This window comes from Taudactylus pleione, unplaced genomic scaffold, assembly GCF_031769625.1.
Source record: "Taudactylus pleione unplaced genomic scaffold, aTauple2 ptg001845l, whole genome shotgun sequence".
Classification (NCBI taxonomy): Eukaryota; Metazoa; Chordata; class Amphibia; order Anura; family Myobatrachidae; genus Taudactylus; species Taudactylus pleione.
In genome coordinates, this window is record NW_028286242.1 from 512,707 (window position 1) to 577,011 (window position 64,305).

A 64,305-nucleotide genomic window follows, 5' to 3' on the forward strand; every position below is an offset into this window, starting at 1 on the left:
AAATCCTGAATGCCACTGGAATAATCCTGACTATCAGTGAGTACTGGCTCTCCTGAATCCCTTTCACTCCCTTGTCCTTCATTATTAACCCTTTCCTTACCTACTCATCAGCATAACCCCTACAATACTCCGTAAATTTGTGCATCATTTCTCTTGTGCTCTATTTAGGCTTTCATTTCAAACTTCTGTAAACAGTAGCTGCACGGCCACTCATCTACCACTGGAGGGCATCAAAGTATCTCTTCTATAATCTGACCACTGCAGCATATGTTAGTATTATTTATATCTTCCATAGCTTCTTTCATGGCTACCAATCAATATTGCACATTGCATTACTAAATGTGAATCACATTGCCGCCCTTCCTTATTCACCCTCTTTGAATATTCTTTCACTACCTGGGATAATGCTTATTGTCTCTGTTGTATGAACGATGCCTTGTCACTGATGACCTGCTCCTAGACCCTGTGGGCCCTCTTCTCTGACCTTTACAGTGGATCCATGCCTCACTTTCATATTTATTATTATGACATTTAGCCATAATAGTATTTTCATTTCTCCAAACTACCCCGTTTATTAGTGCTATGTCTCACAAAAATAAAAAATCTGCTGTGGCAACGACCCTGAGTATTTTTAATACTCAACCTAGGTCATCTGCGCAAACTACAGATTACTCACGCTCTCCTCCATCAGCCTCATCTTCAGAGATGGATATTGACCCTAATATACAAGCGGTTCTTGCCATCCTGGTTGATGGTGTTAAGATAACTTTCCAACAAGAGTTAAAAAGGGCCGTTGATGACTTTAAATCCGAACTTACTGCTCTGGGTACCTGAACAGATGTGCTTGAATCCAAAACGGACGATCTTTGTCGCTATCAAACTGTAGTGGATAGATTGCTCACACTACTAAGGACTGAGATCAATGACATTAAAGAGAAACAGGAAGATCTTGACAATAGATCATAAAGAAACAACCTCCAGATCGGAAATGTAGCAGAGATAATTTCGCCACCATCTTTACCATCCTTTTTGAAGGAACTTTTTCAACATATCCTCCCAGAACTAGAGGATCGCGACCTACTCTTAGACAGAGCCCTACGATCCAAACCGCCTCCCGGGCAAAACCAAAGAGACAAAGGCCCTGATTCAGAGCCGGACGCTCTGACCAGAACGCTCGCTCTGAATCAGGGCCCACCTCTATAAATATGGAGCGTCCTCCTGGACGCTCGTATAGCTGTGGGTCACCACCCACAGCCTATACGAGCGTGCAGGTTGATGGTCACGATGGTCTTGAGCATCGCCACTGCGAGCAGAAACCTGTGGTTGAGTTTCTCAACCGCAAGGCCAGGAGTGATTTTGGCTCTATCAGAGCCAAAATCACTCCCACTGACATCACTAGTGATGTCAGTGGGGCCGGCTTCTGACGGTAGGCGTTCCCTTGGGAACGCCTCCGTCTGGCAGGCACGCCCCCGGCACGCCCACCAAAGGGGGCGTGCTGTCAATCAACATCGACAGCACGCCCCCTTTGATCAGACACAACGAGCGAAGGAAAGTCCTTCGCTCGTCGCGTCTCGCGCATGCGCACGACGGAGCTCCCTCTGTCGTGCGCATGCGCAGTGCACACCATCGACCCACTTGCGAGCGGACAGCCGCTCGCGAGTGGGTCTGAATCAGGCCCAAAGTACCAAGGCTGCACTATTTTTGAACCATAGAGAAAATCATTGCTGCGACAAGAGAGAACCCCTGTATTGATTTTCAAGATATGCATGTACAGATATTTCAGGACCTTGCTCCATCCACTATCCAGAAACAGACAAATCTCAGGTGCACAACTCCAAATTATTAATAATATATATATAAATGCAATAACATTTTGCAATCAATAGAGGTTTTTAGCATAATCATGGCCAAGGTTATGGGCCTACCCACCATATCCAGGTAACCTCTTTCGGGTAGGTCCCTAACATACTAGGGTTCAAATCCAGAGCGCAGGACCCCCCAAAACTGGCCCAGCCAGCACCTCCCATCATATATATAGTCAGGTTGTGCAGTCCAGAAATCTTCCCATATACTCCATCCACTATCCAGAAATGTAGGGACCTTCAACCAATCACTAAGGTGTTGCGTAAACATAACGTAAAGTATCGTTGGAACTTCCCTTTCCAGTTGCAGGTTTTCACAAACACCACAAATCATCTGGGTAAACCAGTTGAGCAAGGCCAAAAAATTCTGGGAACTCTGAGGATACTTCCAGAACCTCCTGTGATCTCTGCCTCAAATGCATCCCCTAAGCCTCAAGGACACAGACCTCCCAGTGCAGAATGGTTTATCATTAGCAGTCATCGAGTATTTCTTACTATTGAAGATAGAGTGGGCACTGCTTGCCTTTTAGTTCTTAAGGATTATTGTTGTTAGTGGAGCGTAGTTTCCCTATGGTTAATGGTCCCCTCATGCAAACTTGTCACGTGATGCACATGGGACCATTCTACAGCATATTAAGTATGTTTTACCTTGCCGATTTGTTTAATGAATCCCCTAATATTGTCTAGGTTATAAACGAAGCTTGATTGGTTGTTCGAGTTATGGTTTTTATTAGGGATCCACCTTTGCAGTTACATATGGCGGTCCCTGTATTTTTGACATAGTACCGACTATGATTTACTATACTTTACCTCACCGTTATATTACAAGGGTTACTTGCTAACTGATTTTAGTTTAATGTGATCTTTAACATGGTTTACCCATATTTGGTTTATATGCTTTATTTTTTTATTATGACATCTGGTTTTTGGTAAAACAAAACTGTTGGATCGACACGGATCCACTTTTACATAACATCTTGACGTATTCAAGCATCTTAGGACCCCGAGTCTTGACTGGCCTTATTGGGTTCTATTTCTCTAAGGGTCTTGGCCTTCTCAGGCCTTTCTTGTTCTTCCTTTCTTTCTGTGGCACTCTTCTTTTTCTTTAATATTTCTCCACTCTTTCCCCTTTTGGCCCAATTGAATCTCCCTCTCTACTTTTGTATTCCAACTTGAGTTTTCCATTGAGATTTTAATATATTTTCCATACAAATGTCATTAAAAATGTAATCAATTAAAGTTAATGGTCTAGGCTGCGATCGCTTGCAGCCAACAGGGGCTGGGTATGCAAATTCCACGATCGCACGGCCAGGCTTAAGGCTATGTCTTAGCGTGCTAATTCCCCAGGAAGCATACATTAGTCTTGTTGAATAGAGAAAGCGGATATTGTACTACCTGAGGAGACTCACCTGAGCGGTGCACACACTCTATTATCAGCTAAGCGTTTCTCTCAAACTTATTTTGCTTCCGCAGATTGCAAAAAACAGGGAGTAGCAATATTAATTGGTAGTAAAGTCCCATTTGTACTCTCACGCTCCTTAGCTGACCCTGACGGTCGTTATCCTATTCTCATTGGCTCGCTTCACTCTGAAATAATTTCTCTCATTAATATTTACGCCATGAACAGTGGTCAATGTGCATTTTTTGCTGGCCTCTTCCAACAGATATAACGAGTGGCTCCAGGTCATCTCATTATTGGAGGGGATTTTAATACGGTACTTTATCCTACCTTAGACAAATCCTCCCCTACACACTTTAAGGGAGGTGAAGACACTCCTCGTGCCACTCACTCCCTTTGCAATGGTATTAATAAATTGGCCTTAATAGATTTCTAGAGGCTTAAAAACTCAACAGCCAGGGACTACATGAATTACTCCAGCCGCATCAAATTTACTCTAGAATAAACATGGTTCTAATCTCACGTTCTATTGCCCAGATGACTACCCAAGCTGGATTTACACCATTATCATGGTCAGACCATGCTGGTACATATATACATATTGATTTGTTTAAGCTTCCTCAGAAAACATTGAATGGATGGTTAGATGATGCCTTATTGCTAAACCCCACTATTTTTCAGGAAATTAAATCTGCCATTGAAGAATATTTTGAGCTTAAATCCTCAGAAGAAATATCTCATGGTGTGATTTGGGAGGCCCACAAAGGGGCAAGCATATTAGTAAGGCGGCTTTTATAAAGAAACAAGCACAAAGGGAAGCCTCTTCTTTGGAATAAGAGAACATAAATTATGCCCCTTGTCAGGATGCAGCCTGGGATCGGCCTTTATTCACCACCAGGCTCCGAGGCGTTCAGGCGCCAGTTGTAGTGATGAGTTATGGCTGAGTATTCTCCCCGGGGCCTGCTAGGGCTTTCATGTGTTTAGCTCCAGACTCCACGCAGATACCAGTGCTCACGACTATTATCTCCATAATCATCTAGTACTAGTATTATTCTTTCCGTATACGATTTCTCCTCTGTATTTATCATCATCTCCTACGTTTGGATACTTGTACCAGTGAAATCCTATCATTATCTCATGTGTCCAGATACCAGCTGTTATTAGCATTCCATGTTACGAGGATTCCAGTATTTATTCCAGTCTTCTGCATCTGATACCAGTATTAGTGAATTCCCTCATTTCTTCCCACAGTGTTTACGGTTCTCTTCACAGATCACGTTACCAGCACATCCACCTGTGTCCTCAAGCTTGTATATATGTTCTTCCATTTGTCCCCATTAGCATCAGACACCTGACCAAAGGACCGCAACCTATCGGGTGCAGCTAAAACCCATATCCCGATTGGAGGGGTCACTTGAGAACACCACCCGATAAGTTAGACTCCGTACCTTTGACCAGGTCTTGTCAACGTCTGGTGCTAGTGGATTAAGAAGACGTATTTACAGGTTCTTTGCCTCCGATTCCTCCCTCAACCCGGGACCTCAGCTTTCACTCCCTCCACAGGGGATTTCTCCACGGTGAGCGTGACAGTTTGTTTAGGCCTAAAATATGCTAGCCGCCGGGTTAGAGGATAAGGCAGGGTTTTTTTAGTGATTCTCTCGAGTGGAAGCTCATGAAACAATTCTGCACCTCATGAGGCAACAACTGCAAGAATTTTCTGGTTTATTTAAAATTAATTCTACTCCTTCTGCACCATTTCCAGCTACTAAGTTCCACCAATGAAATATCATGTGTATGTTTCTTCAGTGTCTCACATTTTATCTTCCTCTACAGCATGAAAATGTTTTTGGTCTTCCAGTTCATCTTTCGAGTGTCCTTTGTCTTCACCGTCAACTATTACCAGTGATCCTAACCTCCTCACAAATTTTTCCCAGCTATTGGAACAACTCCAATGTCTTCTCCACAGAATATTTTAAGTTATTAACAAGTTTTATTGTGCTACTCCTGACGTGTCTAACATCACTTTCAAGCAAGCTAAAGTAAGGCATCAAAGTTTCCTGTGTCCTAAGCTTACTGAGATTGAACATCAGCGCTGACGGGAACTACATCTTTGCCTATATTGTGGTTATGATGACCATTTTATTAAAGACTGTGCTCTTCGTCATTCAAGAAGTGGGGGCAAGGGTGTGTTCCCCAAAGACTGCGCTTTCAGTTCTTCCCCTCAACCATCAGTGATTCCTATTCCTCTAGATTCAAGCAAAGAGGGAATGTTCTCCAAGCAAAAGGAAGTTTATGATTGGGGCCCGGTTACGAGATGCTTCTTCCCTCGTCCAGGGAATTTTGGAGGAATGTCATCCTCCTAAAGTTAGAGACACACTTCATACCATTTCTACCGGTCACAGTTTGGACGTTTCCTGTTCGATAGGAGGTCTCCAGCTGGTTGTCCCTGAAGAACCATCTAAAAAGCCAGACTTAAACTCTTCAGTTTCAAGTCCCACACACCAGGAGGGGGTTACAAGTTTCCTCGCCCCAGGAGGAGGTTTTAGGTTCTACATCTCGAGATGAAGTTTTAAGTCTCTTACCCCAAGAGGGAGATTCAAGTGACATACCCCAAGAGGTAGTTCTAAGTGTCATTCCCTAGGAGGGGATTCCAAGTGCTATTTCCCTGAAGGGAGTTTCAAGTTTCACTCCCCAAGAGGGGGTTTCAAGTTTCATACCCCAGGAGGGGGTCTCAAGTTTCTCGTCCCAAGAAGGGAATTCAAGTGACATACCCCTAAAGGGGATTACACGTGTTCTACCCCAGGAGGGGCTTTCAAAGTTTCACACCCCAAGAGGGGGTTACAAGTTTTACACCCCAGGAGGTGGTCTCGAGTCTTTCAACCCAAGTGAGAGTTTCAAGTCTTTCTCCCCAAGAGGGAAAATCAAGTGCCCTACACCAGGAGAGGTTTTCAAGTGTCCTACCCCAGGAGGGGGTTTCAAGTTCGACACCCCAGGAGGGGTTTTTTGTTTTGAGTTTCACACCCCAGGAGAGGGTTTCAGGTTTTGTTCCCCAGGAGGGGTCTTCCGGTGTTGTAGCCCAGGAGTGGTTTTCGAGTATCATACCTCAAGAAGGGGTCTTGGATCTCACCCCAGGAGGGAGTCTCTGATCTTGCATCCCAAGAGGGGGTTTCATGGTCTGTACCCCAGGAGGAAATGTTAAATCAACTTCCCCAGGAAGGGGTTTTTAGTCCCATAACCCAGCAGGGGTTTTCAAGTTCTGTATCCCAGGAGGGGGTCTCAAGTCTCATATCCCAAAAGGGAATTTCAAGTTTATTACCTCAAGAGGTGGTTTCTAATTTCTCGCTCCAGGATGAGGTCTCAAGTTTCTTACCCCAGGATGGAGTCTCAAATCTCTCACCCCAAGAGGAAGTAACAAGTTTCACGCCCCAGGAGGGGGTTTTGATCTTGAGTTTCACATTCACACCCCAAGAGGGGGTTCTCTGATTCAAGTTTCACACCTCAGGCGGAGCTTTCGAGTGTGGTATCTCAGGAAAAGTCTTCAGGTGCCTCTCTCCAGGAAGAGGTTTCAAGTGACTTGTCCTTTCCAGTCGGTATGTCCACTTCATTTGAAGTATCCATTTTTCAGGAAAAGAGCTCTAAGGACCAAAAAAAATGTATTTTTCTTCGTCAGATCTTTCTCCTGAAGACTAAACTAGTTCTACAGTTAAAGCTTTCAATGCCAAGCAGAATCCCCTAGGTGCAAATAAATGCTTGGAAGGTCTAACATTCGTGTTTACTGGAGTTTTGGAGTCCAAATAAGGAGGCAAAGACATTAATAGAAGGATATGGAGGCAAAGTCTTTGAAAATATTAGTAATAAAGTAAAATTAATTACCTAATCATGTGACGTGATGGTGGAGAGTTCAAACGAAAGAAAGCAAAGGGCTTAGGGACTAAAATTATAGATGAAGAAGGCCTTCGTGAATTAATAAATACCAACTCCAATTCTTCTGAATCTCATTCAGGTTATTCTGTTGATTTGAGTGAGGAGCTTCAATCAAGTTTAGTTGAGTCACCCAATCTTCAGTCTAAAGAATCTCTAAGTGATGTTGTCTCCAAAGGAAATTCTGTAACTCAGGACTCATCTAACGCATTGGTGCCCATAGTCTTTGATGGAGAAGTGCCCCAATACACTGCATTGCTTAAGCATTTTTGACACACTAATGAGAACCGATCCATCTTTGCCTCCGATTCCTCCCTCAACCCGGGACCTCAGCTTTCACTCCCTCCAAGGGGGATTTCTCCATGGTGAGCGTGACACCCCTCCTCTGACTTGCTCGCCAGGATCAAGTCTCTCGAAAGTCATCTGAATACTATCCTCTCGTGAAAATCCATGTTTATACTAAATAAAAATAGCAAAAAAAATATTATAAGGCGGACAAAGCAGACTACATCTTAGCGAGTAAAATTCGGCAAAAGAGGGTTTCTGGGTTGATCAATAAACTCAAACTTCACCAGTCAGACACCACCACTTATGACCCAGAAGTCATTGTGAAGTTTTTGATTATTACAAAAGGCTCTATAACCTTCCCCAAAATGTCTCCCACACGACTCACCAAGATGTCTCCATTGAGTCATACCTAATAACCTCCTTCCCTCTATCACTGAATAAAAGTTGTTACAGCTGAACGCGGATATCACTAAGGAAGAGATTTTGACAGCTATTAAAGGCCTTAAACACACAGCAGCCCCAGGCCCTGATGGTCTTATACCTCAATATTATAAAAAGCTTGCTATTTCTTTTACTCCTTAAAGTTCTTTTAGAAAACTTCTCGATGGGGCCTGCCTTGACATGGTGACCTCTTTGGCTAATATCATAGTTATTACTAAAGTAGGGCGGGATCCGGAGTTATGTACCAACTATAGACCTATTTCTTTATTAAATGTTGACATTAAAATCTATGCAAACATTTTGGCAAATAGAATAAGCCTCCTTTTACCCCATTTGGTTCACCTGTACCAGGTTGGGTTTATATCTGGCCGCCAAATGTCTGACACCTCCGACAGTCCATTGAACTGATCCACTCCATACACAGTCAGAAGCTCCCAGCTGTGGTTTTAGGCTTAAACGCTGAAAAAGCATTTGACCGAATATCCTGCCCATTTATGTTTGGAGTCCTCAGATTGATGGTCTTTGCATGGACATTCCATAAAGGTATTACCGCACTTTATGCTGCTCCTAAAGCATCTGTGTTAGCCAATGGTGTCTCCTCGCCTACCTTTAACATCTCCATTGGCACAAGACAAGGATGCCCCTTGTCTCCTTTGATTTTTGCATTGGGCCTTTAGCAGCTAGAATTCGGGCCAATCCCAATATCAAAAGGTGTTAAGGTAAACGATGTAGAACATAAAATTGTGTTAGAAGCAGAGAATGTTCTCTTGACTATATTCAATCCGATTCTTCACTTCCCACATATTTAGAGAGACTGAAGAATATGGCAGCCACTTGGGTAATAAGATCAACACACCAAAAAACAGAAGTTTTGGACTTTTATAATCCAGGAAATCTCAGAAATATATTGGAGAATACTTATTAATTTCAAAGGCATCAACGGCAAATTACATATTTAGGAGTTCATTTGACTAAAAATTATCATCAACTATTCCAGGCTAACTACCCCAAACCTTTAGTACAATTTAATATGGATACTGACAACTGGAGTACCTGCTATATTTTGTGAATTGGTTGGATAAATGAAGTCAAGATGAACCTATTGCCACGTTTGATGTACTTATTTCAATCCTGGCCGGTACAGGTCCCTTCATATGTTTACAAATATCTACTTCATATCACTTCCCAATTTATATGGTCTAATAAGTGACCAAAGATACGACGTCATTTTACAGAAACACACATATAGAGGTGGCTTAGGTCTCCCAAACTTTAAACTTTACCACCTCGCAGTTAGGTTTACCCAGTGTGTCTTATGGAGCCATCCGAAAACTGAGAGAATATGGGTCATGATTGAAGCAAACAATGTACGAGTAGGCTCACCTTCTATCTACTATGGCTTCCCCGATTGTCTAAACCTAAAGTTGTGTCAGCTCACCCAGTCATATCACTCTCTTTAGAAACATGGGATCTTGCTAATCGACAATTCCGCATCGCTCCACATTCAAGCTCCTCAGTCCCTTTGTTTGATAATCCTGACTTTCGACCAGGTTGTTGTCCTGCTTCTTTTAAGCATTGGCAAGTCGGGGGGATCAGAGTTTTGAACGACATTACCAAAGATCCAATATTCCCCACTTTTGCAGACATACAAAACAAATTCAATATGCCACACAATTTTACCAATATCTACAGCTAAGACATTTTTTACTCCACCATGAAACAACGGCTCACAAGCAGGACACTAACCGTCGGTGAATCATTAACCCTTCAGGTTACCAGTACTAAGGGTCTTAACATTATATTCAGAGCTTTCACACTCTGGCTCTAACTTAAAAGACCCGTATGAACTCGCTCAGGAGGCACCTTTGATAGCGAAGATTGGGATGATATTTCAGCTAATGGGGCTTCCACTTCCATTTGTGTACGTATAAAAGAAAATGCTTATAAACACTTTTATATATGGTATTATGTCCCATCAAGATTGCACAAAATGTTCCCCGATGCCTCTAATTTGTGTTGGAGATGTGGCACGGATATTGGAACTTTCTTGCACACTTGGTGGACCTGTCCAAACCTTGATCTTTTTTGGAATGAGATTAGATCCCTTTGGTTGGTTTAGACATTCGTTTCAATCCTAAATATTTTTTACTGCCACTATGTGACCAGCATAAACTCATTCGACACAATTTTAGCAGCTACATGTAATATTGCAGCAGCTTGGAGAAAAAAAAAATGGAGGTTCCGAAACAAGATCATAGCCAAAAAGTGACACAAATATTCTATGGAATACATGACGGGTATTTTACACAATTCTTCCAAAAGCTTTATTAAATCATGGGATCCTTGGACTTCAAACTTTCAGATGCCCCCAACGTTTCTATAACACCTGGTCATGAAGATTATTTTTTTTTTCAGTTCTATTATGTCTTTTCCTGCACATACATCTGGTTCATCAGATGTAGAGTTATAAAGAAGTCCAGTTGGGTCACAACCTTCACCTTCTTCTTTTTTCTCCTCCCCTTTTCCATGGACTGCCACACCACATTTTTATTGTTATTCTTTTCCTCTGTTTTTATTATTTTATTTTTATTATTATAAAATCTAGATGAAAACAGTCTATGCAACATTTTTTTCTCATGTGAAATGTAAATTTCTTACACTATTGGTTATTGTATTGCATATGTTCTGGTTTATGTTTTATTTTAAACAACCTCTGCGTAGGTTCCTCTGCATATTGTCTTTCATCTATTGGCATTGACTGATCTTCGGTTGTAAAAGTACCTAACAGCCCCCTGCCCCTGCACCCTAATGTTTATGTTAGCACATTATATTGTAATTACTATGTGTGGACTCCTTATTGGGGAATATTTATATAAGGGTCTTGCCCTTCTCAGGCCTCTCTTGTTCTCCAAAAGATAATAAACTAAAACCAATGGGCGCTGGTCGTCCTATGTAACAGTAGTAGCACTCATGGACTGTCCTCAGCAGCTGTTCTAATTTAGACTGCGGGCTTAAAACATACAAGGGAATTGGAAAAAAGAGCTGCGCTCTGTCAGTCAATCAGTGCTTAAGATGTATCCAGAGAACATTCCAAAGTGAAATAAAACAATTTTTTATTTATTTAAAATCATTACAATATTGCATGAGTCCCAGCAAGCAGAAGAGAACAATGCACATGTAAACTATAAGATATAAACAATTAAATAAAAACATGTTTAAATAGTTTGTACCCTTCCCTGATCTATTAAAATAATGTCCCAAATATCTGAAGAATTAAGGGAACAAGGAAGCACCGTTCCCATCCAGCACAGTATGAATTATGGACAGCGGGTATACATCGATGGTATCCTTAATATTAATCAGTGTGATATATAATATCTCACCCTCGGGACTACATGATGATTTAGGTATAATCTCCGAGTGGCCCAGCCAATAGTATACTCAGAGCTGCTTTCCCGGATGACATCGTCCAATAGTTAGTCACCGGCTAGTCAAACTCCAATACCAGTGCCGCATTCATGCAGTTATCCCGGTAAGACCGCTGTCTCTCCCATGTGGTGGGCGGCAGATGCTGGATAAGACCATGTCGGACAGGCAGAGGGGAGCAGAGATGTAATGTCCATAGGCGCAGTTGTCAATGGCCACGATTGTGCTGTGTAACGCTGACGGATAGAACTGCTGGATCCTTGCTCAAATTAGTAGCCAGAATATAGTAAAGGCAGGCTTCCTTACGCGTTTCTTTACTGGCGGGTAATTTGTCTGATGAAATTAGCCGCTGGTAAAGAAACGAATTAGAATTACATTTCCCACACAGAGAATGAATATGGGTATGTTTCCGTACTGTATCGCTGATATTTTTGAATTTTGTTTTAAAACATTTCCTGTGTGACTTCTCTTATATACAGCAAGTTCTGATTACTATAACAACCTCTCCTCATAGTCACAGCATGATCATGGGTATACTGTGTGACTTCTCTTATATACAGCAAGTTCTGATTACTATAACATCCTCTCCTCATAGTCACAGCATGATCATGGGTATACTGTGTGACTTCTCTTATATACAGCAAGTTCTGATTACTATAACGTCCTCTCCTCACAGTCACAGCATGATCATGGGTATACTGTGTGACTTCTCTTATATACAGCAAGTTCTGATTACTATAACGTCCTCTCCTCACAGTATGATCAAGGGTATACTGTGTGACTTCTCTTATATACAGCAAGTTCTGATTACTATAACGTCCTCTCCTCACAGTCACAGCATGATCATGGGTATACTGTGTGACTTCTTATATACAGCAAGTTCTGATTACTATAACGTCCTCTCCTCACAGTATGATCAAGGGTATACTGTGTGACTTCTCTTATATACAGCAAGCTCTGATTACTATAACGTCCTCTCCTCACAGTCACAGCATGATCATGGGTATACTGTGTGACTTCTTATATACAGCAAGCTCTGATTACTATAACGTCCTCTCCTCACAGTATGATCATGGGTATACTGTGTGACTTCTCTTATATACAGCAAGCTCTGATTACTATAACGTCCTCTCCTCACAGTCACAGCATGATCATGGGTATACTGTGTGACTTCTTATATACAGCAAGCTCTGATTACTATAACACCCTCTCCTCACAGTCACAGCATGATCATGGGTATACTGTGTGACTTCTCTTATATACAGCAAGCTCTGATTACTATAACACCCTCTCCTCACAGTCACAGCATGATCATGGGTATACTGTGTGACTTCTTATATACAGCAAGTTCTGATTACTATAACATCCTCTCCTCACAGTCACAGCATGATCATGGGTATACTGTGTGACTTCTCTTATATACAGCAAGCTCTGATTACTATAACGTCCTCTCCTCACAGTCACAGCATGATCATGGGTATACTGTGTGACTTCTCTTATATACAGCAAGCTCTGATTACTATAACGTCCTCTCCTCAGTCACAGCATGATCATGGGTATACTGTGTGACTTCACTTATATACAGCAAGTTCTGATTACTATAACACCCTCTCCTCACAGTCACAGCATGATCATGGGTATACTGTGTGACTTCTTATATACAGCAAGCTCTGATTACTATAACGTCCTCTCCTCAGTCACAGCATGATCATGGGTATACTGTGTGACTTCTCTTATATACAGCAAGCTCTGATTACTATAACGTCCTCTCCTCAGTCACAGCATGATCATGGGTATACTACTGTGTGACTCGTCTGATGTCTAACAAGTTGTGAATTACGCGTAAAGCTTTTCCCACATTCAGAGCAGGAATACGGTCTCTCTCCCGTATGAAGTCTTTGATGTCTAACAAGATGTGGATTACGTGTAAAACATTTCCCACATTCAGAGCAGGAATATGGCCGTTTTCCTGTGTGACTCCTCTGATGTCGAACAAGATCTGATTTACGTGTAAAACATTTCTCACATTCAGAGCAAGAATACGGCCTCTCACCTCTATGTATTCTCTGATGTACAACAAGTTCTGCATTACTTCTATACTCTTTCTCACATTCTGAGCAATAATATGGTCTCTCACCTGTATGTATTCTCTGATGTACAACAAGTTCTGAACTACTTATAAACCCTTTCCCACATTCTGAGCAAGAATATGGTCTCTCTCCTGTGTGATTTCTCTGATGTTGAGAAAGTTCTGATTTACATGCAAAACCTTTCCCACATTCAGAGCAGGGATATGTATATGCTCCTGTGTGACTCATCTGATGTCTAATAAGTAGTGACTTTTGTTTAAAACATTTCCCACATTCCGAGCAAGAATATGGTCTCACACCTGTATGAACTCTCTGATGTATAACTAGTCCTGAATTACTTGTATACACTTTTCCACATTCTGAGCAAGAATACGGCCTCTCACCTGTATGAGATCTCTGATGTTGAGAAAGTTCTGATTTACATGTAAAGCCTTTCCCACATTTAGAGCAGGAATATATGGATGCTCCTGTGTGAACTCTCTGATGTCTAACAAGTTGTGACTTTTGTTTAAAACATTTCCCACATTTCGAGCAAGAATACGGTCTCTTTCCTTTGTGACTTCTCTGATGTACAATTTCTGAATTAAGAGTAAAACACTTTACACTTCCAGAGCAGGATGTTTTTGGAATGCAGTTGCTGTTAAGATGAGTAGATGTATACTGTGTATGAGATGTGGGTGTATAATTGTCAGTGTCGGTGAGATTTCCTCCATCACATGAGACTGATTCCTCCTTAGTATGAGTAGATATATACTGTGTATGATCTGTGGGTGTATACATGTCATTGTTGGAGAGGTCTCCTCCATCACATGAGACGGATTCCTCCTTAGTATAAGTAGATGTATACTGTGTATGATATGTTGGTGTAGAATTGTCATTGTTGGTGAGGTTTCCTCCATAACATGAGACAGATTCCTCCTTAGTAAAAGTAGTAGGATCTTTATATTGTTCTGTGGGTAAAAACACAGGAGGTTAGAGTCAAAAAATAAAATTTTCCAATTCACTCCAAAGCATTAACTCCTCATTTATTTGATAAAGAACAGGAACAAACCCACCCCCCTCCCCCCAGGGCAGATATATAAGACCGGACAGCCTTTACATATTTTGCCACAGTCACATCAGTGACTTTATGCCAACACACAGCCCTTCCCTGGTGTACATCCATGCGTCCCAATGTGCAAGCACTGAGATCGCTCACTCGCAGTACCTATACACGCTGCATCACTGTCTGGTGCCTCTTTAGTCACACAAACCATACTTGTACCAGGCCTATGCCAGTTGCAGAGTGTCCCGATTCCTCCTTTGCTTTGAAGTCTTTTTTTCCCTGTGTGAACGAGGTGGTTCTATGTAATTAGTGTAGGGTTTGTTCCTTTGTTTGCCCTTAATGGTTTTCGGCACTAGAGGGTTCCTGCAATGCTCCTCTTGGAGTGCAGGCAGAGGTCAGGGGAAGTTCTGTTTGAAAAAAGTAGCAATATCGCATCTCCATAGTAATGTGCCCTCTTCTAGCCGTGACCGCCGGGAGACTGAACTCCTCACATTGGTGCACGCAACATACATTTCCACTGCAAATATGATAATTGCAACTGGGGAACCTGAGGCCTCTCTTGAGGGACTTACAGACCAAGTAGACTGAGCAGTTACAGAAGCCGGAACAGGAAGGCCTGCCTGCGTGTAGGTCTGTGAGATAGTCATACAAAGCCATCTAGCCAATGTTTGTTTATTGGCTGGCCATCCCTTCTTGTGAAATCCATAGAGCACAAATAAGGAGTCTAATTTCCAAAGGAAACTGGTACGGTCCACATAAATCCTGAGGGCCCGGACCACATCCAAAGAGGCCTCACCTGCCGAGAGCTCTGGTGATTGAAAGGCTGCGACTATAACTTCCTCATTAATGTGGAAACTAGTAACAACTTTAGGAAGGAACCCAGGGCAAGTCCGAAGCACAGCCCTGTCCTGGTGAATATCAGAAAAGGGGAGCGACAGGAGAGTGCCCCTAACTCTAACACCCTTCTGGCAGAGGTAATAGCCAGAAGAGAAAAAAAAAAGTGTCTTTGCTGTTAACCACTTGAGTGCCACCGAATCTAGGGGTTCACATGGAGGACCATTAAGGGCCCAAAGGAAGATGTGGATATCCAGTAGCGGAGCAAGTCTACAATAGAACCTACTGACAGAGCATAGACATGCACTTTCAGTGATACCAGGCGGAGGCCAAGGTCCAATCCAGCTTGAAGGAAGGCCACGACTCTGGAAATCAGAAACACCTGAGGGTTGTAATCTCTGGGACGACACCATTAGAAATATGTATGCCACACTCTGTGGTAGATCCGAGCAGAAGCTGCCTTACGCGCTCTAAGCATCGTGTTGATGACAGAGCTAAAGAATCCTTTGGACCTTAGGAGGAATGTCTCAAGAGCAACGCCGTCAAAGACAGATGACACAGGTCTGGGTAAAGGCACGGACCTTGAGACAACAGGTCCGGTCGTTGAGGCAGCAGGAATGGAGTGTCGACAGAGAGACTCCGAAGATCTGAGTAACAATGACGTCTGGGCCAAGCTGGAAGCCAGAAAAAAAATTGTGAAAAACCGCAAATGTTAGGTGCTGCCTAGGGCCAGTCCCTGTGTGTTGTGTATGCAATACTCAAAATGTAATTAATTAATTAGTAATAAAGAACCAACATAATAGAATATACACGCATGTAGTGAAAATGCTGCTGCATACCCTGGGTAATCTCCCAGGAAAGATATTAAAAGATAACCAGAACCATATGGGATTGGTGTCAAAAATTAGATTTTTATGTGTACATGGATGACATATTTTACTCTACCCAAAAAAAACAAACAGTCTGATTTTACTACCCGGTGGTTTAATTGGTTAGAATTTAAACTTTCTCAGTCATATAAGGAACTTATTCCTCAGACTTCAAGCTAAAGTTTATTATTTTTAGCTACCTATGAGACTAACTGATAGGAGAGTTTGAGTGGATGCTGTGCTACTACGCAGTTGTTTTAATAACAGGAAGTAATTTGTATGTTTCTCATATGTACTTGTCCCGTTTGCACATCTTATCATCTTAACTCTTCCTTCCCTTGTCTTTCCCTTCCCCCTCTGTTTTTTTCTTTGTATTGATTTCTGTTTTGATTATTTTGTTTTTTGTACATTATTGTTACAATTTACATTGTAAATGTAAGAGAAAGTATTGCTTTATGTATGTATATCTGTTGGAAATGCAAATATTTATTTTCTTTGCATTGAAAATTTAAATAAAGAATTTATAAAAGATAACCAGAGATTTGCCTTTCATTGGACCTTATATTATCTACCATCTTGGACTTGAGACTTTGTTCCATCTAAAAGCCTTGCCGAAACCCTACTATTTGGGAGCATCTTACAGCCAACGGACTGCACAAGCTGCAGATTATTCCAACCCTACTGGATTTCAATCATTGCGCCCTATAGGACTGAGCAGGCACCCGGTAATTATATTTGGAGCCTCCACTGACTATTTACAACATTTTTGCAAAAGATGGATGGGCCCTTATCTCTGGTGTTTTAAAATACCCATTTTACAATATATTTTTTCTGAACTACTTTGTATATAACCATATATTCGTGTCTTAGTTAGAACATTTGGATTATGCTTATTAAACTTGCTTTTTATATATTTGCATAGGTCGCTCACACAGTATTTATTTATTCCTTTGTTTATTTATCAATTGATATATTTTTATACATGTTGGTTTCACTTTTCTAGTTCATTTACACTGCATTCATGCGCCGCATTTTCTAAAAATAGTTTTTAGGTTTGTTTCTTTTGGGCCAAGCTGGAGCCACCAGCCGGACAGTGTCTCCGTCCTGTTTAAAGAACTCGAGGAAGGGAGACTGTAGAAAATAGGTACACAAACTGGAAGGTCCACTTCACTGATAATGTGTCTACAAAAGTTGCCTCGGCATCTCTTGTTCTGGACCCGTACACTGGCAGTTTGTGGTTGTGTCGGGAGACCATGAGGTCCACCTCTGGGAGACCCCATCTGTTCACTAGGAGTTGAAATACCTTTTGGTGAAGAGACCATTCCCGGGGATGCCTGTCGTAACGGCTGAAGAAATCTGCTTCCGAATTGATAACTCCCGGAAGAAACACAGCAGAGATGGCTGGGAGGTGACCCTCGGCCCATGTCAGAATGCATGACACTTCTGTCATTGCTGCCCGACTTTGATTGCCTCCATGTGATGTAAGCCACTGTTGTGGCATTGTAGGACTGAGCAGGTACAGGTTTTCCGTTAAGTATGTGCTGGGCCAGTTTGAGGGCCCTGTAGAAAACTCATAGTTCCAATATGTTGACTGGCAGGGTTGATGCGACCGATGTCCAACGGCCCTGAAAGGAATGCGGAAAGTCACTGCCGCCCAGCCCCGAAGACTGGCATCCATTGTTAGGATTACCCAGTCCAGGATCCAAAAGGGGCGACCCTTGGTTAGATGAGATGTCTATAGCTACCAAGATAGAGACAGACGCTCCTCCAAAGAAAGCACCATCATCTGAGCTTTGATCTGATGGGTTAAACCTGTTCCATCTGGAGAGGATTAGCCTTTGCAAAGGCCTGGAATGAAACTGAGCATATTCCACCATGTCGAAGGTGGACACCATGGATCCCAGAACTTGCATTGCTGAGTGGATCGACACTCGGCGACTGTGAAGACATCTGCGCACTCGTAGTTGAAGTGTGGAGATCTTGTCTGACTTCAGAAAGATTCTCTGATTCTGAGAATCCAGCAGGACTCGCAGATGAGTCATTCTCTGTGAGGGATTCAGGGAGGACTTTTTCCAGTTGATTAACCATTCATGCTTGTGAAGGAAAGCAATGGTTAGCTGTAGATGGCTTTGAAGCACCACTGGGGATCCTGGTAAGAGCAGGAGGTCGTCCAGTTACGGTACCAGTCGGATGCTCTGACCACGCAGGTGGGCCGCCATGATAGCCATCATTTTGGTAAACACCCGTGGAGCTGTGGACAGTACAAAGGGCAGAGCCTGAAATTGGAAGAGTTGCTGTAGTATAGCAAACCGGAGAGAGGGCGCTTTTGGTACATGTAGGTACGCATCCTTAATATCCAGCAATACCATAAAAGTCCCCAGACTCCATAGCTAGGATAATGGAGCATAGGGTTTCCATCCTGAACCTAGGCACCTTTAGGAATTTGTTCAGAGATTTGAGATTGAGGATAGGCCAATGAGACCCATTTGGCTTCTGAACCAGACAAAGTAGAATAATAACCAGTCCCTTGCTGAGATAGTGGGACTGGCATAATTACCCCTGCTTGCAGCAAGGACTGTATAGCTTTCTGGATTTGAAGGCCTTGTACAGGAGAGCCTGTGTAGAAAAACTGGTGGGGGGGGGGGGGGGGGGGCAGTCTAAGAAATGAGATGGCGTACCCGTGAGAGACCACTTCTCTTACCCAAGCATTTTTGGTGGTTTGACTCCAGCACTGGGCGAACTGAGCGCAGTCACAGGGTACGCGGGCAAATACAGTCGCAGCCGAAGCTCTGGAGGTTAGAAGACTGGCATCCAATGTTGATCCTCCAATATAGGAAGCTGCATCTCGAATGTGAGCAAGAAAAGACATCTGATCCCTAGAAGCTTCTGAGGGAAAAGAGTCTTCAAGTGCATCAGCCCAGCTCTCTATAGCTTTAGCTACCCGTGCGATAGCCATGGGGGGACAGGCAACAGTCCCTTAAAGAGAGTATATAGCTTTCAGGTAAGCTTCCACCTTCCTGTCTGTAGTTCAAGGAAGTAATTGTAGAAATAGGCAACGTAGCGTTTTTAAACGCATAACATGGGAATTCACCGCAGGGGGTATTTCTCATTTTGCACAATGAGCCACAGAAAAAGGGTAACATGAGGTTTAGACATTTTTGTGGTTGAAACCTCTTACCAGGTGATTGCCAGGCTGCTGTTCCGATAGAGGGAATTTTGCTGAAGTCACCTTCTGTCGTTTAAACAGTGGGTGCTTGGATTTCGGGTCTGGCTCGTCATCTTCTATTAATAAAATGGATCTGACAGCTCGCACCAAGGCACTATTATTATTTTTGACCGCCTCTCATCCTCCTCCAAAGGGGAGTCAGGGCTAGAGAGATCAGCATCTTCTGCCTCCTCGGATGATACCTTAGAATATGAGAGTTGCGTGGACTGTGACGATTCCACAGGACGTTTAAAGGGGTTACTGGGTAGGGGCTTCTCATCTTCCAACATGGTTTGAAAGGCATGAGATGTAGCCACCCGACTCTGCACTGAGTTAGAGAGTATATCTACCCATTGTATCGCCTGAAGCTGTTACGGCAACCCCCAAAGGGAGCATTACTGCCTGCTGCGATACAGCCGAATCCAGTAGGCAGTCCGCAATAGTGACCAGTACCTGAGAAAAGGAAGCCCAGGGGGTCTCTAGTAACGGCTCTGTCTGATGGGCCAGGTGGAGTATAACACTAACTACATAGCCCATCTTGTATCAAATCCTCCTCACTTAAGCCTGCACACATAACCTGCCTGATAGCAGTATGGGGGCAGATGCCTGTTACTCTTTCCTTTGCTAGACATAGCTGCAGAGTAAATGGGACACAATATGGCACTGGGTATAATGCAACCACTGTGTATGTAGGATACTAGTAGGAATCCAATATACTGGTCCTGTCTTATGCTTGAGTAAGCTGCAGGAGCACACAGCCAAATATGCCACAGTGCAACAAACAACTGTATGTGACAAACCTCACAAATACTTTGTTCTATAGATGTGAGGCACAGGAAAACACATGAATACACCCTGTATAGTAATAGTCAGAGAAAAACACTGGTCCTGACTGAGGTTTGGATAAGCTGCAGGTGCCAACTGCTTAGATATGCGCAACACTGGTCCTGTCTAACACTTGGGTAAGCTGCAGGAGCCTTTGCCTAAATATGGCACAGTGCAGCATACAACAGTATGTGACAGACCTCACAAATATTATCTTTTATATATGCGAGGTAAAAGAACCACCCTAACTACACCTGTATTAGGGCAGAATTCGAGGAAAGGTATAGATATATGCTGACAGGAAAAAAAGACAGACAGGCAGCACTAGCATAAGTCACATACAATGCAGAATTTACACTGCAAACTGGCAGTACAATCAACCACCCAGATTCAGTATCTGGGGAGGCTATAGCGCTACATACACTAACCCAAGGGAGAGGTACGCAGGAGGACTGGACCACGCGCTGTCCTGAGAGAGCTGCAACTGTACCACCAAGAAAATGACCACCGAAGACAGAGGGGGCGTGGCCGAAGGAGGAAGCAGCTCAGAGAAGCCAGACCTCAGAGGAAAGGCTCTCTGAGCTGAGGGGAGCTGTCTCCCCTGGCTGATTGTTTAACCCCTGGGACACTGGTTCCCACACCAAAATGTCCCTGGTGGTCTAGTGGAGCGCGAGGGCTGGAGCCTACGTCCACACTCAGCACCTCCGGCCTGTCCCGAGACTGGAGTTATGACTGCAACTACGCGGGACACCGCAAGCGTTGACCCGCCTTACCTGTCCCATTACGTCCTGCTGCTGGGTCCTCCCGCGTGGCCCGGCTAGCACAGATCCCGGGGGCCCACCCAGATCCTCAGATTAGTACAATACTGTAGGGGCACCACAACTGGCAATCACATTTTAGTTTATTTTTTTGTTTTATGAAAATGCCAGGAAAACAGTTATTGGCAAATTTTGGGGCATTTTCATTTAAAAACTAAATCGCTACTTAAGCTACATAAGGATAGACAGCAAGAGTGACAAATTACTATCTGACTATTGCCATTCTCTAAATACTCCACGACAGCCATAAATGAATGTTACGCAGCCAAGCAACATATGAAACAAAGGGTGGGTTACTTATAATCTGCATGACAAGTGTAGGTAGTTGCAACAAATGACCTATTGAATAACTGTTATAGGAGTATGTATAACCCATTTCACACTGTTAGAAGCGGCAGAGGGCAGGGTTAAAGTGGGCTGAAAGGAGGTGGAACTGTTTTCAGTCACCTGTACAGGCAATCGAAACTAGTTTTACCTTGGCCCTACCCATTGAGTGCCCAAGCTAGGCAAGGGATTACCTTTGCCAGAGGAGTCCCACAGAGTGCCCACCCAACAATAGATGGTGGGATCGGTGTGTCATATATGATGTCATGATGTCACGCCACTACCGTGAAGAGGAGCAGGGGCTATCAAGCACTATGCAGAAGACTTGGTAAGAGGGGGCTGGAGATGAACAGGTGTGGGCACTGTGCAGAAATAAGTGGCATCAGCTGGAGATGCACAGAGGGAGGTGTGGTGGAGAGACACAGAAGCATGGTCTAAGAGAGACGCAGGAGGATGGCGCTAGAGACACGCAGGAGGAAGGATCGCTATGGGTAAAGCATGGGGGAATGCACTGGACAGATGCAAGAGGCTGAGCTGGAGAAACGCAGGAGCATGGTGTTGAAGAGAGCAAAGGGGCTGGTGCTGGAGAAACTCAAGGGGGGCTGGTGCTGGAGAAACGCACGGGGGGCTGGTGCTGGAGAAACGCACGGGGGGCTGGTGCTGGAGAAGCGTACGGGGGGCTGGTGCTGGAGAAACGCACGGGGGGCTGGTGCTGGAGAAACGCACGGGGGGCTGGTGCTGGAGAAACGCACGGGGGGCTGGTGCTGGAGAAACGCACGGGGGGCTGGCATTATAGAGACAAAGACGGATGGTGCTGGAAAGATGAAGTAAGATTGCATTTGATCGGGGAAGTTCACATTTTGCTTGACACTAAAACTTCTATTATGTATTATCTTTCTAAACCTCTGTTGTATGAAGAGGACATATTAATCCAAGGCAAACAGGTGCGTCTGTACCACATGAAAATATATAAATATATATATATATATATATATATATATATATATGCCAATTTCTACCCAGGGACATTTCTTCAGAAGTTCCCTATTGCAGAAAGACCACCATATAGGTAAGAAAAGACTCTCAAGCACAGGAGATACATAGGGGTTGCTAATATATTAAATCAAGGGGCACTTAAGGTGCCCCCCCAAAAAAACAAAGAGGGATGGCAGAAAAATAACTGACACTAATGGCATAGAGTAATTGTTATTTTTAAGTTACCTAACATTGTAGTCTTAGCTGGTGGAAAGTGTGTTAAAAACTGAGAAAGGATAGGAAAAAGGGAGGAAGACCAAGAGCGCCTTAAGCATGCAGCAGTAGCCATCTGGAAGAAGGTAAAGTGTACATGCAATATTCAGATTTAACAGTCAGGAACAAAAGATAAGTCCACATATACTCCAATTCCTATGATCTATAGACAATGCCAAGCCTATGGTAACTGTGACCAGATGGCCTTATTCCGCTGGTTGGTACAGATTGCATGGAGGTTAGTTTATTCCTGAGTGGGTTACTTTGTCACTCATGCAGCATAAGGATTCCCTCCGTCAGCAACCACCTATTACGGACTGCTTTGTACAAGGGCAACTCGCTGGCACCACTAGGCTTCTACACCGGCACCTCAAACCGATTCCACCACTAGGCTTCTACACCGGCACCTCAAACCGATTCCACCACTAGGCTTCTACACCAGCACCTCAAACCGATTCCACCACTAGGCTTCTACACCGGCACCTCAAACAGATTCTACCACTAGGCTTCTACGTCAGCACCTCAAACAGATTCCACCACTAGGCTTCTACACCGGCACCTCAAACCGATTCCACCACTAGGCTTCTACATCAGCACCTCAAACAGATTCTACCACTAGGCTTCTACGTCAGCACCTCAAACAGATTCCACCACTAGGCTTCTACACCGGCACCTCAAACCGATTCCACCACTAGGCTTCTACATCAGCACCTCAAACAGATTCTACCACTAGGCTTCTACGTCAGCACCTCAAACAGATTCCACCACTAGGCTTCTACACCGGCACCTCAAACCGATTCCACCACTAGGCTTCTACATCAGCACCTCAAACAGATTCCACCACTAGGCTTCTACACCGGCACCTCAAACCGATTCCACCACTAGGCTTCTACGTCAGCACCTCAAACCGATTCCACCACTAGGCTTCTACACCGGCACCTCAAACAGATTCCACCGCTAGGCTTCTACACCAGCACCTGGAAACTCTTGCTTCTTGGTATGTGTGGTTACCTTGCTGCAACACCTCCTGGTTGGTGCCTGAAAATCCTCCACTGGCTTGAGCTTGCAAACGCTGGCTCAACCACAGGACAGCCGGAGTACAGATCAGCATTTTGCGCTAAGCTGGTGAGCACAGTATAAAAGCATATACAGGCGTCTTTAGCAGCAGGAAGAGCTTTATTTGCTCCAGTAAAATGTAGTGTATTCCTAGTGGAAGGCAATATCACATCATGCAGATTTTCCTGGAAGTTTAGATGATCTGCTCCTCTAAATGTTCAAAAGATCTACACATTTGAGGTCTCAGAGCCCTTCTGACACAGAACAGTAGGGGTGATCTAACCCCAGGTCCTGTAACTAATGCAGGAAGAGGCTTGCACTGTGCACGTGTATCCTCCTGGAGAGGTTCAGCATAGTTGCCAGTGGACAGAGGGTAATGTTCTCCCCTCTGTGCATGAGGCTGCCATGTAAGAAAGCCCAGCCCTTAGCAGGAAGCTGGAGGTCTAGGAGTGAGGAATGTTATCTCTATATCCAGAGGAGTAGCATGGAACCATGGCGCCCGGAGAAAAAGTGCATGTCATAGTGCCCCCCTCCCTGTACTAAACTGTGCCAGTGGGGTATGGCCAGTCTGCGGGGGAATACTGAAGTGAAGAGAAAAAGGGCAAACAGTGGCAGTATGACACTTGGCATTGGGATCCCATTGGGGGAATAGAATGCTTCGGTGATACACTATCTGACATTAAGGGGTAGCTCCTTTGGCACTGTTATATTTATACATGGCACATAGGATCTGACTTTTATCTCCTTTGAATCATTGTTATCAGTCAATAGAGGATATTGTATTATATATTCTGATCATTTAACTTTAATTGGTAGAATACATGTGCTAGAGTGAGATTCCACATGAAGCCCAGCTTATTGCTGCAATTACTGCCTCAAGCAGCTGTCACTGGAGTGGGGACACCTATGGGAAGCTCCCTTCTTAGCTATGCTCCTACTTCACAAATATACATTACACCTACAGTATATTAATGTGAGTACTACTAATCATGTCATGTTCTGTCTACCACCATTATTATTATTCCAGGTCTCCTAATATTTTTTAAAAGACCTTTCAAATAACACTTTGTGGTCATGCCCGGGAACACCTCATTACTTTACATAGCAAAGCAGTGACTTTGTTTAATCTCATACCTTATCATTGAAATTCAGGACTTTACCTCAGATGTGTCATACTGAGTAGCACCAATGAATTCCAGAACCCTGGATGGTGCCTTCTGTCCATTTTGGCGCCTGGAGCTCATGCTCCACCGGAACCACCCTCGTTACTCCCCTGTCTATATCCCCCAACTAAAAATCTTCCCGGAGATCTGCTTCAGCCTGTTCCCCCTGGTCAAAAATGGTCTCCAGAGGGTAGGCATCCAGACACTGAGACAGCAATCTCCCTGCCACGTGGGACAGGTCCCCGGAGACAGTAAGAAAGTATTAGAAGCCAAGGAGCGTGTAGGTTCCAGCTAAATCTGAGGATGAGAAGACTCCACTCTACAGGGTCTAATAAGTTACCACATATCTTCGATTTTCTGTACAGTAAATCATTGTCCTCAATTACTAGCATTACACATGGTCTGAAAAATTCTGCTCAATCATTCCTCACACCTCCAAGCCACACCCCAATAACGTTTACATGACATTACATATTTAGAACATACATTAGTGCTAGTATACATCATGGCTCAGACCATAATCAGGAAAATTACCACTGAGTACTTCATGTACAGAAATTACCACTAAGAGTGCACAGGGAGGACCATGGGTAATTTCACATGTGGTAATGTCAGGAGGATCTTGGGAAATGAGACAAAGTCTCTTCCCATTGCTCAGGGAATTAATAACTACAATGTGTCAGGGGTCAGAATGATGTCTCTTGTAGTGATGTAAGGCAAACACCAGAGAGTGTGGGGAGGAGACTGGTCAGATCTCTGGGCTGGTAACACACAGTGACATGATGTGAGGGGGAGAGCAGGAGTATAATAGGGGATGATGGCTCCTGATGTATGAGATACACCAGAGAGTGTGGGGAGGAGACTGGTCAGATCTCTGGGCTGGTAACACACAGTGATATGATGTGAGGAGGAGAGCAGGAGTATAATAGGGGCTGATGGATCCTGACTTCTGTTCTTAGTGATTATTACTCACCTGTGCTGATAGCTGTAGGGATTTCCTCCTCCTTACACTGCTGATCACCTATCACATACGTCCCTTCTTTTACCATTATGTTTCCTATTTTAATAAGTTCTTCAACCTAAATATTCCACAATACAAAACAAATAACACACATTTAATACTGACTGATCCGCACAGATGTCCTACAGATCAAATGCTGTGTCGTCACTTTGGTATTGGGCAAGTCCCTGAATCCCACCTACCTGATCCCCCTGTGGGACACTGTGATTCTCCTCTGTATCATCCTGGGAATGAAGAGGACGGGGACATCTCTCTGGGGTATTTCTGTTACTGGCCCCATCTGTAGGAGACACACAGTGACTGATTACACTGTATATATGTGATTATTAGATGATGTGTATATAGGTGGCCCCATACCTGCTCTCCACTGTACAATAAATGACAGTCTCCTCTTACCCAGTGATGTGAGGGGCCGGTGATTCTCCATCATCACGTCCTTGTACAGACCCCTTTGTCCTTCTATATACTCCCACTCCTCCATGGAGAAATAGACAGTGACGTCCTCACACCTTATAGGAACCTGACACACACAATGATACAGTCATCACCCAGACACATCCCCTGGTGTTACTGTATAAAGTCCCATTCCCAGCAGTCACCTCTCCAGTCAGCAGCTGAATGATCTTGTTGGTGATTTCCAGGATCTTCTGGTCATTGTGTCTCTCATGTATCAGTGAGTGAGGTGGAGGCACCGGGATGGGGCTCTGGGTCCTGCTCAGTCCTCCTGACCCACGGGGGCGGCTGCTGGGTGTCTCACATTCACCTGATGTCTTCTTCACCACTGTGTAATCCTGTGTACAAGATACATATAATACTACCTTATGAACAATATATTCTTATATACATGTAGAATGTCATTAAGAGTTAAAAGATGTGTGGATTTAGAAGAAGACAAAAATCAATCATAAAAGCCCATTTCAATTATACCTTAAAGTTTAAGTTCTTTAAAGACAATCTACATATTAGGCTGATGTCAGATAGTAAATTGATTTTGCACATTCTGGTCACTTTAGGGTCACTGACAAAACGCAAAAAAAAAATAAAAAAAATAATAGTAATATAAAGTTTGATTGAAGAAATAAGGAGATTTATGTTTCTTACCTGTTAAGTCTTTCTTCGACTCTATAGGGGACACAGGGATGTCTCTGGAATGGAGAGTCTGGGCACCAAACAGTTAATCGTAAATTCCCAAGAGCCCAGACTCCCTCTCCCCTATACTTTGTCCCCTGCCACCAGCAGCCAGGTTAGTCAGCAAGCCCATGGCATGGAGCGAGGCAGAGGAGGAGAAGGAGAAGAGGGTCAGGTACACATACAGAACCAGGTGCGTCAGGATGGGCGCCCTATGCCCCCTATGGAGTGGAAGAAAGAGACTTAACAGGTAAGCAACATTAAGTCTCCTTTTCTTCTTCCTCCACTAGGGGGCACAGGGATGACTCTGGGATGACCAAAGCTGTTCTGCTATGGGAGAGGACGCTCCTGAGCTGCAGTGAACACAGAACGCGGCATCCGAAGACGCAAACATGTCAAATGCATAAAAATAAACACACGTATGAGCAGACGACCACGTGGCAGCCTTACAGGGCTGTTCTGCAGAAGCACCACAGCGAGCTGCCCAAGAGGTCCCCACTGACCGGGTGGAATGGGCAGTCAACATGGCAGGAAGATCCACCAAGGTGTAAGCCTGGCGGATAGTGAAACGAAGCCACCAGGCAAAGCTTTGATTAGTAGCCAGCCGCCATGGAGAGACGAGAAGACCTGGTGTTACAACCCCTAGCCGCACACCAAGCAAAATAGGTATGCCACCGGTGGTAGATCCTCTCAGAAGAAGGCTACCCTGCATCAACCATGGTTCAAATTACCCTTCTGGAGAACCCCTTTGCTTTCAAGATAGATGTCTCAAAAGCCACCCCATCAAAGCTTCCGGATGGAAGCATGGACCCTGTGACAGAAGATCCGGCCGCAGATGGAGACGCATTGCTAGGTCTATGGAGAGGCCCAGAAGATCTGAGTACCACACCCACCGTGGCCAATCTGGTGCCACCACTGTGCCTCCCTCCAGCTTGAATTTGCGGAGAACTCGAGGAATCATCGAGACTGGATGTGAATTCCCATGGAACCGCTAGAGTGTTTACCAGGAAAGCACCAGGATCTCTTGTGTTGGAGCAGTATCTCGGCAACTGGTGGTTGTGACGAGACGCCATCAGGTGTATGTCTAGTAGGCTGACCAGTAGTTGAAAGATGTCCGGATGTAGTGCCTATTCGTCTGCGTGAACCTCCCAATTCTGGACAACGGGGATGAAGACCGTAGAGGGAACTGGAAGATGAAATTCTGCTCAACAGAGAATGCAGCCGACTTCCTTCATGGCACCGTGACTGCGAGTGGCGCCACAGTGGTTTATGTATACAACGGCCGTCGCATTTGACTGTACTTTTACCAGACGTCCCTGGAAAAGAGGCTGTGCCTGACAAAGAGCCCTGTACACAGTTCAGTGTTAAAGGACATTGATGGAGAGCTGGCTTGCGTCGGTGGTAAGACCCAGTCCTGGATTCAAAAGGGTTGGCCCTTGTCCAGGTGTGACTGCTGGAGCCACCACAGGAAGGAGAGACGAACCGCTCAGGGATGAATGAGCATCTGCGCTTTGAGGTTCGGGTGAGACTTCCACAGTCGCAGAATGACCAGCTGGAGAGACTGGGAGTAGAACTGGCCATACTCAACCAAGGTGGATAAGAGAGACCCAAGGTTCTGAATACAGGAGTGTATAGACACGCGATGGTGACTCAGGAAGGCGCGGATCCTGTATTGCAGACACAAAATATTGTCTCGCTGAATCCTGGAGTCCAATAATGCCCTTAAGTGGAGTATCTCCTGAGAAGGAGTTAAGGTGGATTTCTGCCAATTAATTACTTACCCGTGTGACTGCAGAGGTTCCAGTTCCTAAGAACGGTCTGAGACTGGGCCAGGAGAAGTAGGTCATCCAGGTAAGATACAGAAGCCCTTGCAGCAAAGATGCGCCGTCATGACCTTCGTGAACATACGAGGGGCCGTAGACAGATCAAATGGTAATGCCTGAACTGATATAGCGTTTGTTCCTTACATCAAACCTAAGGAAGCGTTGGTAGCTGGCTCAAATGGGAATATGTAGATAGGCATCCTGACTGTACAAGAAAGCCATAAAGTCCCCTGGCTCCAGAGCCAGAATGATGGAGCGAAGGGAGTCCATGTGGAATTTGGGTATCTGGAGGAACCTGTTCAGCTGCATTAAATTGAGAATGGGCCGAAATGAGCCGTGTGGCTTTTGGACCAGAAAAAGATCGCTGTAGAAACCCATCCCTATCTGAGACGAGGGGACGAGAACGATGATCCTGGAGACTAGGAGGGAGCAAATAGACTCCTTGAGAGCTTCTAGTTTTTCTGGCTGTGCGTGAAGGCCGGTGATAAAAAAACGGTTTGGCAGATGCTTTTATAATGTTAGAGTGAAGCCCTAAGTTATGACGCCTCTGACCCAGGTGTCCGTCATGGTCTGCATCCACACTGCTGAAAAGAGTAGAAGCTGTCCTCAAACCTATGGGTCACCCGGGTGAAGGCCCGCCCCCTCATGCAGCAGGTTTTTCTGTTGGCTTGGCAGCAGGATGTCTGGTGGACCAAGGTTGCTTATCTTTGGAGGAAGGGCCCTGGCTTCTGGAAAAGGGTTGACCTTTGGCTTTGCCCTGCGGACGAAAGGAACGAGAACCAGATGTCCTAGGTCTGGGTGGAGCCACCAAAGGAAAGAAAGCAGACTGCCAGTGTAGCCACGATTTTGTCCAATTCAGGTCCAAAAAGAATGTCCACCGAATAAGGAAGCACTTCTAGAGCTTTTTTGGATTCCTGGCTGGATCCTGGATTTGAAGGTGCGCTGCAGGGCCGTAATGCTGCGGACACAAAGGCCATTATACACCGGGTCCTGAGGAGAAATGACCCTCCTCCTTGGGAGCTTTATTTCTGGACGTCTTTATTGGCCAAAGAAATCCCCACATGCAAAAGGATTAAACAATGGTGTTCCTGGGGAAGGCAAAGAGCGTGTAACACAGAATTAATTATATATAACAGTGTAGCAATACTAATATATATATATATATATATATATATATATATATATATATATATATATATATATATATAAATATTAAATATACTGAAAGTTGTACTCCCCAACTGCGAGGAGTATCCCCCAGGTGACCAGTAACCACAGTAGGTATACAGACACAGAGCAGAAAGCACAAATACTCATATTATCATAGACCACTCAATGCAGTAAAAAGTTGGCAAACAGTGCTCAACTACCCAGCTAATAATAGCAGTAAAGAGCTATAAATATAACTGGGCTACTTGGAGCTGGTTATATGAGGAGGCAGGAGCCCGGCTTCTCTCCCTGAGCTGTACTGAGGAAGGCTGTGGAGAAAATAGCAGCCACCCAGCGTCTCAGAGGAGGAGGAGATAGGGGAGGATCCTGCCTGGGGCTTGTCGACTGTATTGAGGAAGCGTGCCCCATGGTTGGGGGAGGGGCTAACAGTGGCGCCTACCTGCCCCCCCCCGTCTGGCCGGACCCCAGGGCTAATGTCACTGCCGTGAAAGCAGGTCCTTGTTCCCTTATATTGCCCTGGTGGTCAAGACAAGAGACCGGGAGCCCCCACTGCCAGTGGTCTCCCTGCATGCGTGCTTGATCCCTGCTGTGAGCCGCCACTCCGGGTGGTCTGAAGTCCGTGGACGAAGACACTGACCCAGTCGCCAGTGCTGCGGTCACCGGCGCTGAGGCAGTGGAGTGGCAGTGGGGGCGTCCTATAGGACTCCTCTCACAGCCCACTCATAGTACAAACTCTAAAAATTAAAGTCAAGTAAAATATAAAGCAGCCCCCCTAAAAATGGTGCCCAGCTCCTGCCGGCACCAAGCTCAAACTGGCTGCCGGTGGCTGGGGGCAGGGTATAGAAGAGAGCGAGCCTGGGCTCTTGGGAATTTACAATTAACTGTTTGGACTCTCCTCTCCAGGCTATACCCATAGCCATCCCTGAGCCCCCTAGTGGAGGAAGAAGAAAAATAAAAAAACATAATGCAAAGAAAACATCACATGTATAAAGAATCTATGTACATATATTCTACAGGCCCCTGCTGTCATGTATGAGACAAGAGGGATGTGACATTCCCAGAATCCCTCACCTCTCCAGTCAGCAGACGGATGATGTCCAGGGAGAGATTTAATATCCAGTCCGTCATATCCATCTTCACAGTCTGATGATTCTCCATCATCACGACCTTGTACAGACCCCTGTGTCCTTCTATATACTCCCACTCCTCCATGGAGAAATAGACAGTGATGTCCTCACACCTTATAGGAACCTGACACACACAATGATACAGTCATCACCCAGACACATCCCCTGGTGTTACTGTATAATGTCCCATTCCCAGCAGTCACCTCTCCAGTCATCCCCCAGACACATCCCCTGGTGTTACTGTATAATGTTCCATTCCCAGCAGTCACCTCTCCAGTCATCACCCAGACACATCCCCTGGTGTTACTGTATAATGTCCCATTCCCAGCAGTCACCTCTCCAGTCATCACCCAGACACATCCCCTGGTGTTACTGTATACTGTCCCATTCCCAGCAGTCACCTCTCCAGTCAGCAGCTGAATGATCTTGTTGGCGAGTTCCAGGATCTTCTGGTCATTGTGCCTCTCATGTATCAGTGAGTGAGGTGGAGGCACCGTGATGGGGCTCTGGGTCCTGCTCAGTCCTCCTGACACACGGGGGCGGCTGCTGGGTGTCTCACACTCACCTGATGTCTTCCTCACTACTGTGTAATCCTGTGTATTGAGAGACATCAATAAAAACTGAAACGAGAAAATTGTAACTATATGGGTAATTGTGTAAAATAGATACAAATGGTAAAGCTTATACATATAAACTCATTCCTATATGCAATTTCCCCCCTGCACCCTAACCTCACCCAGCAGCCTAACCTTATCCTCCCCTCAGCCTAATCCTAGCCTCCCCATCGCAGACTAATCTTAATCTTCCACCTCCAGTCTAACCCTAACCACCCCTGCTGCCTAATCCTAACCTCACTCAGCATCCTAAAACTTAACCTCCCCTCCCCACAGCCTAATCCTAATTTCCTCATCACAGACTAACGTTAACCCCCTCTGAAGTCTAACCCTAACCACCGCTGCTGCCCAATACTAACCTCAACCAGCAGCTTTATACCAACCTTTACCTTCCCCGCAATCCTTTTTCAGTTTTTATGATGGCAATTTGCATATACTACAGAATGTCATGAAGAGTGATCAGATGAATTGCAAAGTCCCTCTTTGCCATGACAATGAACTTAATCCAAAAAACAACATTTCCACTGCATTTCAGCCCTGCCACTAATGGACCAGCTAACATCATGTCAGTGATTCTCTCGTCAACACAGGTGAGAGTGATGACGAGGACAAGGCTGGAGATCAGTCTGTCATGCTGATTGAGTTAGAACAAAAGACAGGAAGCTTTAAAAAGGAGGGTGGAGCTTTAAATCATTGTTCTTCCTCTGTTAACCATGGTTACCTGTAAGGAAACACGTGCAGTCATCATTGCTTTGCACAAAAAGGGCTTCACAGGAAAGGATATTGCTGCTAGTAAGATTGCACCTAAAACAACCATTTATCGGATCATCAAGAACTTCAAGGAGAGAGGTTCAATAGTGAAGAAGGCTTCAGGGCGCCCGAGAACGTCCAGCAAGTGCCAGGACTGTCTCCTAAAGTGGATTCAGCTGCAGGATCGGGGCACCACCAGTGCAGAGCTTGCTCAGGAAAAGCAGCAGGCAGGTGTGAATGCATCTTCACGCACAGTGAGGCGAAGACTTTTGGAGGATGGCCTGGTGTCAAGAAGGGCAGCAAAGAAGCAACTTCTCTCCAGGAAAAACCATCTGGGAGAGACTGATATTCTGCAAAAGGTGCAGTGATTTGACTGCTAAGGACTGGGGTAAAGTTATTTTTTCTGATGAATCCCCTTTCAGATTGTTTGGGGCATATGGAAAGACGCTTGTCCGGAGAAGGAAAGGTGAGCGCTACCATCAGTCCTGTGTCATGCCGAGAGTAAAGCATCCTAAGACCATTCATGTGTGGGTTTGCTTCTCAGCCAAGGGAGTGGGCTCACTCACAATTTTGCCTAAGAAAACAGCCATGAATAAAATGAGAGATATGGTAAGAACTTACCATTGTTAACTCTCTTTCTACGAAGTCCATAGGGTCCACAGGGAGACCTTGGGGTATAGATGATGCAGATTCATCCTGGCACCTTACGCAGTAAATTTTTCTCCCAGGATGCACTTGGGTCTCCCTCTATACCCCGCCCCCAGGCCAGAGGCACCTCAGTTTCATAGCAAGCCAAAGGCCGGAGGAGGATGAAAGAGAGGGAAGAAAAGTCTGGAACATACAAGAATCACATTCTCACACAGAAGGAGACGGAAAACCGGTGACCAGAGCAAAGCCCATCTGAAGCACAGGAGTGTCAGGGTGGGTGCCCTGTTGACCCTATGGACTTCGTAGAAAGAGAGATAACAAAGGTAAGTTCTTACCATATCTCTCATTTTCTCTCTCATTTTTCTCATCCATAGGCTCCACAGGGAGACCTTGGGGATGTCCCAAAGCAGTAACTTTTAGGGTGGGGACGCTCCTGCGCAGAGAGGAGAATCCGCCGCCCGAAGGAAGCATCTTGAGAGGCAAGGGTATCAAAAGCATAATACCTCAAAAAGTCTGGACAGAAGACCACGTGGCCGCCTTACAAAGCTGAACAGCCGAGGCGCCACGGCGAGCTACCAACGAAGGACCCACAGACCAAGTAGAATGAGGGCGGCACTGGAAGGCCCTCAAGACTGTAAGCCTCAGAGATCGTCATGCGAAGCCATCTAGACAAAGTTTGTTTATTGGCTGGCCAGCCCTTCTTGTGGAAACCATAAAGGACAAATAAGGAGTCTGACTTCCGAAGGGAATTGGTACAGTCCACATAAGTCCTGAGGGCACACACCACTACCAAAGAGGCCTCACCTGCCGAGAGGTCAGGGGAATTAAAGGCCGGCACAATAATTTCCTCATTAATGTGGAAACTAGAGACCACCTTAGGAAGGAAACTAAGGAGAGTCCGAAGCACAGCCCTGTCCTGGTGAAAAAACATAAATGGGGAACGACGAGAGAGCCCCCAAATCTGATACTCTCCTGGCAGATGCAATAGCCAGAAGAAAAACAGTCTTAGCAGTAAGCCATTTGAAATCCAGACTCCAGGGGTTCAAATGGTTGGCCCTAAGAACTACAGCCAAATCCCATGGCGCCACAGGAGGGTCAAAGGGAGGCTGAATTCGAAGGACCCCCTGTAGGAAAGTGCCGATATCTGGAAGAGGAGCAATTCTTCGCTGGAACCAGAATGGAAGGGCAGAAACATGCACCTTCAGCGAAGCAAGGCGGAGACCAAAGTCCAAACACGCCTGCAGGAAAGCCAAAACTCTGGATATCCAAAACACCTGGGGTTCGTAACCTCTGGGACGACACCATTCAAAATAGATATGCTACACCCTGTGGTAAATCCTAGCAGAGGCAGGTTTTCTTGCTCTGAGCATAGTGTTAACCACAGAGCTGGAAAAAACCCTGGACCTTAGGAGGGCAGTCTCAAGAGCCACACCGTCAAAGCCAGACGACCCAGGTCCTGGTAAAAGCAAGGACCTTGAGACAACAGGTCCTGATGTTGAGGCAACAGCAACGGAGTGTCGATGGAGAGACTCTGAAGATCTGAGTACCAGTGACGTCTGGGCCACGCTGGAGCCACCAGGAGAACAGTGCCTCCTCCTTGTTTGAACTTCCGAAGTACTCGATGAAGAAGGGAGATTGGAGGGAAGAGATACGCGAACTGGAAGGTCCACTTCACTGACAAAGCGTCTACCAAGAGAGCCTTGGCGTCCCTTTTCCTGGCCCCGTACAGAGGCAGTCTGTGATTCTGTCGAGAGGCCATGAGGTCCACGTCCGGAAGGCCCCACGTGTCCACTAGGAGCTGAAACACTTCTTGGTGAAGAGACCATTCCCTGGGATGCACGTCGTGGAGGCTGAGGAAGTCCACTTCCCAATTTAGAACTCCTGGAATGAACACTGCTGATATGGCTGGTAGATGGCCTTCCGCCCATGTCAGGATGCGTGACACCTCTGACATAGCCTCCGGACTTCGAGTCCCTCCTTGATGGTTTATGTACACCACGGTTTTGGCGTTGTATGACTGAACCTGCACAGGACATCCTGTTGCAGGGCCCTGAAGACTGCTCAAAGTTCCAATATGTTGATTGGCAGAGCAGATTCCTCTGCTGTCAACCGTCCCTGAAAAGAGAGTGGACCTGTCACTGCGCCCCAAACCCAGAGACTGGCATCTGTCGTCAGTAGGACCCAGTCCGGAATCCAGATGGGGTACCCCCTGGTGAGGTGGACCGACTGGAGCCTCCAAGTCAGAGATAGATGCACCTCCGGAGAGAGCATCATCATTTGTGACCTTATCCGAAAGGGTAATCCATCCCATCTGGAGAGGATTAATTTCTGCAGAGGTCGGGAATGAAACAGGGCATACTCCACCATGTCGAACGTCGACACCATGGATCCCAGTAACTGCATTGCTGAGTGTATTGACACTCGGCGACTGTGGAGGCATCTGCGCACCCGCATCTGCACAGTGGAGATCTTGTCTGCTGTCAGAAAAATCCTTTGCTGCTGGGAATCCAACACAGCCCCCAGATTGAGCATCCTTTGAGATGGGATCAGGGAGGATTTCTTCCAATTGATCAACCACCCGTTCATCTGAAGCACAGATATCGTCAGCTGCAAGTGGTGGTGAAGTACTTCTGGAGACCCTGCTAACAGCAAGAGGTCATCCAGGTATGGTAACAGGCGGACCCCCTGCAGCCGCAGATGGGCTGCCATAACCGCCATAATTTTTGTAAACACCCGAGGTGCAGTAGAGAAGCCAAACGGCAGAGCCTGAGACTGGAAATGTTGTTGTGACAGAGCAAACCTGAGAAAACGCTGGTGAGCCGAAGCAATCGGGACATGCAGGTAAGCATCCTGAATATCCAGCGATATCCTTGTTCGACAGGAGGCCCGTGCAGAAGAACTGATGGGAAGGCCTTCTGCGGAAGGAGAGGGCGTACCCCTGAGAGACCACTTCTCTCACCCAAGTGTCTGTGATAGTCTGATACCAATATTGGGCGAACTGAAGAAGTCGGCCTCCCACCCTGGGAGAGGCTCGCCCCGTCAAGCTGAGGGCTTGTCGCCAGGCTTTGCAGCCGAACGTCTCGCACTCCAAGCCTGTTTCTTGGGCTTAGTAGATTTTTTTGGTGGTTGACTGCCTAGGAAAGGACGGAGTTCTAACCTTACCTGGAGCCCGACAGGTCTGAAAGGACGAAGCCCGAGACTCCGCAGAAGCAGGAGCAGAAGGCAGACAAGCCGACTTAGCCGCTGCCAATTTATCCACGATTTTGTCCAAATCAGGTCCAAATAGGACTTTACCGTTATAAGGTAAACTTTCAAGGCCCTTTTTGGAGTCCGCATCTGCCCTCCAAGAACGAAGCCACAGAGAGCGGCGAGCCGAAATGGCCGCGGTGGAAATCCTAGCATTCACAAGCTGTCATCCAAGGCAGCATCATTAATATAGGTAGCCAAAACTCGTAGGTTACCCACCAGATTCAACTGCTCCCTGGTTGCCTCCGAAGACAAGGACCCTTCCAGGGTGTTTGCCCAACAATCCATAGCCCTAGCCACCCAGCAGATAGCCATGGCTGGTCTGCATGCGGCACCTGAAAGGGAATAGATGGAACCTCCACCTTCCCATCTGTAGTATGGAAGGCATAGGGAGTGTCGCTCTTTTAACCAAGCGCGTTACATGGGAACCCACCGCCGGTGAAGTTTCCCATTTAGTAAAATAGTCCACGGCAAAAGGGTAAGCATAGGCCAGACGCTTCTGCGGCTGGTAACGCTTGCCAGGTGTTTTCCAAGCCACCTCCAGGTGGTCCACCAGCTGGTCAGACAAAGGAAATATAGCTGCAGTTGCCTTTAGATCCTTGAAATATGCATGCTTGGACTTAGGTGCTGGAGGTTCATTCTCCTCTATGACCAAAGCTGCCCAGACAGCTTGTATAAAACCCAGAATATATATTTTTGATTTGGTCTCTACATCTCATGGAGAGGATTCAGAGACAGATTCATCCGGGAGCACCCCATCATCCGATGACACAGCATCGTCATCATACAGAGTAGATTGAGACGACGGCAAAAATCTTTTAGCCAGTCCACTATGGAATGCCTGCCCCTGCCACACCTCAGCCACACTTTGTAGCGCGGTGGGAATCGTATTAACTCACGGAGGGGATAATACCTGTACGGGTGAGAGGGCATAAGCTGCTGCGGAGTGAACTCTAGCGGGGAAAACACAGGAGGGTCAGCTTAACGTCCCGCAATGGCCGTAAGTGTTTGCACAAAGCACGCCCAAGAGGGACCTGGAGGAGCATAACACCTCAAACACAATCCCTCAAGGACCACGTCTGCCACTCCTAATTCCACTGTACACTTTTTACATAACAGCCGGACGTGAGCCAAATTTGGCATATCACGTTCACTACCAGACATGGTGAAGAGGATACCAATATACAGTATGTGACCCACCACACAGAATAACAGACGGTGAGGCTGCACCCTGACAACACCAGTGTAAGGGCTCAGTGAGAGAAAAGAGGCACAGGGAATGTAAAACGGCTGACAGATTAGAAAGTGAAACTCAGATAGACAGCGCTAGCATGCAGTCACATACAATGCAGAATAACAACACCTCACCTAATGGCACTTACTGATGAACTACATAGACTTAGTGTCTGGTAGGATATAGTGCTACATACACTGACCACTTTCAGGAGGAGAGGTATGTAGGGAGTCCCGGGCTCCGTACCGCCTGTGAGATCTGCGACTCAGCCAGGAGAAAATCGCCACCTGAGATCACTGAGGGGGCGGATCCGGAGGAGGAGCGCTGCCAAAACCAAGCCAGACCGCGGTGGAAAAAGGCGTGCTGTGCAGCGGGGAGGAGCCGGCTGTTGAACAGGGAAGGCAGCCTCCACTGGCCAGCGTTTAACCCCCGGGACGCTGGAGCGTTTCCATAACGCTGCGGCCCACTGGTGACTTAGTGGAAGCGCGGGACTCAGTGCCGGGCTTCACCTGCTGTCATTTCCAGGGAGTCCCCAGCCCTGGGAGAAAAGGACCGCGTCTCGGCGTTTCACCGCCGCTTAACTTTTGAATCCCCGTAGTGCCCGGCCGCAGTCCAGGGATCCTCTAGGGTGCCTGCTAGCCAAGACCCTAGAGGCCCGCCGAGAACCCCCGGATCAGTACCAGCGTTTCAGAGCGGTGACGTAGCGGCAGCGGAGACGTCTCCTGGACTGTCCGCTCTAGAAGAAATCATCTTTTTTTTTTTTGTAAATATAAAGTCTTCAGTAGCCCGACTCCGGCCGGGCACCCAACGAAACTGAGGTGCCTCTGGCCCAGGGGCGAGGTATAGAGGGAGACCCAAGTGCATCCTGGGAGAAAAATTTACTGCGTAAGGTGCCCGGATGACTCTGCATCACCTATACCCCAAGGTCTCCCTGTGGAGCCTATGGACCCTGAAGTAGAAAGAATGGTACCAAAACATCCACCAAGAGCAACTTCTCCAAACCATCCAATAAACAGTTTGGTGAAGAACAATGCCTAATACAGCATGATGGAGCACCTTCTCATAAGGCAAAAGTGATAACTAAGTGGCTCGGGGAACAAAACATCGATATTTTGGGTCCATGGCCAGGAAACTCCCCAGACCTTAATCCCATTGAGAACATGTGGTCAATCCTCAAGAGACGGGTGGACAAACAAAATCCCACAAATTCTGACAAACTCCAAGCATTGATTAGGCAAGAATGGGCGGCCATCAGTCAGTATGTGGCCCAGAAGATGATTGACAGCATGCCAGGGCAAACTGAAGAGGTCTTGAAAAAGACAGGTCAACACTGCAAATATTGACTGTTTGCATAAACTTAATGTAATTGTCAATAAAAGCCTTTGACACTTATGAAATGCTTGTAATATTACTTCAGTATACCATAGTAACATCTGACAAAAGGGTCTAAAAACACTGAAGCAGCAAACTTTGTGAAAACCAAAACTTGTGTCATTCTCAAAACTTTTGGCCATAGTTGTATGTACAGCCACATCCCCTTGCTGTTTGCTCTACGTGGCTCAAAGCAAACAATACATCTGTAGGGTCCAGCCATAGGCAGAGTTCTGAGCACAGGTGGCCAATCACAGATGGCAGGAGTGGTAACTGCTTCCTACCCCCTATTATACAGTGACTGTACCAATGGTTACAGATTGGATAGAGACTTTATGTGCATAATAATACTTTTGGACTGATACAGAAAAGTAGCATATTTCCCCAGACACGCAGAGCCAGATCCATCATGTGTGTGCTCCTCCTTTCTGAGCACACGGAGTAGTTCTGCACATGATACAGCTACACAATATGTAATTGCTCTGCCTCAGTGTTTGAAAAAAAAAAAAGAGAAAATCCATGAAAGAGAAAAAAAAAAACCTACTTGTAAAACGTAATTACACCTTACAGGGCGGCAACACTGAAACCCCCATAATGTAATAAATGTATCAGTGACAGACGTACTGTAGGACTGATACCTGTATCTGACACTGACTACATGGTGCCCGCTTCCAGCTGTGCAGGTGAGAAGACTCAGGCAGCACAGACGGTACCAGAGGGAGAACATACGCCGCCCTGGGAGCCAGGAAGCAGAGACTCATGGGAGGAATGCGCTATAACAACACCCTATGATGAGAGCAGCTAGTGCCCGGCACGATTACTAATAGTTACACCCACCAGGTACAGTCTGCTGTCAATTACTACTTGAGGTGTCCAACATCATAATATCACTGGTAATGGTTTCAAAATGTTGACAATGACCAGCAGTGATCAAACTGTGACACTCCCAGACTCCCTCACCTCCCCAGTCATGTCCATGTGTTAGTAATAGAGATAATAGTGATGTCACTGTGACACTCCCAGACTCCCTCACCTCCCCAGTCAGGTCCCTGTGTTAGTAATAGAGTTAAGAGTGATGTCACTGTGACACTCCTAGACTCCCTCACCTCCCCAGTCATGTCCATGTGTTAGTAATAGAGATAATACTGATGTCACTGTGACACTCCCAGACTCCCTCACCTCCCCAGTCAGGTCCCTGTGTTAGTAATAGAGTTAAGAATGATGTCACTGTGACACTCCCAGACTCCCTCACCTTCCCAGTCAGTAGGTAGATGATCTCCAGGGTGATATGTAATATCCTCTCAGTCATGTGACTCCTGTCTTTGTCCATCCTCTGTGAATCTATGACTTATACAGGACAGGTGTCACAGTCATGTGATTGATGCCCCCGTTCCTCACAGCTCAGCTACCTAGGAATAAATATAATTATTATAGACAACACAGTGTACACATGTAAAATACAATTTTGCATAGAAGTCTATTTTGTGGACGGATCTTTTGATTTTTCGCACAGTTTACACTTTGGAGTTGAGCTTTTATTCAGTCGAAGCATCGGTCATTTGTTGCTTCACTGCGTAAAGAATGGAATGTGACATATATGGCTCTCAGTCTCACACGGTTACAACTGTAGAGACATACATACACACATATTTAATAAGGGTAAATTTTAAATTTTTTTTTTTTTATTTATATTTGTAAGTGATTTTAATTCGATTTTGCAACTCAGAGATTTACTAAAGTAAAGGAGTCTTCGACACCTGTCTTTAGTGCCTTGCCGGGATATGACAGTTGGGAAGCCGGCGGTCGGGATTTAGACCGTCGGCTTCCTGACTACATCGCGCCTCAACCACCCAGGGTGGTAATTCCACAGCAGGAAGACACACAGCGTATAACTCACCTGATACACACTACTGATCACTATACACAGGTCACACGCTGATCACTATACACAGGTCACACCACAAGACGATCACTATACACAGGTCACACCACACGCTGATCACTATACACAGGTCACACCACACGCTGATCACTATACACAGGTCACACCACACGCTGATCACTATACACAGGTCACACCACACGCTGATCACTATACACAGGTCACACCACACGATGATCACTATACACAGGTCACAGATAGCACACAGTATTCACTATGCACAGGTCACACGCGCTGATCACTATATACAGGTCACACGTAACACACGCTGATCACTATGCACAGGTCACACGCGCTGATCACTATATACAGGTCACACGTAACACACGCTGATCACTATACACAGGTCATAGTGTTCACTCTAGGTCCGGTGGCAGGCAAGACCTAGAGCAAGGGCACCTCTGCACGTGCCGAAGGCATCCATTTCCCGGCGGTGACCACTGCTCTGCTGTTTTCCCCACCAGTAGGACACTGCAGCCCACGGCTGGTGCGGACACAGAACACACAGCGGGTCCTCAAAAACAGGTCCCCAACCTCCTGTATCACGTAATAACTCACTATAGCACGTATTTTGCAATCACTGACTATTCACAGGTGACACTTACCACACGTTCATCCCTATACGCAGGTCACACCAATATCACTCATCTGATTCACACTGATCACTATACACAGGTCACACTGGTACTACACCTGATAATACTGATCTCCTAAATGCAGGTGCTGGTGGTCTGGGTGATGGGGTCTCTCTCAGGGTCGTAGACTTGTAGGTAAAGTTGCTTGTGAACATTTGCTATTAAGGGGATCCAGCTGGGTAATGTCTAAATCCCCTGACGGAAATAAACTTTAAGGAAGTGGATAGATCCCCTTCCGTAAATGTACCCTACTGACGTCATCGCGAGTAGGCAGAGCATGTGATCAGACCACGTGACTGATTTAATATTACTATTACAGGCAGCCCCAGTCCGTAGGGAAGTGAGGAAGAGGTGAGCTTACATTTGAACACTAGTGGTAGTGTGTTGCAATGTCTATACATGCTCTTATTACGGACATTTTCCTGAAGACCATCATTCACTGTCAAACATGAGCGGTCTTACACAAAATGGTGCCTGCACAGGAGACATCACGTGACCAAATTAATTCTTGAGGCGCATTTATTATATAAAACGTCTGTATGGCTGCTGATTGGCTGTTATGTATGAGTAAGCAGTATTACCCATGATCCTCTCCTGCTGGTGATCTGTGTAGTCAGTGAGTGTCTGTCTGTTCTCTACACCAGGCACTCTAGCTGCTGAGGGACTACACATCCCAGCATGCCCTAACAACAGCACTGTGGTAGGGCATGCTGGGATGTGTAGTTCCCCAGCAGCTGGGGTGCCTGCCCCTGGTGTAATAATAGGAGCTATGTGACAGAGATAGGATGTGATAAGAGGTCTCTGTGTTATACACAGCTGTCACCTAAGCTGCCATCATATATGTTATCATTGGGAATGTTCCTGTTAGTGAGTACAGAGCAGCCCCACAGTACAGCACATCTCATGCATGTATGTATGTGTTATGTGCTGCAGCTCTCGCTGTCTCTCTCTCTTATTATAGGTTATTATGTAGTAACGCAGAGACACAAACTTTCCTGTTGGGCAAGTGGTAAAACAAACCGGCGTCACTGCGGCACATACAGGAGGAGAAGGGGACACGGGTATGTGTAAGGGAGGGAGCTGTGTCATACATGCCGATGTCTGTAACAGCCCCTCTGGGGGATTCCCAGGTGGTATCCTCTCTGAGGGGGACGTGGTGCCGCATTGTACAGCAGGAAGCAGAGCTAGGGTTACCATCTGTCCGGGATTCCTCCAGAGATCAGAAAATCTGTCCAGAGGACTTTTGATCCCAGATGGGCAGCGTCTGTAAATCTCCTGGGGCGCCGCCTCAACACTACTGACAATCAGTGTACCCACCTCCCGTCTGATCTGCGGACTGCGCATTGGTATGCACTAGATCAGGGGTGGCCAACCAGTCAGAGGCAAAGAGCCCAAAAATATCTGTAATCAAGTTAAAGAGCCGATAGCATGCGCGTCACAAGGCCACACCCCATTTTTGTGCACACGCTTTTGGTATGACATTCATAGGAGCATGACCTTGTGTCACTCCCCCGATTATAGTCACACTGGGAGCGAGCCCACCACATTATAATAAAAGATTATACATGCCTATCCTCCGGAAGTCGCAGGAGGCTCCCGATTTTTTTGGGTAACCCACCCCGCTCCCCCGGAAGGGTAGACACTTCTTCCGCATTTTGCCCACTCCCTAGTGAAGTGTGCCGAATAAGGGGAATTTTCTTGTGGACCGGCGGGTCCGCGAGTAAGGGGCATGACCTAATGCTGTGATTCTATGAGAATCGTGTCATTTGGCCCCGCCCCTTATTTAACTATGTACCGTCCGCAACAAATTGCCGCATTTCATCCGTCTCCAACCCCAACACCTCCCACCTGCTTCTCCTCCCTGTATATTATAATATACACAATTTACATAGATTGTAAGCTTGCGAGCAGGGCCCTCATACCTTTATGTCTGTCTGTTACTACCCAGTTTGGATCTATTAATGTTATTTCCATTTGTAAAGCGCAAACGGAATATGCTGCGCTATATAAGAAACTTTTATAATTATTAATATTAATAATAATAATAAACTTCCCAATATAATTTTTTCACTGTTGAAGTGAAAGAAAAAGCCAGAGCACTAAAGAAAACATTGAAAAAGCCACGTTCACATAAAATACACAGAAACAAGCCAGATCCACATAAAATACATTTAAAAAACCACATCCACATAAAATACATTTTGAAATCCAGAACCACATAAAATACATTGAAAAAGCCAGATCCACATAATACACACATCAGATCCTCCATGTGTCACTCCATTCTCCTCCATTACCATTCCAGCCCACATTCATGTGTCATTACAGCCTCCCATGCCACTGCAGTGGCCCAATGTGTCACTCTAGCCACCCTCCCCACCGGAGTTATCTCAACAGCCCCACTCTGCCCCCATAAGCATGAAAACAGACAGCACCCCCCCAGCTCTCAGGCTGCCCCCCCCCCACTGGCTCTCAGGCAGTACTGCCGATTATGCTGTACCCTCCTTTAGTTGTGCCCATTAAGCAATGCCCCCAGTAGTTGTGGCTCTTATGCAATACCCCTGAAGTTGTGGCCCTTATGCAATGCCCACTGTAACTGTGCCCATTATGCAATGCCCCCAGTAGTTGTGCCCCTTCTGCAGTGCCCCCTGTAGTTATGCCTATTATGCAATGCCCCCAGTAGTTGTGCCCATGTAGCAATGCCCTCAGTAGTTGTGCCCCTTCTGCAATGCCCACTGTAGCTGTGCCCATTATGCAGTGCCCCCAGTAGTTGTGCCCCTTCTGCAATGCCTCCTGTAGCTGTGCCCATTATGCAATGCCCTGAGTAGTTGTGCCCATTAAGCAAAGCCCCCAGTAATTGTGGCCCTTATTCAATGCCCCCTGTAGCTGTGCCCATTAAGCAATGCCCCCAGTAGTTGTTCCCCTTCTGCAATGCACCCTGTAGCTGTGCCCATTATGCAATGCCCCAGTAGTTGTGCCCCTTCTGCAATGCCCCCTGTAGCTGTGCCCATTAAGCAATGCCCTCAGTAGTTGTGCCCCTTATGCAATGCCCCCTGTAGCTGTGCCCCCAGTAGTTGTGCTCCTTCTGCAATGCCCACTGTAGCTGTGCCCATGATGCAGTGCCCCCAGTAGTTGTGGCCCTTATGCAATGCCCCCTATAGCTGTGCACGTTCTGCAATGCCCCCTGTAGCTGTGCCCATTATGCAGTGCACCCAGTAGTTGTGCCCCTTCCCCGCCCACACCCCTATGAAGAAACTTACCTGTCTTCAAGCTGGCACCGCTCCACGTCGTCAGGACTCCCGAGTCCCGCCGTCGCTGCTGCAGCCGCTTCCTGATGGATCTAACTGGACATGCATCATGGTCATGATGTCAACTGCGCACTGTATCACTGGGAATGCTGGCCTCTGAAGCGATTAGAGGCTTCTTTAGTCTCTGATCGCTTCAGAGACCAGCGTTCTCAGTACCAGGGGGGGTCTGCCGAGACGGGAGCCGCATCGGAAACACAAAAAAAAGCAGCTGGTTGGCCACCCCTAAACTAGATCCTTTACCCCCTGAGGACAGGAGCTGGCCATGCATGGGGGTGGAGCTTCTGAGAGCAGGCACTGGGTGGGGTCACCATAGACGAAAGTGGGTGGTGGCCCTGTTCACCAATTCGCCATATAGTATCAGGGCTGCCATCGGAACTGGACCTCTTCCCAGCCCTGTGGCCCCCATCAAGGTCCAGCCTTCCATGCCCTGTGTCCCCCCCCATTACGGTCCAGCCTTCCTTGCACTGTGCCACTCCCCCACTATGTCTAGCGATCCCTGTGCCCCAATAGGTCCAGCCCTTCCTGTTCTGCACTACCCCTTAGTCTAGCTTCCCTGTGCCCCCCTTTAAGCTCCAGCCTTCCCAGTCCCAGAGGCGGGCTGGGCCGGGGGGCAGGGTGCCATGTGCCCCCCGGGCCGCACCGTCACCTAGCGTCCTGGGCCGCCTCCTCCACAAAAATGTAGTAAAACAAGACTGTGATACTGCCGCACATAGGCGGCCGTATCGCACCTGAAGACTGCTCTCTGTGGGGGGGGGAGAGAATGGAAGCATTCAAGGCTTCCAGACAGGGCGCGTGGTGTGGGCGGAGCGGCAGTCACAGCTGCCGACACGCCCACGTCCTGGCTGTGCAGCTACTGTGCAATAAAGTTTTTTTTGTTTTGTGAAAGCACTGGCGTGCGTGACGCCCTGACGTCACACCGGTCCGCTCTAGACACAGGACAGCCGCTCTAGAGACAGGACAGAGCAGAGGAGCCGCGTGCGGAACAAGGTAAGAGGAGGAGGGGGTTGGCTGGGGAGTGGGGACATTCGAAGGATCCTGGCTGGGGAGTGGGAACAGAAAAGGCCGGGGGCTGGTGCTGGCTGGGGAGTGGGGGACATAGAAGGCTGGGGCTGGCTGGGGAGTGGGGGAAATAGAAGGGGGCTGGCTGGGGAGTGGAGGCATAAAAGGCTGGGGCTGGCAGGGGAGTGGGGGACATAGAAGGCTGGGGCTGGCTGGGGAGTGAGGACATAAAAGACTGGCGCTGGCTGGCAGTGGGGATATTGAAGGGGGGCAGCTGGGGCTGGCTGGGGAAACTGAAGGTGGACTGACTGGGCACATAGAAGGGTTGCGCCTGGGGCTGGTTGGGCACATAGAAGGGGGGCTGCTGGGGACACAGAAGGGGGTCTGCTGGGGCTGGCTGCGGACTTAGAAGGGTGCTGCTGGGGACACAGAAGGGGGTCTGCTGGGGACACAGAAGGGGGCTGTTTGGATTGTCTGGGGACACAAGGGGTCTGCTGAGGATGGATAAACAAATGGGGGCTGCTGGAGCTGGGGACACCATTTAAGGATGGGCCGTCACCTATGGGCCAGTGCTCTGTACTTGCCCCCCAGGCTAAAAGTTGCCAGCCAGCCCCTGCCCAGTCCTGTGCCCCCCCAAGTCCAACCCTCCCTGACCTGTGCCCCCCATTAAGGTCCAGTCTTCTTGGCCCTGTGATATCGCCCCACCATGTCTAGCCATCCCTGTGCCCTCAGTAGGTCCAGTTCTCCCTGTCCTGCACTACCCCTTAGTGTAGCCCTCCCTGCTCTGTGCCCCCCATGTCCATCCCTCCCTGTCCTGCATCACTCAGGTCCTGTCTTTGATGTTCTGTGACCATCGGGTTGCCACCACCACTCAAATTTCCCCTGTGCCCTTCAAAAACCACTTTTCCTCTTGCCCTGCCCCTCATCCCGACACCCCCTTTCATCTTCCACTTCTCCCATCTTCATTCCTTACCATCCTCCTCCTCTTCTGCTGAAGTCGAGAGTCCTACTGGCCGATGATTAGAAGCGACGTGGAAAAACCTAGGCATGGCAGGTAAGAACAATCTTCTGACATAAATAATGTTTTCCCCCAAACGCTGCTATCGCTGGTGAAAACCCTGACGGCAATAAAATTTGGCAATTTTCGACAGTGAAGTCTTCACAAGTGTTATGGTGGTACTTCATGTGGATTTGGCATTTTTCAATGTTTTTGTTATATGTGGATCTGTCTTTTCAATTTTTTTTATATGGATCTGGCTTTCTCATATTTTTTTTTATGTGGATCTGTCTTTTAATATGTATTTTATATGGATCCGGCTATTTCATATGTATTTTGTGTGGATCCAGCTATTTCAATTATGTAATTTGTGTGGATCTGGCTATTTCAATGTATTTTGAGTGGATCCGGCTTAATAATAGTTAACATTACTGCCTCACAGCACTGAGGTTGTCGCCAACCAGTATATTTTTGGAGTGTGGGAGGAAACTGGAGCACCAGGAGGAAACCCACACAGAGGGAGAATATACAAACACAGAGGGAGAATATACAAACTCCACACAGTTAAGGCTGTAGTAGGAATTTGGCTCCCAGCAAAAATTAATCCTATATGTGTGTGCGTGTGTATGTGGTAGGGAATATAGATTGTGAGCTCTACTGGGGCAGGGACGAATGTGAACAGCCAAATATTCTCTGTAAAGAGCTGAATATGAAATGAGGGTTGTGTCTCAAAACTGCGCCCCATGTTTGAGTGGCCACACCCCGTTTTGTTTTTTAGCATGCGTCGGAATAACAGGCACCCTGTCCCCTGCAACTCTATAATATATATACATAATATGTGATCATTTTTTTATTCCAAGAAGCAGTAACACAATATCTGACTAAAACAGGGATCACCTAGCGTTTCCTCCTTAGCTGCTCCCCGCTAAAACAGCCTGCGGGTGCCATCCCCACCCACGGGTCGCAGTGTCCCGTGGGTGGGGAAAACTACGGGGTAGCCGTCACCGCCGGTGAATGGATGCAAGTCACATGCGCCCAGCATCCATTCACACTGACAGCAGCGTGGTGTGTCCGTTAGTGCCGGGCACACCCCCTAGAGGGACTAAAAAAAGGGATGCGTTTTTAAAGGCACGCCCCCTTTTCCTTGGTCACGCCTTTCTCTAGGTCCGGTGCCCTACATATACTGTATATACACTACCGTTCAAAAGTTTGGGGTCACCCAGACAATTTTGTGTTTTAAATGAAAACTGACTTTTATTTATCAAATGAGTTGCAAAATGAACAGAACATATAGCCAAGACATTGGCAAGGTCACAAATAATGATTTTTATTTGAAATTATAATTTTGTCCTTCAGACTTTGCTTTCGTCAAACAATGCTCCTTTTGCAGCAATTACAGCATTGCAGACCTTTGGCATTCTAGCTGCTAATTTATTGAGGTAATCTGAAGAAATGTCACCCCACGCTTCCTGAAGCACCTCCCACAAGTTGGATTGGCTTGATGGGCACTTCTTGCGTACCATACGGTCAAGCTGCTCCCACAACAGCTCAATGGGGTTGAGATGTGGTGACTGCGCTGGCCATTCCATTACAGACAGAATACCAGCTGCCTGCTTCTTCCCTAAATAGTTCTGGCATAATTTGGAGGCGTGCTTTGGGTCATTGTCCTGTTGGAGGAAATTGGCACGAATCAAGTGCTGTCCACAGGGTATGGCATGGTGTTGCAAAATGGAGTGATAGCCTTCCTTATTCAAAATCCCTTTTACCTTGTACAAATCTCCCACTTTACCAGCACCAAAGCAGCCCCAGACCATCACATTACCTCGACAATGCTTGACAGATGGTGTCAGGCACTCTTCCAGCATCTTTTCACTTGTTCTGCATCTCACAAATGTTCTTCTGTGTGATCCAAACATCTCAAACTTCGATTCATCTGTCCATAACACTGTTTTCCAATCTTCCTCTGTCCAATGTCTGTGTTCTTTTGCCCATATTAATCTTTTCCTTTTATTGGCCAGTCTCAGATATGGCTTTTTCTTTGCCAATCTGCCTAGAAGGCCAGCACACCACAGTCGCCTCTTCACTGTAGACATTGACACTGACGTTTTGCGGGTACCATTTAATGAAGCTGCCAGTTGAGGACTTGTGAGGCGTCTATTTCTCAGACTAGAGACTCTAATGTACTTGTCTTCTTGCACAGTTGTGCACTGGGGCCTCCCACTTCTCTCTCTACTCTGGTTAGAGCCTGTTTGTGCTGTTCTCTGAAGGGAGTAGTACAGACCGTTGTAGGAAATGTTCAGTTTCTTGCCAATTTCTCGCATGGAATAGCCTTCATTTCTAAGAACAAGAGTTTCACATGATATTTTTCTTTTTCTGGTCATTTGGAGAGTATAATCGAACACACAAATGTGATGCTCCAAATACTCAACTAGCTCAAAGGAAGGCAGTTTTATAGCTTCTCTAACAAGCAAACCCGTTTTCAGCTGTGCTAACATAATTGCACAAGGGTTTTCTAATCATCCATTAGTCTGCTAACGCGCTTAGCAAACACGATGTACCATTAGAACTCTGGAGTGATGGTTGCTGGAAATGGGCCTCTATACACCTACAGTATGTAGATATTCCTTTAAAAAACAGATGTTTGCAGCTAGTATAGTCATTTACCACATTAACAATGTATTTCTGATTGATTTATTGTTATCTTCAGTGAGCAGAAGCACTGGCTGTTGTTTCATCTGGGATAATACGTTGTTTGCACTCTCTCATCCCCCGTTTGACTTTGACGGGGGAAAGTAGAAGTGACAACACGTTTTCTATACCCCAGACTTACTTCCTTTGTCTTTTGCTAATATTTCTACCTTGAATATTATACATCAATTGGATATACCTTTAAGCAGTTTAAATGCAATGCAGACTAATATATAAACTTGCACATATCACTTTATGCGTTGTCTTACAATCACTTTTTTATTTCATCCATTGAGGATGTTTTTAAGTGACTAATATTGACTGTTATTGCATTATTTTTCTGATTCACAGCCTGAGATTCAAAGTTTTACTTTTTGACTCGTATATACAGTAGGTCATTCAAGTTTCGTTCTATAATCAATAATGAATTATTTTCCAGATTAATTACAGCCTTGAGGTTAATATTGTAGGAATTTTTTGAGACGGTACACCTGGCTGCAGTATACTATTACCAACCTTTAATATGTCTCTGGAGGAATGCATTTAAGCACTGTAGTCCTTTACTTATTGGTGTCCTACAGTTCTCTCTCTGAGATTTCTATCTGAATAATCAGAGTGTGAGATCCGTTACATTTATATTAATATTTTCACCATTTGTGTTTATTTTTGTAATATACTGTATGTTCACTTATTGTAATACTTACCTGTATGTTGCTCACCTGGAACTAAGACTACTTGGAAACTTTTGCCCATAACACATTGTGGGAGGTAGATATATATATATATATATATATATATATATATATATATAAGTCCAGCGTCCAGCACTCACATCAAACATCAATACAGCAATGGGGTGCACATCAGCTGTTCCTCCTGGGTCCAGGGTTCTTCAGCAAATATATAATAAATGGAGATGGCACTCACCAGTATAATGCAGCTTATTTATTCCAGAAAAAAGTCATTGGTAGGCTTACATACAGGTAGCAACGTTTCGGTCCCCAAGTGGTCCTTTTTCAAGCATTCAAGCCTTTACTTGCATAATGGCAAACGGGTATGACTCCCCTCAGCGTAAGATCCTACTTACCTGGTGCCCGCCTCGCCCTTAAATACCATCCCCACGGCGCTCTTGCCGCTCACACATCGCGTGCGTTCCACCCGGTGGAACGCATCACCCGGAAGTCGCTCCACTTCCGGACATGTGATATCCAGCTGATAATGCTGGATTAGTCCACACGCGGTGGAACGCATCACCCGGAAGTCACCTTGCTTCCTATCAGGTGTTCAGCGTATGTGAAGTATATGGACTCAGACTATGATACAGGGCGGCTACTGGCCACGCCCTTTTAGCGATACTGGGGCTAGCACTTATTAAAACAGAGTGTCAGTAACAAACATCCATAGGGAAAGATATAATACATCAGATTTATTTAAAGTGGGTAGCGTAGAGCACCGTGAGGAATGGCAATTCAAGGGGTTAGCGGACATCAGGACCCTTGTAATCCTTCTTCAGCATATAATATGATAGACAAATACTACAATATACATAACAGACAAACATATAACATATATGTTAAAAAAGACTAAGTGGAGAGGAAAAACCTACACATACACAATATATTTATTTAGTGGAGTAATGTATTAGCCCAAAAAAATATTTTTTATGAGGAACCCATATAGGGATTCCTCAAAAGATTCTTATACCACCTATTATAAAGTCAAAGGTCAATGTGGTAAAAAAGAACGAAGAGCATTGTGTTCATTCAATCCCCTAGGTGAGATCGTGTCCAATCGATATATCCAGCGTGCCTCCAATCTTCGTAGCATAAGCTCCCGATCACCTCCTCTTGGAGGGGGGGGGACCCAATCAATAAGTCGACATCTCAGGGCTGATAGCTGATGGTTGTTAGTCTGCCAATGTCTGGCTACTGGTTTATCAGATGTGCCTGCTGCAATAGCTGTACGGATTGAGCTTCTGTGATTCGCCATCCTTTCTCGGAAGTTTCGGGTAGTGAGACCCACGTATGTAAGCCCACATGGACATATAATCATATATATGACATGATCCAGTGTACAATAAAGATTATGCAAGATTTTAATGGATTTGCCACTACGTGGGTGTGGAAATGTCGCACCCGTCATCATCGAGCGACAGGTCACACAGTTGGGACATCTGAAGCAGCCCTTCCTGGTTGATTTCAACCAATTGTCACTGGATACATCATCAGGCTGGCTGAGTGGGCGCATCAAAAGTTGTTTTAGATTAGGGCCCCGCCTGTAGGCCATCATAGGTGGGTGCTGCATGTTCTTCTTTAGTGCGGGGTCAGATGCCAATATATTCCAATTCTGTCTAATCGATTTATTTATCTTATTAAACTTGTTGTCATATCTACTGGTGTAAATCATCCTTTTGGCCTTAGTATGTTCGTCAGCCACCGCTCTGGTTATAAATTTGGATCTTGCTTTTAACAAGCATCTCTGGATAGTGGACATAGTATACCCACGTTCTAAGAAATGCCTTTTCATATCCAAAATCTGTCTCTCAGCAACATCTTCCTCCGAGTTTAATCTCAAGACCCTAAGGAACTGTGAGATCGGTAAACTCTCCTTAAGTCTTGGAGGGTGTTGGCTGGTTGCAAAAAGTAACGTATTACGATCCGTGTCTTTTCTAAAGAGTGTTGTACAGAGTTTGCCATTTTTCTTATATACAGTCACATCCAAAAAATCGATGTGGTCCTTATTGAAGTTAGCAGTGAATCTAATTGGGCTAGATAGTATATAAAGTTCATTTACCATCATCCAGAATCTTTCCTCTGTGTCACCCCATATCAGAAAAATATCATCAATGAAGCGACTATAATGCAGGATGGCATGACCAAATTTAGGTAAGATGTTGATACTCTCGTAGTTATGCATATACATATTTGCATATGCGGGCGCCAAATTACTGCCCATAGCTGTCCCCGAACACTGCTTATAGTATTTTTTTCCATATACAAAATGGTTCTCACTCAGTACTAACTCCAATAGTTCCAACAAAAATTCCACAGGTTGTTTTTTCTGTCCAGAATCATTGAGTATGTCACGTACTACTGTCATACCTTCCTCGTGTGGGATGACAGTGTATAGAGATGTCACATCTAATGTAGCCAAAAGGGTCCCATCTCCTATACCATCAATCACTCCAATTTTGGACAAAAAATCACCAGTGTCCTTGATGTAACTCGGGGTTGTGCATACTACAGGCTGTAGGAAGCTGTCTATAAACTGGGCTAGTGGTTGGAGGATAGAGCCCTCAGCTGAGATGATTGGCCGTCCCGGGGGTCCTGTAGGGTTTTATGGACCTTAGGTACCGTATAGAGAATCGGACACCTGGGATATTCAACAATCAAATAATTACTAATCAGATCATCTATCCAACCAAGGTCAACGGCTCTTTGGATGACTAAATCTACTTTCCTTTTGATGGTACTCATAGGGTTACCCAGGCAAGGAACATACGTGGTGATATCTTTTAACTGACGTCGTATCTCTTTATTATAGTCCACCCAATTCATCAGTACTACTGCCCCACCCTTGTCTGCCGGGCGTATTACCAAATTATGATTATTCATCAGTGATCTTAGGGCTAGACGCTGTTCCTTACTTAGATTATCATATGTGTATTGTTGGTCATTTTTCATGATATCACACTCTGTACTCCTCAAAAAGGTCTTAATAGACGCATTAGTGGATTGTGGATCAAAGTTACCAGGTTTTTTTAAATGGACATATTTCTACACTTTGACATGAGGAATCATCTGAGAAATACTCTTTGAGACGTAGCTTCCTCCCAAATCTATAATGATCCACCTGAAAATCAAATGGATCGTGAGATAGAGTAGGGACGAATCTCAAACCCAAGGTCAATAGAGAGGTCTCAGCCTCAGACAATTGATGGTCTGAGAGGTTGAATATTAGATCTAGATCCGTCTCCTGCGACGGTTTCTCCTTATAACCACCCCTCCTCGGGTGCGGCCTCCTTCTCTTGGGGTAGGGGGTCCTTCCCCTAACTCCGTCCCTACACCTAAAAAACCACTGGGGGTATATTGTCGGAATACTCCATTTCTGAGGCAGTAGCGGATGAGGCGGAGTCAACTGTATCTAATGCACCAGTCCGCCTTACTCTCTGTGTTTTATGGTATGGTTTGCGCCCAGTATTACCAGTCAACCATCTATATACTTGGTGGTTGGCATAGTCATTATTGACTGTATTAAGCTTTTTTCTTTTGAAGGAAATCAAATCAGTCTTGTATGTGTCTATCTGAGCCTGTAATTTAGAGCTCCAACTTTCTGTCTTATCACTGTATAATCGCTGTGAATTACATAGATCAAACTGCACAATATCTGATTTGATCTGGCCTAATTCAATGCCAACCTCCTCAATCACTAGTAACATTAAGTCTAGAGCACATTTATTGAGGACGCCACACCATTTCACACAGAATTTGGGGTTATTACGGCCAATAGTAGGAACATTATTGACCCTAAAACCCCTGGGGATTTTTTTAGACCTAAAGTACTCCGACAAAAATTGCCCATGTAATGTTAAGTCAACCTCGCGTCTCTTCATACGTAACAATTTATAATAAAGGTCAATGGGTTTCTCAGCTGGTAAGGTGTTAAATTCATATTTATCAAACAAAACCTTCTCAGCATCCTCATCTGTCAATGAACACAAAAAATTTTCTGCTTCTGATAATAAACAGTCATCTAAAGCAATAGTTTTTTCTTGAGACATTTTTGGAAAAAAACCACAGAGGTAAAAACCTATAGTGCATATCATATCTTGGTTGAAATAGACAATGGAAATCTGATATTGAGGGCAAATAACTTCCTGTAGAGAGCAATATCATAACCTCTCTATTATCCTTACCTCTGTGGTTTTTTTCCAAAAATGTCTCAAGAAAAAACTATTGCTTTAGATGACTGTTTATTATCAGAAGCAGAACATTTTTTGTGTTCATTGACAGATGAGGATGCTGAGAAGGTTTTGTTTGATAAATATGAATTTAGCACCTTACCAGCTGAGAAACCCATTGACCTTTATTAGAAATTGTTACGTATGAAGAGACGCGAGATTGACTTAACATTACATGGGCAATTTTTGTCGGAGTACTTTAGTTCTAAAAAAATCCCCAGGGGTTTTAGGGTCAATAATGTTCCTACTATTGGCCGTAATAACCCCAAATTCTGTGTGCAATGGTGTGGCGTCTTCAATAAATGTGCTCTAGACTTAATGTTACTAGTGATTGAGGAGGTTGGCATTGAATTAGGCCAGATCAAATCAGATATTGTGCAGTTTGATCTATGTAATTCACAGCGATTATACAGTGATAAGACAGAAAGTTGGAGCTCTAAATTACAGGCTCAGATAGACACATACAAGACTGATTTGATTTCCTTCAAAAGAAAAAAGCTTAATACAGTCAATAATGACTATGCCAACCACCAAGTATATAGATGGTTGACTGGTAATACTGGGCGCAAACCATACTATAAAACACAGAGAGTAAGGCGGACTGGTGCATTAGATACAGTTGACTCCGCCTCATCCGCTACTGCCTCAGAAACTGAGTATTCCGACAATATACCCCCCAGTGGTTTTTTAGGTGTAGGGACGGAGTTAGGGGAAGGACCCCCTACCCCAAGAGAAGGAGGCCGCACCCGAGGAGGGGTGGTTATAAGGAGAAACCGTCGCAGGAGACGGATCTAGATCTAATATTCAACCTCTCAGACCATCAATTGTCTGAGGCTGAGACCTCTCTATTGACCTTGGGTTTGAGATTCGTCCCTACTCTATCTCACGATCCATTTGATTTTCAGGTGGATCATTATAGATTTGGGAGGAAGCTACGTCTCAAAGAGTATTTCTCAGATGATTCCTCATGTCAAAGTGTAGAAATATGTCCATTTAAAAAACCTGGTAACTTTGATCCACAATCCACTAATGCGTCTATTAAGACCTTTTTGAGGATTACAGAGTGTGATATCATGAAAAATGACCAACAATACACATATGATAATCTAAGTAAGGAACAGTGTCTAGCCCTAAGATCACTGATGAATAATCATAATTTGGTAATACGCCCGGCAGACAAGGGTGGGGCAGTAGTACTGATGAATTGGGTGGACTATAATAAAGAGATACAACGTCAGTTAAAAGATATCACCACGTATGTTCCTTGCCTGGGTAACCCTATGGGTACCATCAAAAGGAAAGTAGATTTAGTCATCCAAAGAGCCGTTGACCTTGGTTGGATAGATGATCTGATTAGTAATTATTTGATTGTTGAATATCCCAGGTGTCCGATTCTCTATACGGTACCTAAGGTCCATAAAACCCTACAGGACCCCCCGGGACGTCCAATCATCTCAGCTGAGGGCTCTATCCTCCAACCACTAGCCCAGGTAATAGACAGCTTCCTACAGCCTGTAGTATGCACAACCCCGGGTTACATCAAGGACACTGGTGATTTTTTTGTCCAAAATTGGAGTGATTGATGGTATAGGAGATGGGACCCTTTTGGCTACATTAGATGTGACATCTCTATACACTGTCATCCCACATGAGGAAGGTATGACAGTAGTACGTGACATACTCCATGATTCTGGACAGAAAAAAACACCTGTGGAATTTTTGTTGGAACTATTGGAGTTAGTACTGAGTGAGAACCATTTTGTATATGGAAAAAAATACTATAAGCAGTGTTCGGGGACAGCTATGGGCAGTAATTTGGCGCCCGCATATGCAAATATGTATACGCATAACTACGAGAGTATCAACATCTTACCTAAATTTGGTCATGCCATCCTGCATTATAGTCGCTTCATTGATGATATTTTTCTGATATGGGGTGACACAGAGGAAAGATTCTGGATGATGGTAAATGAACTTAATATACTATCTAGCCCAATTAGATTCACTGCTAACTTCAATAAGGACCACATCGATTTTTCGGATGTGACTGTATATAAGAAAAATGGCAAACTCTGTACAACACTCTTTAGAAAAGACACGGATCGTAATACATTACTTTTTGCAACCAGCCAACACCCTCCAAGACTAAAGGAGAGTTTAACGATCTCACAGTTCCTTAGGGTCTTGAGATTAAACTCGGAGGAAGATGTCGCTGAGAGACAGATTTTGGATATGAAAAGGCATTTCTTAGAACGTGGGTATACTATGTCCACTATCCAGAGATGCTTGTTAAAAGCAAGATCCAAATTTATAACCAGAGCGGTGGCTGACGAACATACTAAGCCCAAAAGGATGATTTACACCAGTAGATATGACAACAAGTCTAATAAGATAAATAAATCGATTAGACAGAATTGGAATATATTGGCATCTGACCCCGCACTAAAGAAGAACATGCAGCACCCACCTATGATGGCCTACAGGCGGGGCCCTAATCTAAAACAACTTTTGATGCGCCCACTCAGCCAGCCTGATGATGTATCCAGTGACAATTGGTTGAAATCAACCAGGAAGGGCTGCTTCAGATGTCCCAACTGTGTGACCTGTCGCTCGATGATGACGACAGGTCTGATAAACCAGTAGCCAGACATTGGCAGACTAACAACCATCAGCTATCAGCCCTGAGATGTCGACTTATTGACTGGGTCCCCCCCCCCCTCCAAGAGGAGGTGATCGGGAGCTTATGCTACGAAGATTGGAGGCACGCTGGATATATCGATTGGACACGATCTCACCTAGGGGATTGAAAGAACACAATGCTCTTCGTTCTTTTTTACCACATTGACCTTTGACTTTATAGTAGGTGGTATAAGAATCTTTTGAGGAATCCCTATATGGGTTCCTCATAAAAAATATTTTTTTGGGCTAATACATTACTCCACTAAATAAATATATTGTGTATGTGTAGGTTTTTCCTCTCCACTTAGTCTTTTTTAACATATATGTTATATGTTTGTCTGTTATGTATATTGTAGTATTTGTCTATCATATTATATGCTGAAGAAGGATTACAAGGGTCCTGATGTCCGCTAACCCCTTGAATTGCCATTCCTCACGGTGCTCTACACTACCCACTTTAAATAAATCTGATGTATTATATCTCTCCCTATGGATGTTTGTTTAGTGACACATACGCTGAACACCTGATAGGAAGCAAGGTGACTTCCGGGTGATGCGTTCCACCGCGTGTGGACTAATCCAGCATTATCAGCTGGATATCATATGTCCGGAAGTGGAGTGACTTCCGGGTGATGCGTTCCACCGGGTGGAACGCACGCGATGTGTGAGCGGCAAGAGCGCCGTGGGGATGGTATTTAAGGGCGAGGCGGGCACCAGGTAAGTAGGATCTTACGCTGAGGGGAGTCATACCCGTTTGCCATTATGCAAGTAAAGGCTTGAATGCTTGAAAAAGGTCCACTTGGGGACCGAAACGTTGCTACCTGTATGTAAGCCTACCAATGACTTTTTTCTGGAATAAATAAGCTGCATTATACTGGTGAGTGCCATCTCCATTTATTATATATATAAATATATATATATATATATATATATACAGTCAGGTCCATAAGTATTGGGACATTGACAGAATTTTCATATTTTGGCCTCTATTCACCACCACAATGGCTTTGAAATTAAACAAACAAGATGTGATTTAACTGCAGACTTTCAGATTTAATTTGAGGGTAATTACATCCAAATCAGGTGAACGGTGCAGGAATTACAACGGTTTCTATATTTGCCTCCCACTTTTTAAGGGGCCAAAAGTAATGGGACAAACTAAACAATCCTAAATCTAACTTTCACTTTTTAATACTTTGTTGCAAATCCTTTGCAGGCAATTACAGCCTGAAGTCTGGAACGCATAGACATCACCAGACGCTGGGTATCATCCCTGGTGATGCTCTGCCAGGCCTCTACTGCAAATGTCTTCAGTTCCTGCTTGTTCTTGGGGCATTTTCCCTTCAGTTTTGTCTTCATCAAGTGAAATGCATGCTCAATCGGATTCAGGTCAGGGGATTGACTTGGCCATTGCATAACATTACACTTTTTAGCCTTAAAAAACTCTTTGGTTGCTTTTGCAGTATGCTTCGGGTCATTGTCCATCTGCACTGTGAAGCGCTGTCCAATGAGTTCTGAAGCATTTAACTGAATATGAGCATATAATATTGCCCGAAACACTTCAGAATTCATTCTGCTGCTTTTGTCAGCAGTCACATCATCAATAAATACAAGGGAACCAGTTCCATTGGCAGCCATACATGCCCACGCCATGACACTACCACCACCATGCTTCACTGATGAGGTGGTATGTTTTGGATCATGAGCAGTTCCTTTCCTTCTCTTCCCATCACTCTGGTACAAGTTGATCTTTGTCTCATCTGTCAATAGGATGTTGTTCCAGAACTGTAATGGCTTTTTTAGATGTTGTTTGGCAAACTCTAATCTGGTCTTCCTGTTTTTGTGACTCACCAATGGTTTGCATCTTGTGGTGAACCCTCTATATTCACTCTTGTGAAGTCTTCTATTGATTGTTGACTTTGACACATATACATCTACCTCCTGGAGAGTTTTCTTGACTTGGCCAACTGTTGTGAAGGGGTTTTTCTTCACCAGTGAAATAATTCTTTTGTCATCCACCACAGTTGTTTTCCGTGGTCTTCCGGGTCTTTTCGTGTTGCTGAGCTCTCCGGTGCGTTCTTTCTTTTTAAGAATGTTCCAAACAGTTGATTTGGCCACACCTAATGTTTTTGCTATCTCTCTGATGGGTTTGTTTTGATTTTTCAGCCTAATGATGGCTTGCTTCACTGATAGTGACAGCTCTTTGGATCTCATATTGAGAGTTGACAGCAACTGATTCCAAATGCAAATGTCACATCTAGAATCAACTCCAGACCTTTTACCTGCTTAATTGATAATGAAATAACGAGGGAATAGCCCACACCTGTCCATGAAATAGCTTTTGAGTTGATAGTCCCATTACTTTTGGCCCCTTTAAAAAGTGGGAGGCACATATTGAAACCGTTGTAATTCCTACACCGATCACCCGATTTGGATGTAATTACCCTCAAATTAAATCTGAAAGTCTGCAGTTAAAGCACATCTTGTTTGTTTCATTTCAAAACCATTGTGGTGGTGAATAGAGGCCAAAATCAGAAAATTCTGTCAATGTCCCAATATTTATGGACCTGACTGTATATATATGTAACATAGGATCCGGCACTCCCTGTATAAATAGGTTACTTAGCTGGTTGCCTGCATGAATAACGAATGTTCATAAGACCCTCAGTGATGCGGCACTCCAAGCAAATAAAGACACCATAGACATTGCTGGAAAAAGTCAACGTTTCAATACCTAGAACAGCGGTATTTTCATCAGGACATACCGCTGTTCTAGGTATTGAAACGTTGACCTTTTCCAGCCATGTCTATGGTGTCTTTATTTGCTTGGAGTGCTGCATCACTGAGGGTCTCATATATATATATATATATATATATATATATATATATATATATATATTTTTTTTTATTATTTTTTTTTTATTATTATTTTTTTTTACTGTATAGCAATCTATATATTTTATTTTCTTTTTTTTACTGTATAGCAATCTATATATTTTATTTTATTTTTTTTACTGTATAGTAATCTATATATTTTTTTGTTTTCATTCATGATTGTGTACTCTCCGGTACTATTTACCTCTTTTGTATTAGTTATCTATAAGAGAGAATTTATTTTAGGTTGTGCATTAAACGTTAAGTTTTAAATTCATTATCCATCTACCATATGTAAAGTGATTAATAATTTGTTTTCCAAGAGTGCCCCAACAAAGGCATATTTGTCTTTAACCTTTAATTTTTTGCAAAAAATTCCTACCATTATTGTGTACTGCACAAATCCTGTGGGTGCACCACCAACCCAGTGTCATCTTACTAATCTAAATATGTGATAGACCTTTGATGTTGTTTTTTTCATTCTATAAACTATATCGGACTAGTAAAGAAATGTAATTAAAATGTTTTTTCTTATTTAGTTTGTGAACCTGTGCGGACTCCACCCCCTTTTTCCTGGAAATGAAAGTGGCCCTGGAAAAATTTCCTGAAAGTGGCCCCATGTGGGCCAACATAAAAGATAAAATTCCCACTTAATGTATGATAACGTACCGGATGCTCTATGAGCCTGATTCAGCAAGGAACGCAACTGCCAATATGCACGCAGTCGACCAATGTTTGCATTCTGCGCATGCGCAAACTCGGAAAGAGATCGCAGGGAGTACGCAGATCCATCGGCCTTTGATTGACAGGAAGTGCCGTTTGCAGGTGGTGACGTGTGGGTGGTCGGGCGAACGTAGGCGTGCCACTGCATTCGAACGCCGTTGCAGGGGCGTGCATAAATTACCCACTGCGATGGCATACGCAGTGTAAGGTCTCATAGCGTGCATAGAGTAAGGTCTGACCTGCCATAATGGTGCGTGAGGCTCCGATGTTACCGATGTTTTCGCCGACTTGCAAGGTATTACGGATATGTGAGAGGGGAAGTGGGCATCCTTATATTGTGCAGCGAGTGCTTTGCGAATGCATTCATTAGCATATTTTCGCTGCTGAACTCCAGGAGTAACTGCATCAGCGTTGGCATCTGTGATCCGTGCTGAATCAGGGCCGATATCCCAAATGCCAATAGCATATTCGTATTCACGTAACATGACAAAACAAAAGGTGTGGGTAACAGCCAGATCCATGCAAAGTATATTGAAAAAGCCTGATGCATAGGAAGCATATTGAAAAATGCTGGATCCACAAGAAGGACCCGATTTGCTAATGACTGCAATCGCAAAGCCAGTATAGAGATGGCCAAAGCCAGCACGGAAACGCCCACTACCACTTTCGCACATACATAATACCTTGCACTCCTGCGTATACATCAGGAACATCGAGTAACATCGGCCCCTCAAGCGCAATTCCAACTTTACTCAGAAATCGCTAAGCTCGTGGCACACAAGCTGCGTATGCTATCACAGTGGCTAAGTTATGCATGCCCATGCAACGGAGTTGAAGCAGACTGGCACGCCTGCGTTTCATCTGCGTGGGCTTTCTTTTTGCATGCGTGATCAAAGGGCGATCACAATGCTAACTCATGCAAGCACACTGTGTACGCTGTTGCAGTTGCGATCTGTGATGAATCAGGCTCTAATTTCCTACACATTGAGGGGAGGGTGAGGGCAGGGACAGTGAGGGGAGTTACAGTGAGGGTGAGGGCAGGGACAGTGAGGGGAGTTACAGTGAGGGTGAGGGCAGGGATAGTGAGGGGAGTTACAGGGAGGGTGAGGGCAGGGACAGTGAGGTGATTTACAGGGAGGGTGAGGGCAGGGACAGTGAGAGGAGTTACAGGGAGGGTGAGGGAATGGACACTGAGGGGTAGCTACAGAGAGGGTGAGGGGAGTTACAGAGAGGGTGAGGGAATGGACTCTGAAGGGTAGTTACAGAGAGGGTGAGAGGAGTTACAGAGAGGGTGAGGGCAGGGACAGTGAGAGGTAGTTACAGAGAGGGTGAGGGCAGGGACAGTGAGGGGTAGTTACAGAGAGGGTGAGGGCAGGAACAGTGAGGGGTAGTTACAGAGAGGGTGAGGGCAGGGACAGTGAGAGGTAGTTACAGAGAGGGTGAGGGCAGGGACAGTGAGAGGTAGTTACAGAGAGGGTGAGGGCAGGGACAGTGAGAGGTAGTTACAGAGAGGGTGAGGGCAGGGACAGTGAGGGGTAATTACAGAAGGTGAGGGCAGGGACAGTGAGAGGTAGTTACAGAGAGGGTGAGGGCAGGGACAGTGAGGGGTAGTTACAGAGAGGGTGAGGGCAGGGACAGTGAGGGGTAGTTACAGAGAGGGTGAGGGCAGGGACAGTGAGGGGTAGTTACAGAGAAGGTGAGAGGAGTTACAGAGAGGGTGAGGGCAAGGACAGTGAGGGGTAGTTACAGAGGGTGAGGGCAGGGACAGTGAGGGGTAGTTACAGAGGGTGAGGGCAGGGACAGTGAGAGGTAGTTACAGAGAGGGTGAGGGCAGGGACAGTGAGGGGTAGTTACAGAGAGGGTGAGGGCAGGGACAGTGAGGGGTAGTTACAGAGAGGGTGAGGGCAGGGACAGTGAGGGGTAGTTACAGAGAGGGTGAGGGCAGGGACAGTGAGAGGTAGTTACAGAGAGGGTGAGGGCAAGGACAGTGAGGGGTAGTTACAGAGAGGGTGAGGGCAGGGACAGTGAGGGGTAGTTACAGAGAGGGTGAGGGCAGGGACAGTGAGGGGTAGTTACAGAGAGGGTGAGGGCAGGGACAGTGAGAGGTAGTTACAGAGAGGGTGAGGGCAAGGACAGTGAGGGGTAGTTACAGAGAGGGTGAGGGCAGGGACAGTGAGGGGTAGTTACAGAGAGGGTGAGGGCAGGGACAGTGAGGGGTAGTTACAGAGAGGGTGAGGGAATGGATACTGAGGGGTAGTTACAGAGAGGGCGAGGACAGGGACAGTGAGGGGTAGTTACAGAGGGTGAGGGCAGGGACAGTGAGAGGTAGTTACAGAGAGGGTGAGGGAATGGACACTGAGGGGTAGTTACAGAGAGGGCGAGGACAGGGACAGTGAGGGGTAGTTACAGAGGGTGAGGGCAGGGACAGTGAGAGGTAGTGTCAGGGTTGTTCAGTTGCCAATCTAGGAAAATCTGCCTCAGTTGTCCCTTGCGGCCGGCCGGTAAGAGAGATGGACTCAACAAGTTGTGGAGTTCAAGTCAGCTCTGCAAGAAGTGAAGAGCTACTTCCTGGTCACCTTTATTAATACCAAAGAGTTGAAGGTGTACATTTTCCAAGCAAATAATCAAATACATTTCCTGAAGCATGGTAACAACCAATCAATTAATGCTATATGGCTTGTCATAAGGGCATGTGTATTCAATTTAAAACAGTTTACATATAAGGCTTTTTAGCTTTAGCAGTGACATTTGTTTCAGGAAATTTCTGACATAGGCGTCAATTCCAGCCATCAGTCCGTAACTTCTCCTTTTTCTCTTGCAGTAGCGGTTTCAATACTAATTATAATCTTGTGTTCCTTTTTCTTGTAAGCCAGTGTTTCCTGTGAGACAGATTTTACAGAAGCAATATCTGAGATTTTTGTTTAGGACAGAAAAGCATAATTCATCTTAAAGGCATACATTCATTTATAATAGCATACGTGTTCATCAATAAACCAGCAACTATCTACCCTCATAGTAGTTACAGGGAGACTGAGGGATAGTTACAGATAGGGTGAGGGCAGGGTCAGTGAGAGGTACAGTGAGGGAATGGACACTGAGGGGGAGTTACAGTGAGGGCAGGGACAGTGAGGGGAGTTACAGGGAGGGTGAGGGCAGGGACAGTGAGGGGAGTTACAGGGAGGGTGAGGGCAGGGACAGTGAGGGGAGTTACAGGGAGGGTGAGGGCAGGGACAGTGAGAGGAGTTACAGGGAGGGTGAGGGCAGGGACAGTGAGGGGGAGTTACAGGAAGGGTGAGGGCAGGGTCAGTGAGGGGAGTTACAGGGAGGGTAAGGGCAGGGACAGTGAGGGGAGTTACAGGGAGGGTGAGGGCAGGGACAGTGAGGGGAGTTACAGGGAGGGTGAGGGCAGGGACAGTGAGGGGGAGTTACAGGAAGGGTGAGGGCAGGGTCAGTGAAGGGAGTTACAGGGAGGGTGAGGGCAGGGACAGTGAGGGGGAGTTACAGGATGGGTGAGGGGAGTTACAGGGAGGGTGAGGGCAGGGACAGTGAGGGGG

At 45.5% G+C, this 64,305-nt stretch overlaps 1 protein-coding gene across 6 annotated transcripts; it reads right to left on the bottom strand.

Moving 5' to 3' along the window:
- Positions 1 to 11,007: 11,007 nt before the first annotated feature.
- On the bottom strand, positions 11,008 to 41,763 carry LOC148436277 (uncharacterized). Of its 6 annotated transcripts, none has more exons than XM_088465098.1 (9): positions 41,582 to 41,763; positions 40,199 to 40,351; positions 31,485 to 31,703; positions 31,028 to 31,207; positions 26,435 to 26,626; positions 26,232 to 26,355; positions 26,018 to 26,115; positions 25,788 to 25,893; positions 11,008 to 14,377 (listed from the first exon to the last, which is right to left on the bottom strand). In XM_088465098.1, the coding sequence occupies exons 2-9, from the start codon at positions 40,274 to 40,276 to the stop codon at positions 13,125 to 13,127; spliced, it is 2,250 nt and encodes a 749-aa protein (XP_088321224.1). In that variant the 5' UTR covers positions 40,277 to 40,351; positions 41,582 to 41,763; the 3' UTR covers positions 11,008 to 13,124. The 6 variants fall into 6 exon arrangements, with proteins under 6 accessions (XP_088321224.1, XP_088321227.1, XP_088321222.1 ...); XM_088465101.1 differs by having other exon boundaries at positions 31,485 to 31,676; positions 40,199 to 40,355; XM_088465096.1 differs by having other exon boundaries at positions 40,199 to 40,355.
- Positions 41,764 to 64,305: the final 22,542 nt, after the last annotated feature.

Bases quoted from the DNA above. Each gene is read 5' to 3' on its own strand.
- LOC148436277 (XM_088465098.1), bottom strand. From the start codon at position 40,276: ATGGACAAAGACAGGAGTCACATGACTGAGAGGATATTACATATCACC. The intron at 26,356-26,434 runs GTGACTGCTGGG...TGTGTGTGTCAG, and splicing joins TTCAGCTGCTGACTGGAGAG to GTTCCTATAAGGTGTGAGGA. The intron at 25,894-26,017 runs GTAGGTGGGATT...TGGAATATTTAG, and splicing joins GTGTCCCACAGGGGGATCAG to GTTGAAGAACTTATTAAAAT.